Raw genomic sequence first — 70,609 nt, 5'->3', positions numbered from 1 at the left:
GCTCTCTTCAGCGTAGTTACCTAGCAATTTGCACGAGCCTTGGCATTACTGGGTAGTTACTCAAGCCGTGTGAGCTGCTTTGCAGCAGGCACTTCATTTGTCAAATTTAGTTCCTTTTACTGCTCACAAATAGTCCAGACACCAGCTTGCAGTCTTACAAATTTGTCCTCTGTTGGAGAAATCTCAGCCTCGTTCGTTGTTTGTGAAACATTTCCTCTGATCATTGCTGCTGAGTGCCCGCAGTTCCCGGGTCACGGCGGGGCTCAGCCCGTGGGTGACACAGTGCTTTATCCATTCCCAGTGAAGGGAAAGCCACAGCTGATTCCAGTACGAATGCTCTTCTTTAGGACATGGCTTGGAAATGTTTTTTCTGTATTTTATTTTTGCGTTTTTCAGGTTGAAAAGAAATAATGAGCCAACCTCTCTCCCCTCCGGCTCCCCGCTGCGTGTACTCCAGTGCACGCAGAGCATCAATGCTTTAATGAGCCATAAATATTATTTACATTTGGCGTATTATGTCTGAGGTATTTTGTGCTTTTTGCTCATCCAGGCCATTTACAGGCCTCCTGTTTCCTACAGAACCTGAAGAACGGTAACAAATGCTTATTAATCAAACCGATAAGCAATACTGATTGCTCCAAAGCAAAAAAAAAATTAAATATCTCCATCTTCCATTTTCCAGTATCTGCACGTTCCAAAGCAAAATGTGTTCTGCTCGGTCAGAGCCGTCTGCCAGCTTCCTCAGCGTGCACAAAGCCTCGATGCAATTGCCATAGCTGAAGGACATCCCTTTAATCTCGGCGGCTTTGGCGCACTCGGTGATGCTATCAGGTGGACCCGGCGCCATCCAGAGGAAACGTGTTTATAAAACTTTGCTCCCACGGCACAGAAACGTTTGTTATCCCCATCATTTTGCTCTCCGAAGCGTTGCGGAGATGAAATGAGAGTCGTGGTGCTTTCGGAACTCCGGCGCGTGCTGGATGTTTGCTTTAAATAGAATTAACCATGCAAATTGAATCATGTGAGTGTAAATTAGCGCTCATTTCGCTGGTGTTCTTGGTATCGCTTAACCTACCATTTACCCCAAGACATCTGCTAAGTGCCATTCTTTCAAGTACTTAAACAGCACCTATCGCTACCAAAAAAACCCCAGTCCCACGGAACAACAGAGCTGCCGCACAGCCTGTAATTATCATCAGGGACTATTGTGGCTGCAGGAGGCGGCTGCTGCTGGCGCTGCTGGGAAGGGCTGGGGAAGGATCCGGCCCCAAACGCTTTGGGATGCTGTTGGAGGTGCCCTGGGGATGGGGCTGCTGCAGTGCCGGAGCTGAAGTGCAAGCACTGGAAATGCAGCTGCTGGGCTTCCAAGCCCCAGTCTCACTATCCATTATCTCCTGCTGCCATCTCCTCCTCGCCCACGGATAGAGAGGCCTCAGGGCTGTGCCATCCCTTATTGATGGGCTCAGTTAAGGCTCTGTTGTCACAGCTGGGAGGATTCATGTGCTAACCTCCCACAGTGGGCTGGCCTTGTCCTGCACATCCAGCCATGGATCAGAGCAGATGAGGAGGACGGGACAGAGGACGGCTGGGGATGGCATTGGCTTTGGGCATCACTGGGTCCTCGTGCCACCTCCCTGCAGCACTGGGGGTTCATGGCAACTCGAGGGTGTTCACTGTGGCTCATGTGGCCGGGGCTGGGCGCAGCTCCTCAAAGCATCTATGCGAATTTCAGCCCACAATGACACATTGTCTCGTGCGATCCTCTTAGCAGATGGCCCGAAGACAGGCACAAGATCTGAATTAGTCCTGGGTGCCTGCAACATAGCTGGGAGCATATGGTCCTGATGGATTCACATTTTAGCAAAGTGAACTCTTTCAATTGAATAATGGAAAAGGAAGAAGAGAAAAACAGCTCTCAGTGCTCAGATTTCTGAAAAGCTGCAGCAGCCCATCCTCAAACACGAGCTTCCTCCCAGCAACAGATGAGGGTTTGCACACAGGTGAGCAGCTTTCTGCTGGGCCAGCTGCTCATACTGGGGCACGTGGCGGGATGCAGATATGGGAGCAGCAGGGAGGAATGTCCCACTCACAGCAGGTGGTTGCAGTGGCCCTCAGCCCGTGATTACCCCATAGCTGGGCTGTCTTGGAGCTCCTGCCCCAAGGAGGTGAATGCTGCCCTTCGGACGGCGTCGCCACCAGACCCACAGCATGGGGTGACCATGGCTGGAGGTCGGCACGAGCCCCAGGGCTGACATCCAAGCAGCAGCTTCACAGTGGGCTCTGAGCGCTGGCGGTGGTTTCTAATTCCATCTGGCATTTTGTTTTATTGCAAGGCTTCAGGAACTGCTGTGATAGATGGCCGGTTTTCTTCTGTTTGTCACATCTGTGCTGCATGCTATATCAGTTGCTGGTTTCAAACTTCAGGCCATTGATAGGGGCACTATTTTGGAAAATGGGACATCACATGTGGATTTCTTATAGTTCTGTGAATCCACAGAGCACCGGGTTTCTTCCTTTTGTTTCAACCTCAGCGCATTTTTAAGTCAGCTCAGCCACGCTGCTGCGGGTTTCTTTAAAGAACAAATAGGAAGTGGTACATACAGTGAAAATGCTGCTTGATGATGTGAATGTTGAGCGGTGCCCACCGCGATAACCACATCCCCTCTGGCATCAGAAGCATCACGCAGCTCCTGCTGGCAGGTGAGCCGGGGCTTCACGTCCTCTGGCTGGAAGGGATGTTGTTTGAAAGCGAGGCTATTTCTAGTCAGCTCAGAGCCTGGATCCTTACCTGGAGCAATTTCTTCCAGCAATCTAAATCTGTGGACCCTATAAAGTATTTCCCATTTAAGCACGAAGATCTGTTGTGAGCAGCCAATGGCCCAGTCCCACTGCTCTCCCAGCTCTGCCACGTGGATGGACCTTCAGTTTCCCTGACGATTGCATGGCATTCTCTTTCCTGCAGCACTCCAGGGCTGGGCAGTGCCATCCAAGGCCTTATATCCCTGTGCTGGGGGCAACGTTTGTAACCACGGAGAAAAAAGCCAAAGTGCGTTTATAGATACATGTTTTCAGCATGGCAAAAAGACAAAGGAGCCCAGGCCTTTGAGCCATCCCTCTAACTTGTGTGCTCCAGACTCCTATTGCCACTGCAGCCTTTTCCAAGCTAATTAAGCCCTGGGACTGATGGCTGTGCTGAGCTTCTGTGCTCGGAGGCACGGCCACTGCTGGAGGTTCCTGGGTGCTGGTAGCAAAACGCTGCTCTGTGCAGCACTCAGTGGCACCAGCCTCAACCTGGTCCTGGTGGCCCCAAGGTGAGCGCTGCTCCCCCGGAGTTGGGACCCCCATCCTGTGCCCTCCGTGAGCTTGCAGGGGACAGAAACTGTTAAAATAGAAACACGGTTTGGTTCTTGGAGCACACCTGATTGATGAGGCTCTCTGCTGCTTGCAAATCACTCTTTGCTGACATGCAGCAGAGAAAAACAAGAGGAGGGTGCTGGTGGGGCCGTGGCTGTGCCTCTGCATGTGTGGCAGGTGATGCTCTGGCTTCTCATTCCCAGGCAACACCTGGCTGCACTGATGTGAATTATTAATGCCTGGAGCTGAAGGGCATGGAGAGGCAGGCTGTACCTCTTCCTCCATTCTCAGGGAGGTGCAGATGATGGATGTCTGTCTGTTCTCTCAATGTTCATGTTTTCTGCACCTGGGGCAAAGGCAGCCAAGGGCAGCTCAGCCCCAGCCCACACTGCTGCAGGTTTTTGGGGCACAGAAGGGGACGTGAGACCCTCCTGTCCCCCAGACCCAGAGCCATTTAGAGGGATGGCATTGCTACTGGCATCCAAATGCTGCTACACAGTGCCCACGTGCTGCTGGAGGGATGACAAACAGCAACCTTGGTTACTCCGCTGATGTGGGATGGTTGTTCCATGCTGGGCAACACTACCTGGAGCAAACTCTTTCTGAGTTGGACTCAATGGGTCCCTTCCAATTTGGGATATTCTATGTCTCTGTTCTGTTCCTGCAGCCCCAGTGATAGAGCCTGGTTAGCTGCTTTCTGGTGAGCGAGGATTCTTCAGCCTTATTATAATCATGAGATGGAGAAGAAGTGGTTTGGGGGACATCAATAATAGGCATCTTGTAGGCAGCTAAAGATGAATGCAATAAGATCTTCTCAGGTTGTTGAGGACGCCCATTTTGGGGCACCAGCAGACCCCCATCGTCGCCACCTTCCCACACTGCATCCAGGCACGGTTATATTGGTGGATTTCCTGTGCACATGATAAATATACCTCATTCCCTTTTTAACCACCCTGCAGCCAATAAAAGAGAATAAAATGTGAAATGACGAGCAAATTGTATCCCCAAAGAGCGGTAAAGTGCTAAAGTGCTGCTCCTTGCGATAATCAGAAGATATTTTTGTCTTTAAACAAATAACCCTAGTTAACAAAGAAGAATACTCCAATCGTGTGGCTGCGGGAAGAGGGGCACCCATTGCAGGCAGTGGAGTGAATTCCATGCACATCCATTTCCAGGCACTGAGAAAACACCGTGCAGTGCCCATGCTGTCCCCGGGAGACCTCACTGTGCTGCCAGTGGGAATCTGCAGGAGAAGAACCCTCTGGGAAGGACACAGCAAAGCACAAAGACAAAGGTGATTAGGAGCATCCTAGCCTAAATGCTTTCCCCTGATGGAGGTACCCAGAGCACAGCAGTGAGAGCTCGGTCTCCCTGGCAATGGTTGCCATGCAATAACTGCTGTGGTGCTGCCTCTGTTCCAATCATGTTCTCCTCGATCAGGATTTATTCCCTCTGGCATCCTCATGGAGGTTCAGGCTCAGCCCAGTGCCCGCTGCCCGCCCCCAGTCACACAGCCCTGCCCACCACAAGCTGCCCCCATCCCTCACGCAGGAATCTAATTTTCTTGCTTTAAATCCAGATGTTAACCAAAAAAGACCCTTAAGGCAGCAGAAGGTTGAAAAGCAGGGTGAGAAGTAACAGCCACAGGTGAGCCAGCGCTTCATCTTTTAGCATCCAATAAATAATGTAAGTGCAAAATTTACATCGGTTCCTCTTGTGCTGCCACTTCAAGCTTTTTGAATGAACAACGCCTCGAGTGGAATGAGCCCTGAGGCCGCAGAGGTCCAGCCTTTATTGTGCACAAGGAGGGGTCCGAGTTTGTAAACCACTTGACCACGTACTGAAAAGTCAAGTGGATGTACAAAAATTCATGGGAAAATGTGCAGTGTGGGTGCAAAGAGCCTTCAGCACTGGGAGGACAAGGAGTAGCAATGCTGTGCCTGGGGCTGCCACCCAGGCTGGGGATTTGCACTGCATCCATTCAGGTCCTGGAGCAGCAGTGGTGCTTTTGCTGTTGTCTTTTTGCACTCCAGCAGCACTGGGTCCCACTGAAAACAACGTCACATGCAATGCGTTCCTCGCCTCTGTATTTCTTTCTGTAGCCACTTTTCTACATGAACAATACCGCCAAAGTGAACGTCAGTCATCAGACAGACGTAATTGGATTTGGAAAGTGTTATATTGTGAATTAAGTTGACTGATGGGGAAGTGTCAGTTTTATTAACAGTCTTCCTTCAGATGATAATTTTATATCTATAAGGATGAATTACAAAAGAGTACTTGAAGGCATCCGCTCAAAACGATGAAGTCATTTTAATAAAGGCTGACTTTCTCTTTTAAATACTTGTTTTTAAATATTTTATCTCCTTCTCAGGAGCTGTTCCCAATTAGGAGCAGAGCCCAGAGCAGGGAGTGCGGAGCTGTGTGGTGGTGGGAGCTGAGCTGGGCTGGGGGCAGTGGGATCCAATTGGAGCACGTTGTCCTGCAGGGGAAACCAATATTGACATCAACCCAGTGCCAAACTCTGAGTCCAATGAGCACAATCTGTTCAGTTTATACAGCCCGCGTCTAATGACATTGCTAAGGAGCTTTATTCCACTTCTCTTCTTAAGCCCATTCTAATTAAGAGTGTCTTAATAAATATTTGATGTCTGTTTTGGTTGAAATTGAGGTTGGGTGACACGCCTGTTGCAAACAGCTCAGTCAGCAATCTGACCCAGTGGTCACCTCTGACCACTCATTTATCACAGGACAACGTACACTTCATTAGGACTCTATTGATCTGGTAAATACGTGGTGCTGTATTTATCCACTGATGGAAAGAAGTGTTGCATTGCACACCAAGGAGAGTGCCCAGTTTAGAGTAAAACCAAAGCAAGAAAGATGAGCTCATAAGAACTGGACAACCTCTCATATCCCCCTTTTGTATTTGGAGCAGGGGCATTTTGCTAGTGAAAAAATAACGGTTGCAAACCTGGAAATTGGTGAAAAACCTCTTTGATAAAAACCTCTTTGATCAAAACGTTCATGCTTTGCACTGAACTGGATGCAGCTCCCGTTGGCAGCAGGACAGCTGCCGTGCTCTGCTTCCAGGGGCATCCCCGTGCTGCAGATCAGAGCAACGCAGTCTGAGCCGTGTTGGAAACCAGTGCTGCTCTAAAATGGGTCACTGAGAAGCAGTGTGCCTCGAGCACGGCCCTCCCGGCAGCATTTCTTATGGCTGTTTGTTCCCATTCCCATGGGCATCTCTGTGCTGCACCACCCTGCGGGGCTGTGAGCTCACCAGGATGTCCAGGGCACGGTGATGGACTGATGGACTGATGGATGGATAGACTGATGGATGGACTGACTGATGGACTGATGGATGGATGGACAGACTGATGGACTGACTGATGGACTGATGGATGGATGGACGGACTGATGGACTGACTGATGGACTGATGGATGGATGGACTGATGGATGGACGGACTGATGGACTGATGGATGGACTGACTGATGGACTGATGGATGGATGGACTGATGGATGGACGGACTGATGGACTGATGGATGGATGGACTGATGGATGGACGGACTGATGGACTGATGGATGGACTGATGGCCATGGTGATGAAGCAATGGCCATGGTTTCCCAGCCCTGAGCCATCTGCAGGCAGTGCTGTGCTTCACTTATTTTTGTTTTCCCTGGGAGCTGAATGGAACCAGCTCACTGCGGAGTTTGCCAATAACAAGATTAAGAACGTCTGCAGAATGCTTTGGAAGCTTAAGCGCTGTACGGAGGGCTAAGTGCCATTATTAGTGCCCAACTAATGCTATCACTGAGATTAAATAAATGAATGCTATTGCTGAGACCTGTCTTGACCCACCTGCTGGATAGAAAGGAGAGACATCTGAGGACGCTATCAAACGTGCCTACCAATTTTTGCCCTCACAAAAGGAATCCCAGATGTCAAAGCGAAATTAGAATTCAGGATTCCCTTTGGTTACGATCTGAATCTCTGCCTTCTCCTGAAATGGTTTTGTGTGGAAATGGTTTGAAGTAGTTTTTAGTTGCACAGAGAGCATGAGGCAGGATTTGCATGTGAAATGAATCACGCTTGGAATGATTAAAACTCCATAAAGGTTGAATTTAAGACTTTTTTGTTACTTACTATTATAGTTTTCAGTAATTTTCCACCCCCTTGGATGAGCATCATTCAGCTGAACTGGAGAGAAACTTTCTCTGCAATTCATTATTGAGGAATCTGAGGGGAATTCTTCATTTTTAAATGAAAAAGCAAAGCTAAAAATAATTTCTTTTTTAACCAGATAAGTATTTTTGTCGAAGTTGAAATTCTACAAAGCGCTTTCTCTTCTGAATTTGCAGTGGCTGCCATGGTGGGAACAGAGCTGGTGTGGGCAGGGGGTGATGAGTTGTGCTGATCTTTCCCCTTTTGGCACCGGTGGTGGGTAGAACAAAGGGCAGCTCCGTTCGTGTCACCACTGGGGACACTGTGAGGATTAAGCCTCATCCCTTGCACACAGCCATATGACACAGATGCATGCCAGCGTTGGGTCTCAGTGTGTGCACCCACACCAAGATGGGAATCAATCAGCAGTTGGAAAGAAAGAACTCCATCTATGTAGATACGGGGCTGAGATCACATTTGTATGTAAATGTGTCTTTTCTAAGTGCGTGCTGACTTACCAGTTGCTACAGGAGATATTGTGTATTCATAGCAGGAGCGCTTTCAGCAGAACAGGAGTTTTAGAAAGTATTTGGCAGGGTTTTTTTTTTTTTGCTGGAGTTTTACTAACAGATTGAAAATTAAAAACGAATTGAAACAGATCAAATGCAGCTCAGCACGGGCATTATCTTCCAGTGAGTGGCAAGGGAACGGTGCAGTGACAACGTGTGCCTTTTGTAGCCGTGTCACTTTGATGAATTCTTTAGTACCATCAGGCTGCGGAGCGAGGGGATTCTGCTGTGCTGAGTTATCCCCCCAAGTGGGCACCTGTTGTGTAGAATCATAGAATTGCTCAGGCTGGAAAAGACCTTAAAGATCATCAATCCAACCACAACCTGACCATATTGCCCTAACAACCCGGTGCTAAACCATGTCCCTGAGCACCACATCCAAATGGTTTTTGAACACTCTGAGGGATGGCGACTCAACCACCTCCCTGGAGCTGATTCCATGGAAGAGGTGCTCCGAGCCCTGCAGCCCAATGCCCAACGTGGGCTGGGTGCTGGCTGTTTTTTCTGCCTGGGAATGTTCACAGCTTGCATTGGGCTGTGAGTGATTCTGTGTTTGTGGAGAGGCTCCAACTCAACCCGAGGACCTTGGGATAGGCACACATCTAACGTGCCCTGATTCAATGTGGCGACCAGGCAATGCAACACACGTGGTTTTTGTTCTTCCAGTGTGTGCACAGCCATGGAATCACAGAATCATGCAATCACTAAGGTTGGAAAGACCACTAACATCATCTGGTCCAATCATCAAGACATGGCTCTGTGCAAATTCCCCTGCTTTGGTTATGATGCGGTTGGACTTGATGATCCTGAAGGTCTTTTCCAACCTGAGCAATTCTATGATTCTATGATTCAAACACAACTTCTGCAAAAACAGAACTCAGTCCCTTGGAGACTCAGAGAGACAAACTCAGGCAAAGCACAACAGCAGTGACCTGGGCAGAGCTTCAGCTCCCAGTGGGATCCCCCAGCAGCGTGGGACCCCCAGCCCCATCTCACATCCCCAGGGCTCCCAAGCATGTGGGAAACCCAGTCCAAACCATGGCTTCAAGCCACATCTGCCCGCCAACCTCTCCACATCACATCTGCTGCTGGGGATGAGGACCTGAATATTCATCTCCAAAATGTATAATTTATAGTTACAGCAGACAATTCATAATTTAAGTGTTATTGCTCTAAATTAAGTATAGCATTTAAGCTGGCCACGGACCAGAAAATGAAGATCAAGATGCCATTGAGGATGCATCTCCCTCCAGCCAGGGATCGTGGTGCTGAGCAGAGCCCCCCCTGCCCGGTGCCATCCCTGCTCCATGAGAAGCTGTGGGGGGAAGAAGTGGAATGGCAGAAAGGAAAAAGGAAAATTAAACATGAAAATTTAATTAAATCACCCTTTGATCACTCTCTGTGGAATGGACTTAGTTCAGAAGATTATTTGTTGGAGAGCAATAATAGCTTCTAATTAGGATAGGATTCAATGTGGAATGAGTTTTTTATTTTTTTTTTTTTAAAACAACCCTCTTTTCTCCATCACAAATCAACAAGACTCCATGCCCATTACCAGCTAAATATTATTAAAGTTGTATTTTATAGCCTGGTTGCTAGCCATTGTTTATCCACTTGAAATTTCTGGTTTAAAGTTAACACAGAAATACCATCAAAGCAGTCTGGGAGGAGAAGTTTGGGTTTTTGGTTTGTGAAAAGTGGATGTGGGGAGCAGCTCTTTGCTCCTACCAAAAGTGTGAAAGCAAAGTGGAAGGAGTGGAGAGTGTTTTGTCATGAGGTCACTCACCGGGTCATTGTGTAGGATTGCAATGGCTGTGGCAGATACAGAGTGGTGGGCTCTGTCCTTGTCCCCATCCCCACTGCCCAGCCCTGCATCCCCCCATCCAGCACGGGCTGGAGAATTGAGTAGAGCACGAGATCCATGCTGCTGGCTTAAAGGTTGCAGGTCCGGTGAGAGCAGGGACTGGGCAGAGGTGATAATCCCTTTGGCTTTTCCTCACATCCAGTAAATTCCATACAAGTGTCTGTAGCTGCCTTGGCTTTGTGAATGAGGTCCTTAAAGATTTGCATATATCATAATAAATGTGAGTCATAACCAGCCCGCATTTAAAATGCTCACTGAAAAGAAGAACCAAATATCCCCATTAGAGCTTTTATCCCCTGCTATTTCATATCACAATAAAATGTCAAAAGGAAAAGAGAAGCAGATTTCTGATATTATTACTTTGAACTTTTCTTGGCTATACTCTCCTGAAGCGTGACATTTACCGAGGAGAGGGGAAAAAAAGAAGAGGCTGGAATATCTCCTCCATCATCTTTATTTCAGTGCCGGGCGCCGGGCGTTCGGACATCGCCTTCTGCCCGTAAGTGGGATCATCCCTGTGCCATCCCAATGTGTTACATGGAATGGTGCAGCGGTTAGGATATCAGTAATGTAGTAAATGATGTGGTATAGGACAGCACTTAATGTACTGGTGATAACACAATCCTGTGTGTTGCAAAGGGCCACCCAGAGGGGCAGCACCAGGGTTGGTCCCTTGGTTGTGCAGAGCCTCTCTGGGCACTGAGAGAAGTGAAAGAAGTGAAGTCATTAAAAGTTGGCGATGAAAGGAAAAGTGCGAATGGATGCCATAAAAAGAGTTGGAGGAATAAAGTGCTTCGTCCATCAAAAGCTTTTACAAGTCCATTTAAGAAATCCATTTTAACTGCATTTTAATTTCATTTATAGACCTAATGAAGTCAAATAGTGTAATGGATATTCACCAAGGTAGGGCACAACTCTATAGATGGCTTTGATTTCTGAAGAAAACACTCTGCCATGAGTCAACAGTGACCCAATGGGGTGAGAGGGGTGAGTGGGATCTCCCAGTGCTGCCAGAGGATGTTGGGCACAGTACCAGGGACGCTTGTGGTTCCTATGGATTTCTATGACCTGCATGAGCAGCAGAAGGAGAACTGAAAAGCAGGATTTAAAAGTTAAGCCCACGGGCTCAGGACTGAGAAACTTCTCATAGACTTGAAGAGACTCTGGAACAACCCCAAAGACAAAATCCTGAACGCTTCATTGGGATGCATTGGGTTGATCCTGCGGTGCGGAACCGCTCAGAGTTCTCTGCAGAACAATTCTCAGGCTGAGAGCGCATCTCCAATCCTCTCCCTGGGAACTTTCCAAGCCCGCACGGCGCTGCCGGGCTGCACAAATCACCAGAGGTTGTCTCCCTTCCCAGCACGGCGGCTTGTGGATGCAATCAACCAAGGTTTCAATTTCACATCACATTTTCCGTTCCAAACGCGCTCGGTTGTTGGTTAATTTTGCAATTCCAAATGTTCCCCCACTCAGCGTTCAAGCATGAGAGCTATTTTTGTGTTCCCACCCTGGCACCGGCCAAATTGTAGCAAGATTTTCAGAAAGTGAATGCTAAGAGGGCGAGGAGCCGGATGGAGCGAGGCTATTTAATAAATAACTCAGTCTTGCATGGAAAGGAAGAATGGGAATTAGCACACATGGTAATTATCTGGCAGCATTTGCTCTCCGTTCCCCTGACAGGCAGCTCCTTGCTTTCCTCCATGGATGAGCCACTGGACCACGGTGTTGGATCTCGGGTGGGTCGTGCTGTGCTGCCTACTATCAGACCCAAAGAGCTGGGAGGGGAATATGGGGGTTCCCTGCGCCGCTTCCATTCCGTTGTAATGAGATTTCATTTCACTTCTGCCAAACTCCTTGAGCAGCACTCAGCCTTCAGCTGTAAATGGCCGTTGACATGGATTTGTCCCAAATTCCTCTCTCGGAGGCTGCTCAGAGCTCCCTCCACGGGGCCGATGTGCCTTCAGCCCCAGTGCTGGTGCCGGAGTGACTTTGATCTACGTCGGTGAATCCAATTTAGCAGATTCATCTCTTGTGTTTAATTTTCATGTTAACATAACAAGGTTATATCATGGCACAGCAAGGTTCCAGAGGCAGGACGGAGAATTTATAATAGACAGCAACATTAACAACCTCGCACCAGCTATGTGCAAATGGAGGCTCTTGGAGCAATATTTTCCCTCTGAGATCCAGGGAGCTTTCAGTGCAATAAAAAAAAAAAAAAAATCCAGAGCTGCCAGCAGTGAAGAATCTCGTGCAATCAGGATTAAGCTATCGGTAAGGAGCTGGCAGCACGCTGGGCAGACGAGTCGGCTTGGTGCTTTGGAGGAAGATGGGAAGGGAGCACAGGACCCCAGCCACCAGCACGGGGTGGGAGGCTCTGTTGATCCCCTCTCTGCTGAAGGACAAATGCAAATCCAGAACATGGAAACTCATGGTGGCCCTATCCCCATTCCCATGCATTGGGCAGTGTAAGTCCTTATCCAAAGCTCAGACCAAAGGTTGCAGTGCTGCAGGGCTCGGGATGTACACACCGTGTCCCATGGCAAACGCTCAGGAGGGGCAAAGCATCGGTGCTGGAGGAGAGGGGTTGTTATGGTAACAAATGACTTGTGTTCTCCAAAGGATTTTTGTTTAACAGGGAGAAAACGCAGGGAAGAAGAAAAGGATAATATTTCAGAAATAAATTTGACGAGGCATCAGTTGTGCAGCCCCATTCTCCTGGAGAGCAGAACGGCTCAGGAGGGAGGGAGGTGGTGATGGAACCCACAGAGCCATTGACAGCACCGTGGCAAAGCACCTGCCCCATGGGAAGGTCTGGTCAAGGAAAAGCACTGGTTTGATAAGGAGCACAGAAACACGTATTAACAGAAGCACTACGAAAGAATTTATGGATGACTTAAGATGCAGCCCATTCTCCTAGTGAATGCCTCGTCTGTTTAAGAACAGTAATTGCCTATTATCTAGCAGCTTCTGATGGGCTTGGCTCGTGCTGGCGTGAACACACGAAGATGCAGCACATATTTAAGGAGCTAATGCCAATTCAAAGTACCTGCTTGTAATTTTAAATGCAAGAATCCGATAAAATCCAAACGGCAGCTGGGAGGTGAGAAAGCCAAAAGCACACACAAAGTACCTAATCAATAACCAGGTAAGTGCCCCGGAGCAAAGAAGTGGACGCAGCCATTGTTAACTGCTTAAGCTGCAGAAGACAGTTCTGCTTATCTTTAAAGGCAGTGCATTTTTCCTCTCCGTTTCTTTATGCCACTTATTTTGTGCCCCGTAGCAAAAGCAGCTTCATTGATCAAACAGAATTTGCTGAACGGCCAAAGGAACGTGGCAGGAGATGTAAGACTGAGCGAGCAACCCGCTTGTTTATCTTTGCAAACGCCTTTTGAAATGCTCTGATTCGGGTTTTTTTTTTTATTTTATTTTTATTTTTCCCTACACGATTATGGAAACTTTCTGCTCTTTGAAGTGGGTGAATATCACCCCGTCTCTGCTTGGGGGCTCACATGGAGGATGGGACCTGGCCCAGCTCTGCTGCCACCCTTTGGGTGAGGGTGAGCTCTCACTGCCCTCTGCCATTAAACATCGTGTGATGCTGCTCCTGTGCCGCAACGTCCGTCCTGCCGCCCTGCCCAGCATCCCCACTCAGGTTATTGTATCCTGCCTCCCCCAAATCCCCTGCAGTCTCGGTTATTTAGAGCCTCATTTTCCAAGGGCTAAGCACCGGCAATTCCAGCTGACTTCAATTTCCTCATCTGCAAAAAGGGGACACAACGATAGCAACCTCCTTTATCAAACACTTTGAGATCTGCTGATAAGGAGCTGCATCCGAGAGCTCAGCATCAGTAACAATGATACAAAACAACACAAAAGGGCTTTGCAGCACTGGGTGCCATCCCTCTTTGGCTGCTGTGTGATTCCTCCCATCCCAAGGCCCCATACAGGGTCTGGTTTCTCCCCCCCATACATACCAAGAGGAAATACCAGGGAAATCCCAGCAGCCCTCAATTCCTTGGGATCCCCACCTGCCCATGGTGCTGTTCCAGAACCAGTTACTGGCTCTGACTTTAACCCTCCTCACCGCCACATTTGGCAGCCCTGCAGAGCATCCCTCCCACACAGAGACTCTCTCAAAGCGCCCAGCTCATCCCTCACCCTTATTCCAACAAACTCAATAGACTGAGCTCTTTAATTTCCTTTAGAGGAGAGATTTTTCCAGCCCTCAATTCATCCAAGTCTGCCTTTTCTCCATCTCTCCATAAAGAAGAAACCTACTTTTCTTTTTTTATTTTTTTTTTCCTTGAGCATTTGCTCTGTTTCACTTTCCATCAGGTGGGATTTTCTTTTCTCCTTTTTAAAATACCTGTGTTCTCCCGAGGAGATCCGTGAATAAATAGCACTGCCATTAAAGAGCTCTCTCAGATTGTTCTCCCAGATCCAGCAGCTGACGCCCACTCCGTGCTCTCGGTGACCCAGGGGCACGCCTGGCTGCCCTAGCAAAATTTTGGCTCCACATCATTTACCATTTCCTTTCACTAATGAAATCCGTGTCCCCCTGGCCTCCCGGTGAGCCCAGAAGTGACAATGACACGGCAATCGATGGCGATCATCTCCCAACCAGCCTGGCTGATAAACACTCTCCAAAGCCGCTGCGAGCATGTCTGAGCCTCTGCCTCTGCATAAATTGGTTTTGATGTACACAACCAGAGATGCATATATTTTAAATTTATTCCTTCAGTGCACATTGGTTCTGAACCCCTGCTGCTCTCAGAGCGGAGAGCGATGCGGATGCTCTCCTTAACGAACCTTTGGAGAGCTGAGCTCCGCTGGGGCGGAGATGGGAGGGCAGCAGACGGGCATGGGCACAGCATGGTGATGGGTGCAGCGTGGGCAATGCAGGGCATGCATCACAGGACACGCATGGGATGCACCTGGTGCTGCACAGCCCCCCTTGGCAAAGCAGCCACGGGCAAGGCTGGGACGTGCAAGGACTCCCCACACTGCCTCTTGTTGGGGCACCTCCAACAGGAGCCCGTGCAAACCCAGTTACACCCATCAGAAGTCAGCTGGGTCATTACCTCTAGGTCAGATGTTTGCATTCGGTTCTAATGAAAGCATTTAATGAAAAGCCTGCCAAGTGGGAGGAAGCCATGGCTTTCCTGTTACTGGGGCTGCTTCCACACATACCAGGTGGAGAACTGTAGTGAAAAGGCCAAGTCTCAGCTTGCACCAGTGATGGAGCACCTGGTGTGAAGACAGGGCCAGCCCAGGGGAGCTCAGGTGCATGCAATGTACTGAGTGATTGGGCAGGGTGGAGCCAGGATCCACTCCTTCCAGCCATCATTTAAGTGTTGGCAGTGGCAGTGAGGCTGTTTCGATGGAGATTCCTGTGTACCTGAGGACTTCTGAAAGTAAGTAGTTGCTTTCCTCTATTTCTGCGCCTATGGCTGCTGCATTTGATTGAATCCTCACTTACTACAGCCTGGGACCTTGCTACTCTGCTGTTATTGCTGTGCTTTCTATTGCATTACAAGAACCTGTGATCAATTGGCATTGAGGTTGGATTTTGCTGGAGCTGTTGCCTAGTGTGTGAGCTGGGATGGAGGTGGGGAAGGCTGGGAGGATTGCCCTGAAGGTGCTAACTGGGCCCATGCATCACAGTTGGATGGTGATGCCTTTGGCCTCATTTGGCCGAATGTTACAGCTTGGGGTTTTTTGTTTTGTTTATGGAATACACATTTAAAAAAAAAAATGGATACAGAAGAACTAATCACACCTGGTGCTGAGCGTGGCTCTGCTGCAAGTACAGACTGGCTAGTTGGAGAGGAAAGAAATAGAAAGGAAGGGTTTTGTTGTAGTTAAGGGACTACAGCTAAAGCTGAGGTCTGAAGGCTTCAATGGGCTGCAATGGGGCTGGGAGAGGTGTGTGTGAGGAGCAGGACTGGGGGCTTTACTGAGACACAGGGTGACCACATGTCAGGGAGTGCTGGGGCTGGCACACGGCGTCCCTGCTGCCCTCATCACTGCTCAACTCGTGTAAAAGCACAGAGCTTGCACAGGGGGAGCAGCGAGGTCTCCTTTGTTTGCCTGCCTTAATTGAGCTTGCTATGTATAGCTGCTTATTGGAACCAGGTCACACTCAGCTCGGTGTGATTTCTGCAGGGATGCACGCAGCCACGCGCTCCGATCCCCCCGTTAAGCTGTGCTGCACCCAGCTGGGGGGATTGCCTCTCACACCTGAAGTCAGCCTTCAATTTGCGGCTTTGTTTTGTAGAACGTTTCCCTTCTGATCTCCAGAGTGGGCCATTGAGAATGACTGCTGTCCGAATTCTCTGCCTCCCATCACCTCATTGTGTAATTGCCTTCCCAGTGACATTATGGATGGCTGCAGCCATTGGTTCTGTTGGGTCTCTGCATCCTTCAGCTGCCTCTTAACACAATAATTTTCTTTTGCTGGCTATAAATACGTTTGAAATCTCTGACCTCATGCTCCAGTATCATTCTCAAAGGCAGAGCTATTTCTTATTCCATTGCTCTTCAGCTCATTGTGGCCTCGAAGCTTCCTCAGCCCAACAGGTGCAGAGCAGGAGGAATGCAGCAGGCTGGGATCACCCTCTGGCCCAGCCCCCAGTGGCAATTAGGTAGTCAATTAACAAATTATCATGGCCACGGGCAAGCATGCTCCTGGAATCAGGAGTGCTGCATGGGTGCTGCATCTCCTTCTGCAGCAGCTCCTGGTGTGTCTGCAGGTCTGCAGCCCAGACGTGTGTCCTCTGGTTTCAAAATCAGATACGGTGCTCCTCTCATTGACAGCAATTTGCTTGCATAAATAAGACCACAGTCCCTTATGACTTGCTCCTTGTGTTTGCCACTAATCCCAGTCTTTTGCTGAATATCTGTTTCTTAATAATTACATCTGTTTTACACTCGGTTCTTTGGTGTACGATCACTTATTAGCAGACCTATTACTGCTCAGATGTTCTGCTCGCAGTGACCTTGTCCCTAAACCTCTCTGCCTCTCTTCCCTATTAAATCACCACACTGTAACTGCTGGAGTGGAAGGAATTTACTGCTTAAATAATTTATCTAGATTCAGTACAGAAAGTCTTTGAAGGGATTCATCAGCTAATAAAGAAAATTGATTCTGGAAGCCAAAGTCAATATGGGGTTAGAGAAACACCATCACCCTCACGTGGGCTCTCTTCCAGAAGCCTCCGTTCGGGCTGTGATCCTTCCTAAGCACCTCCAGCTCTCCCAAGCCACGCTGGGGCTCCATTCCCCACATCTGATGTGCTCAGCAAGGCTTTGTCCAGCGCTGTGAGGGCAGAGCAGCAGTGAACACAGAGCTGGGAGCAGCCTCTGTCCTCCTGAGTGCATGGCTCTGCTCCAAGGGGATGCTGTCCTCTGTGTGGTCTGAATGTTGATGTTCAGATCTTACATCCATGTAAGCAATGGAACAACCAAGACACAGCTGAAATGTGCTCCAAGAAAAACAAGTAGGAAGTGATGTGTGATGGAGATATGGAGCAAAGTGGCACCTTCTGTGGCAGCCCATAGAAGATAAAATAAATAAATAAAAATGGCCGAAGGAAGAAAGATGGAAGAAAATTTGGCAGCAATATTTGGACATATGGTTAATTTGTGCTTGATGGGTATTTCTCCATATGCTGCACGTACGTGTGTTTGTTTACCCCCTGTACAGATTACATGCCAGCAATAGTCTCAAAACCATCAAAATTACCTTGTAAAAGACCAAGCAGCTTCAGGTACGCCTGGCAGACCCCCAGGTGTGTTCCTCATGAGCTGTCTGGCCAATCCACCTCGATGGCTTTGAGAAACAGCCCAGCACATCTCATGGTGCTCCAAGCAATGCATGATGTGTGCAGGGCAGGCTGGCTGGCTGCAGGGATGCGAGGTCTCTGTGTCCATTCTCTGAGAGCCCCGTGCTGCACGCAGGGAGTGGAGCCTCTTCTCCCTCCTTGTTGCTCTGCTGGAGGTCTATGTAGCCATCAATAATTCAGGTGCCTGCAGCTAGCAGCAGGTTGATGCCCAGCTAATGGGCACTGGGCTCACTGACTGTGTCCCGCTTGCACTTTGCAGCACACGCTCCCACCCAGCAGCACTTTGGCTCGCTACCCTGCAGCTGCAGGCTCAGCTCTGCAGGAACTTCAATGCAAAACAAGGAGGAAGAAGGCTGTGCTCGCTGCAGTCATCAGAACCCAAAAGCATCGTCGTCTCTGCAGGCTTGATTTAAGCTGAAAATCCAGACCTATTTCCTGGGTACAAATCATTCGAGTGAGATGAAACAATCAATGGAAGATATCATCTGTGATTCACCTCCTCAGCCAAAACCATCTCGTTGGTGAGCACAGACTCATTAGAAGTGTGATTAATGGGGTGTGAAGGCTGGAGTCGGGGTAGCCCAGCTACCTGCACGCCCTGCTGTGCTCTGCTTGCAGCAGCAGAGTGGTGTAGCACAGTGCAGTGGTGAGTGCTGCTCCAGCAGGGCCACCGAGGTAAGAAATGACCCAGACCTCTTGGTCTCCTCCTGCGGTGCTGATTCTCAGTCAGTGCTACCATAGGGGTGTTGAGGGAGCAGAGGGGAGGATTTAGGGGCAGGCACCACACTGTGAGCGAATTAATTCTGGAGATGCCACGGAAATGATGGTCTATAGAGTTAATGAGATATTGCTGGAGAAAGGGTAAACAATTAGGGCTATTAACTGCAAAGATAAAATAAGACCTGCTGCCCTCCGAAACGCTGAAACTAATTAAATTGAAAATTACAGCACGAGAGTATGAAAACAAAAGCAAATAAATTCAGAGAGACAATTCAAAGGCTTAATATCACAGCGGTAATAATATTAGCAATGGGAAGCGGGGATGGGGTGGTTAAAGCTCCCATTCCCACATCTCTTCCCTCTGAGCAGAGGCTGTGGGCAGGCAGGAGGGATGCAGCAGAGCAGACCTGGATGCCCTCCTGCCACCAGTGCCACAGAGCTGACATAAAGCAAACTCCTGCCTGTGTGTGTTGGGACTGTGGATGGTTCTCTGAGCCTGGAAAAAGGAAAGAGAGAAATGGTTCCCTGGGGTGGTTAGAGAAGGGCACAGTGAGATGGAGTTTGCCTCGGTCAGAAGGTCCTGAGCGAGTACACTCCCAAAGCAGCTTCGTTGGGATGTAATTTATGGGGCTGTAATAATTCTGTCCTTCTTTATATAATATATACCCACTAGCAAGCTGTTAACACTAAGGAGGAAGATTGGCCACAAGTGTTTTGTGAGGTGATGGGGAGCCGGGCTGCAGCACACAGGGCTCTGCTTGCAGTGACCACAGTGCAAAGGCAGCATGCATGGAAACATCCCTGAGCATGGGAAGGAATGCTGTGCTGCCCTCCTAGCAGGACGTGGGCAGGGGGTGTGATGTGTTTGTTCTGCCTGCAGTGCCTGCCAGCACAGGCCAGGAGAGCCCCTGTAAGAGTCATTAGCACTCCGATAATTGGTTCCAGTTAAAGAGATTAGAGCCAAATTAACTTTGTGGTTTGCCACCCAGAAATAATCCTATTTTAAGTGGACAGATTCTTCTTCAGCATCCAAGGAGACAATGAATGGGCAATGAGCTGCTTGAATGAACCCTCAGCAGCAAACCTTGGTTCTCTCTTTTGGGAACCTCTGGCATGACCAGAACTCATTGGGTTGATGGGGTGGACGGCTGATGGGTTAGCAAATGTCTCATCCGACAGCCCAGCATTAGGGGAATAAATAATAAGGGAATAAACCCAGGCTGAGAACAAGAGGGGGATGCTTCAGGCAGGAATCTGTGCACTGCAGAGGGAAAGGAACCGCACCGAGTGTGAGCCTTGCTGCTCCCACAGCCCTCTTTTGGGTTTGTTTTCCACTTCTGGTACAGTTATTTTTCCTGCTACACTGCAAGTGCTGCTTTCAGATACATGTGGCTTCCCTAGAAATAAATGCTGCTTCCCTTTCCAGGTTTGAGAGACTTATTGTTGGATTTGAATACTGCTTTCCAGGAGTGGGAATAAAGCTGAGCAAAATGCAGCTAATACCCCAGCAGCAAAGCAAGAGATGAGACATTCAGGAAGGCAGAAATGTGCCAATTTGGGTCAGGTGCTGAAGCTCAGCATCTCCAGGACCTGCAGTGTTATGTGATGCTACGCTTTGGGTAGTGACAGCCCCAGTGCTGCCCTGCTATGGGCTGGGGAACCCGGGCACTGCTCTCAAGGGCTCTGGTGCCCTTGCACGCAAGGATTTTTGTGATCTGTTGATGGAGAACAAAGTCTCTTTTTATAGTCATTTCATTATGATGCTTAATTCCTTCTGCAGAAGCAATTACATTCTATGGGCGGAAAGCAATATTGGAGACTTATGATTGTTATTGCCATCCCACCCGGTGCCCGCATGCTCACGGTGCCATAGGAATGACAATCAGGGCTGGCAGTGCTGTGCAGGGGCAAACAGGGGGCTTAGTGCTCACAGATAACCCCGTCCATCTGCCCAGCCTTTACGTTGGAGCAGCATGGCACACCTGGTGGCTTTGCTGGGGCTGCTCAGACATTGGGTGACCCGTGGGAGTGGGAAGCAAGCAGCCACGGATCCTCTCTGGTCATTCATTGCTTCACTGGAATTAATTAGGCGCCTTGCTGCCATCAAATGTGGGTTTGTTGTGGAGAGTCATCTGCCAAATGATGTCTTCTCCATTGGGCACCATTTCCCTTTGGGTATATTCCTCCCAGTTTGCAAAGGATGGAGATGCTGGGGCTGCTGTGACATCCCAGCACAGTGGGCAGGCTGCAAGGCTGATGCATCAGAGCAGCTCGTTAGTGTAATGATATTAGTGAAGCTCAATGCCAGTAGGGGCACAGATGTGGACCTCTGCGAAGGCACCGTGTGATCGATGCTGCCCATCAGGAGGGAGCTGGGCTGGGATGTGGGCAGAGCTGTGCTTGCCATCCTTTAATGGATATAAATGGTTACCTTTAGTACTGTAAAAGCTGAATAGATACAAATATCACCAATACCATAAGGGTGCACAGGGCCTCATTATCCTTGGGTAATCGAGGTTATGCGGAGCTGCTCTCCTTTATCTGTCACTGTCTCTCTTGGCAATGTGATGAAGCAGAAAAACCTCAAGGATGAACCACCCAGGAGGAGGACTGGGGTTTAAAATTGCACTGGGGGAAGGGTAGGGGGGTCCAATGCTGGAGAACCCCACACTGCACTGCCCATCCCTGGGTGAGAGCTACCCAGCAGCACACCTTCTGGGTTCCACACCGACACGCAAGGCAACGTTTGCCAACAGCGCGTATGCAGGCATTCAAGCTTTGGAATTTGCTTTCTGTAAGTGTCCTTACTAATGAAACCGAGGCTGTAAAATATTCCTGGAAAGTGCTTACAACGGCTTTCAGATACGTGGAATGATGTTTTTATGTTATCTCAGATTTGCTTTCCACTCCTGAGGCCTGCAGCTCCTCCTCTCTCCCCCCACGCTCGCCGTGTAGGAGCTGGCCTTGTAGCAGCACAGAGCAGTGTTGCCCTATGTGTAATTGCACACCCGTGCAGCCACAGATGTTCTGACAAAAGTCCCTTAAAACTCCACCTCTTCTCGTTAAATGGCAAACAAAGAGAGCTGTTTCAAACGGTTCTCCTCCTCCTGTCTCCTGAAGAAGCAACCCGCGTGGCCTCAGGGCTCTGTGCATCCCAGGCTGAGGTTGCTGCCCCAACCGTTGCTTTGGGTTTGTTGCAATCTTCATCAGGAGCCGCTTATGGGGAGAAGCCTGAGGAATCAAGGCAAGCTGAGCTCCTTGGCTCACTATTTCAATTTCACTGTAGGCAGCAATACTGTCAGTGTGATGAAAACGACCTCAAATTGCCATTGTTGGGTTATTTAATCTGGCTAGGTTCCTTTCAGCTCTCACTTGCTGCAAAAGAAGACAAATAGTCTCCCGTGTGCTCCAGGACCTTTACACACACAGGACAGCAGTGATTTTGTGTGTCTGGAGCAGCGATGCTGCTGGGCTGACAGTGCCAGGACAGCTCTGGGCTGGGGGCTTTGTGCTGGAGCTGCATTTCCCCATTCTCTGAGGAGCTCTGAGAGAGGAAAGCAATATTGCAAGTTGAATGCGTCAGCATCTGCTTCAGCTATTCTCCTCGCTGAGCATGTGTTTCCCCTTGTGGCAAACGGGGTGGTTCAGCACGGCAGGGCTGTGCTAATGGTGGGCCAGGCTGCAGGCGAAGCCATGCAACCCCCAGTCCTGATTTCATTCACAGCTTCCCAAGAACAGCTCCTGAAAGGAAAACTGGGCAGGGAAAAGTAGTTAATTCCCCGTGGCACATTTGAACATTATTTTTATTGCCATTCATCCTTTCCGTGCACTTTGCCCTCTTCTGATTTATTCCTGCTCGAGGTGGAGTGATGTCACTCTTTTGCAGCTCCTGCTTCCCAAGAGGGATGGTTCATTCTCAGTGTGTGTGGCTGTGTTCTGGAGGTGTCCCCATAGGAAAATCAGGGGTGGCAGCAGCCTGGGGATGCTTCCTGCCCAGCACTGGTCTCACAATCCAGCTTGGATGTGATGGAGTGCAGTGGGGGGGGTATGAAATGCATTGGGGTGGGATGGGGTATAATGCAATGCCATGGGAAGAAGATGGGGTGTGATGCAAGGCAATGCTATAGGGAGGGATGGGGTGTGATGCAATGCCATGGGAAGAAGATGGGGTGTGATGCAAGGCAATGCTATAGGGAGGGATGGGGTGTGATGCAATGCAGTGGGGTGCAGTGGGGTGCATGCAGTGCTTGTACAGCTGTGTAGTACAGAGCAGCCTAAGCCTGAAATGTACTGGAAATAATTCTTCCACCAAGTGCATTCAGATCTGTTTGTTTGTCTTTAAATTAACATTGGGTATGAAATAATTCACTGAACTACAAAGGGATCCCTTGACTTGACAAGACTCACGGGCAGGATTTCTTCCACTTGCAGTTATCACAGAAAGAAAACATTTCAACATCTTGTCTGCTCAGTGCAAGAAAAATAGTTTTGTACTGTGTGCCTGGGAAACACGGAGCTTATCAAAAAAAATCAGGTGTCAGAGGAACGAGATGGCAGAGGAGAAGATGGGGCTGTGTCTCTTCATGTGCTGCTGCAGGGAGAGGATGAGTCCTGGCATGTAGGATGTAGGGATGCTGGGGCAGCCTTGGCTTGCCACCCCTCTGCCCTGTGGCTCTGATGGTGCTCTGGCCTTCCATCATGCATGCATGCAGGGATGATGGGGAATGATTAGGAAGAAAGCATGGGTGGGTAAGCCAGGCCATCAAAGAAGACATAAAGCCTCAAGTAATAATTAGAGATGGGGAGTGGAGATGTGACCTTGCAAAGCATTAGGGAAGAGAACTTCTAATTAGGAGGCAAAAGGGTCAGCCATTGTTTAACCTGCTCTAAAAGTCATTAAATCAGTCCTGATGACTTCACTGCCAAGAAGATTTGGAAGAAGAGCTGATGAACTGGAGCAAAATTGACCCAGCAAGATGGGCTGCAGGTGGGGCAGTGCTTCCCATGGGCCCCACAGGGAGGAGGGGAAGGGATGGCTCCTTGGAACTGACCCCAGAGAACGACCCAGGCAGTGCACACAGAGCCTGAGAGCCCTATAACTCCTCTCCTAATGGCTGTGGGACAGGCTATTACACAGTAAATATTTCCAGGTGAATGGGGCTGGAAAGAGACATTTAAGGCAGGGAAGAGATGGTGAGGTTTTGCTTCTGGGAAAACCAGACAGAAAGATGGATGTCAAGGAAAGTTTCCAGGAGAACATTAGGCTACAAGTCATAAATTTCCAAACTATTCTACTGCATAAATCCCTTTAATTTTTGGTGCCTTGGGACCCAACACAAAACAAACCTCAAAGAATTAAATAAGTCAGGGGAGCTAAATATTTCTCTCAGATTTTGCAGCCACCGCTGCTCGCCTCCCAGCTGCACAGAAGTCTTTAAGGAGCATCCCAGAAATGCAGCTTCAGAGGGGCCTTGGGTGGAGACGGGGATTTTGGAGACTTGTGGGCATGGATGCAAAGGTGAGGGATTGGAAGGCGTAGAGCTTAGAAAGGATTTTATTTCTGAGCTGTTTTGCAAACTTCTGTTTAAATCTTCAGGCTCTTTTGGAGTCAGCAAGGTTACCCAACGATGAGGTTCCCTCCTCCCATTAGCTCTCTTCCACCCACTTAATGAAAACAAATGCCAACAGGGATAAGGGCCAGCGTTCTTGTTTGCAGGTCCCTGGAATGGGTTCACTTTAGGCTCTTTTTTTTATTTATGTTATTTTAACAAATGAACCAAATTATACCCTGGCTGCTCCCAGATATCTCATTCCCAAAACGTAATGGAGCTGTTCCTGTGCTCTGCTCATTAATCCTATTAGTGCCACATTTTGTGCCTGGCGGTGGACACGTGAAATTTACTTTAACAGGGCACAGAACAAGAGGTCTTTGGGGGCTGTTTCCTGCAGTAGGAAGGTGTGAGGCTGCAGGGCTGATGTCCTTTTACCTCTGGCTCTGAATGAGACCTCTGGGTCTGTGGGAAGGGGGACAGCATGGATGGGCACAGGGCTGGGAAGGCAGAAGCTGGGCACTTCACTTCTGCGGGGTCCTGCTGATGGAGGGCTGTGATGGGGAAAGGGCTCGTCCCCTTTTATGGGGTTTATCCCAGCTTTGTAATCAACTCTGGCTGGTGAAATGCAATCTCCTTTTAAAAGCAGAGAGTTAAACCTTCCCAGATGGTTTATGACAGAACCGCAGCAGAAAGCAAGCAGGGAGCAGTCAGACAGCAGGAGGGGATATCTGTGCAATAAGCCAGCCTTAAGACCGTGTAGGCAAGCAAATAAGAGCTGATGAGAATCAGTTTGTTTGCAGCAGGACCTCAGCTGCAGCAGCTCATATTTCCAGCAGCATCAAACTTCATTCTCTCTATCAGATCCCCAAATTTTCAGACCCCATCAGTGTTTGGGTACCCAGGCAGCTGAAGGGCATTGCTCTGCAGCCCAGGTGTGCTGTCTGCATGGGAAACAAAGCCGGGTGCAGCAGAAAGGGGTACTTAGCACTTGGGTTGGGGCAGAGGCCGAGCGTTTAAGCGTTTATCCCAAAGCTGCTACGTTTGGAGTTATTCTGAGTGTTTAGAAATGTTTTTCATACAGTTCAGAGCAGGGAAAGGGCAATGACGTATTAGAAGATGAGGATGAGTTGAAGATGATGTTTGTTCTGCTGGTTTCAAGGACCAGGTGCTGCCCACACTCTCGTCATCCCAACGCACGCAGGTACAGAATGGGCACAGAGGGATGGAGAGGAGGGCCATGGGTTGTCAGGGCCCACCTCCACGATGCCCTACAGCTGCTGGCACTTACCCTTGAGCTCTTGTTTTGCCTTTGTTCTCTGAAGCAGGACACCTGCTTTTTGCACAAACAAAGCCATAAATTGTGGTGCAAGCAGGTTTCAAGGGAAAGAAAAAGTGGAGCTATGATGACAGCGACAGGGAGTTCTGCAAGGAGGTGAATTACTTGAAATATGGCTGAAAACTTCCACATCATAAATACAGTTCTGATCACAGCTAATAAATCATGGTAATTATTCTATAAATAAGGGAAAGGATTGCTGTATGGTACCTGACTTTCTTCTCCAGGCCTCTGGAGCAAATCTGTTAGCATCTTAAAATAAACTATTTGCTCCAGATAGTTTGTTTGTACTCTCCAGGCTGAATTTGTCTCCTCATCCATTTTTCATCACTTTTGGTTTGGTCTTTGTGAATCTTTCTGTGCCTTTTTCCCTGTCTGACTCTGACAAAGAGAGATTGGTGGGGAGTGTATTTAACAAAAGACAACGTAGGAAATCCTCTCCTCTTCCTCTCCTCCTCTCCCACTTCTTCTGCCTTAGGGGTAGCAATGCACACGCAGGGAGGGCAAAATGCAAAGTGCGGTTTTGTTTACATCGTGGCAGCTGCAGGGAATTTCACCTCACTGCTGGTTAAGAGGAGACTCAGCCGGACAGCCCAGCCTTTCCCTCGACACGTAAATTACAGATTTCACGACCACTTTGCTTCAATATCTTCCCCCCATCGAGCCGTTTCTGCTGGGAGAAGTCTCATGTGACAAACACCTGTAGTGCTGCTGCCAGGTAATGAGCAGCTCCCGAAGCTCAGGTTAAACATGCAGAAAAAGAAGACGTGGAGCAGCGTGCAGGAGGAGGAAGATTTCCATCCCGATGTGCTGAATCCATTACAGCTGAGACCCGCACGGAGAGCAGCGGGGGAGCACGGATTCCTCAGGTGCCAAATGCTATTTGCTTCATTTCTGTATCCTTCAGTGGGAAAACGATCAATCAGCTCCACTTATATTTAAAGTGGCACTGGCAGGGCAGGCTGTACTGACACACAGCTCCTGCAGCCGTCCTGCTTGCGGGGAAGGAGCCGCAGTGTCTGAGAGTTCAGTTCCAGGGTGGGAACCCTTCCCTTGTGGATACAGTATACACACCCCGGAATAACACTTGACCCGTTGAACTGGAGTGTATCAGCCCTGAGCAGGTGAGAACAGAGGTGACAGTGATGTGTCACCAGCGGGTGCTGGCCCTGCCCTCCAGGAAGGGAGCTGTGCATGCAGCATCCCTGTGCTGTGCTGGGGAGACCTCTGCTTCACGGCTTTTCCACAGGGCTATAAACTTGCAACACACCATTTTTTCCCCTTTTTATAGATCAGCATTACTAATTTATTGGAAGTTTACTATTTGGAAATGCTCTCGTATAAATTAATGGGAAGGTAATATTCAACTTGTTCCCTGGGGGAGGAGAAAGCCAAACAAAAAGCATTCTGTGAGCTCAAGGAAAGGCAGGGAGCTCAATCATCCTGCAGCCTTACAGGGTCAGGGCTGGGCACCGTGGGATCCCTCGTGCCCTGGGCACACAGGTCACCAGCATTGCCCTGACTCCTGGCAGTGGCTTTGCTTTCCTGATGTTAAATCTTTGGACAGAAGCAGGGCTGAGAAACCTGCAATCTGCCTGTATACTTCCTGTAGTGCTTTTCAGGCTTGCAGACATCTCAAAGCACTTCACCAAGCTTTGAATACTAACCAGAAGGAGAAGCATCCTACCCAAGCAGTTTCGGTCACTGTTGCAAACCAGCAGCATCCCACCAGCCATGGCGTGCACTGCAAACATTGGTATCAAGCAGCATAATGGATCTGCTCAATTCTTTGCACATTGCAGACAGATCTGCATGGAGAAGAGGGGCTGAGGAGCTGTGATGTGCACGTGAAGGAGGAGTGGTGGTCAGAGGGCATCATTAGGGGCTGCCTGTTTGTTGCAGGGTGGGCTCTGGGCCCGGGAAATGGGGCTGGAGGTGTCCTTTGGTGTCACCCATGGGTGGCAGTGGGAGCTGGGAGTGATGGAGCTGCATGAATTCACTCCCACCTTCTGCCATTTGATACAACCATTGCCATTTATGAGGAAAGCTTATTGAGTTAAATCACTTATCCTGCAGTAATACAAAAATACTGCGGCTCAGGAATGCTGACATGCATGAGAGTCGGCCTCACTTTTCTTCCTGAGCAGACGAGGAGCAGGAATGATTATTTTGTATCACTTTACAGAAGAGACCGTTGGGTAATATACCTGCTGTGCATTGATAAATAGCTCCAGAGGATAATAGGGGCCCTAAGCATGGAGCAGCAAAGAAAAAAGAGGCTTTCCAGCGTGTGAACACAAATGGTTTAAATGCGAACTAAATTGCCCTGATCATTTCTCAGATTTGCAAAATTAAACCGTGCCCAACTGTCAGCATCATTGAGATTTATGAGCCAAACAGAGCCAAAGCAAGAGGAATCCATAGCAGCCTTGCAAAGGGCTGAGGAAGCACACATGATTTGTGAATCTGATGCAGTTCTATGATGCTGTGCACCAACTCACCCCGCTGCCTCCCAGGCCCATCAGAGCATCCCCAGGTGAAGCTCACACTGCCACGAGAGCTGTTCAAGCTGTGCTACCTGCCGGGTGCTTTCTTTCCAGAGTGCTGTTCCCTGTTAACACAAGAATCAAAGTGCGATCACACGAGGAGGAAGCAATTGCATTATAGCCCTCTCTTCTTTGCAATCCCTAAGTAACACTTACGCTTTTTTCCATATGAAAGGGAAATGGGTAACAACAACCCAGACAATTTTCCCTCCTTGGCAGCTGCAGCCAGCAGTGCCCTGCCCTCCCAGCACAGGGAATTAACCCATCTCCTTGGGAAGGTCCCCTGCTGATGGGACCCTTGGGGTGCCTGCACCCATTAAGGTTCATATGGGGTGGGTGCAGCCCGGGCGCTGCTTGGGGGAGCCCAAGAAGTGTGGATACGAGGCGAGGAACCCCTCTTTTCTCCCAGAACTGGGGCTGGTTGAGCACCTCTGAGCAGCACAGGGTGCTGTGGGTGCTTGCAGCTTGGCACCAGCCTGCGGGAACTCTGTGCTCTTGGTGGAATGAAGAAGAACAAGTCAGGCAAATGAACACGCTAATGACTTCCTTCCCTCCTACTTTAATTGGGGCTAATTCACGCTTCCTGCTCCTCAGTGGGCTGCTCCCTCATGCAGCAGCTCTGCAGCTCCATCCCTCACTGCTCGGCAACCCCGGTGACAAGCTGGGCAAAGGGGCCAACGTTGGCATCCATCTGCTGCTGAGAACGGTGTGCTCGCTGTGCTGAGACAGCCCACCAAGGTTTGCTGATGTATATCTTCACGTTTATAAACACTAAGGGTGCTCACAGCCAGATCAATGCAGGTTTTTCCCTCCTCCCCCCTTTTTTTTTTCCAAGCCTGGCCCTGAGCTCGCTGCTCACATCCCCATCCCTGGAGGCATTCAAGGAAAAGGCGGGCGTAGCTCTCAGGGACTCAGTGGGCACTGCTGGTGCTGAGCAGATGGGCGACATCAGAGGTCTTATCCAGCCTCAGTGGTTCTATGCCTCTGCACGTGTTCCTAGCCCAGCCTGGGTCCATAACCTTGCAATTGCTGCTCCGTGCGCCTGGCACAGCTGGGGAAATATTTTAAGTGGGGATAAGTTAAGAGGATTTGCTTCAAATACAAGATAGCTCTCATTAATGTTTGCTCGTTTGGGTTTGTTTAAGCCTTAGTTGATTGTCTTCTACTTAACTGCATGCCAGTATCTCTCAGGCTCCTGAGAGACTGAAAATTGCCCCTTCTTCCCTACCTCTCTATTAGGACCTTTCATGTCAGTTGGCCAGGTTTAATGGATGATAAAGTCGCTGGGCTTGCAGCAGCACTGAGCTTTTCTTTTCAACTCAGCACACACAGCCCGCAGAAGGACTGTGCCCAGGCGAACGCTGTGCTTTGATACTGTTTTTGCTAAAGCAGTGGTAATTTGCAGTGATGAAGTTCATCGTGGGTAAAGCTCTGGGTTTGCACAGGTATCCCTGCGTCTCGTGGCTTCCTGCCTCAGCCTGCAGAGATGCTGAGCCCCAGCTTGGAACTTGCCATAGGGGTGGGGGGGGGGATCCAGCAGCTCCAGGGTTTACACGGAGAAAAACAATGGAACAAAGCTGTCTGTTATTTAGGACACTCTCATAGATCGAATGCCTGCACTCGTCGGGGAGACAACCCTCCTCCCTCCCCCTATTGGCAGCTGCAGCCCATCCACAGGGAGCACTGCAACAAGCAGGGACTTGTTGGGTGTCACAGGGACAACGCTGACCTTCACTCTGCATTGCTTGCTTAAAGGAACTTACTTGTGTTCCCAGACCCTGCTTATGTGGAAGCAGGAAGATGCAGAGGCTCAGGCAGGCTGTGGAGTGACGTTCATTTCTGCTTAACCTTGCTCTTGGTGTGACTGCTTTGCACACAATGAGTTGTGGCTGCTTAATGCCTTTTCCTTGCTGGCACCACGCACTGAGGAGCACGGAAGGTTTGCTACTGCAAGAGAACTGACTGAGCAATCAGTGGTGTTTCTAGCTGTAACCAAGGGTAGCATTGAACAATCCATCACCAAATTCGTGTATAAAGGCTTCTTTAATTATATTATCCAAATAAGCTTATCTTTTCCCTCCTCCCCCCCCAAAAAAAACGACGCCATTCATTCTTTGATAAATGAGCTATAGGAATAACACAGCTTCTCACTGCCAGCACCCTTGGAAACAGAGAAAACACACCGGGCTTTAATGAAACACCTCTTAAGATACCCAAAGCCTTTCCCAACACATTCGCTTGTTCTCTGCGCGTTCCGTAGTCGCTCAATGAGCACAGAGAAAAAGCAAAACGCCCGAGCTTGCGGCTGGAGGAGATGCGGGGGCACAGGACGGAGGCACAGCGACAAGAGCAGAAACTTTGGGGCCGCGCTGCGCCTGCTCGTACCGCCGGCGGGGGGAGCAGCTGCGGCCCCGGGAGCCGGGAGGGATGGGATGGGGTGGGGTGGGATGGGATGGGATGCGCCGGAGCCTCGGCTCCCCCTGCAGCTGTCGGTGCTCCACCGCTCGGCTTAGCGCCGCGTCCCTTCCCTCCGCTCGTTGGGAAACCGCATCCCGGCGGCGGCAGCTCCTGCGGGGACGGCGCGGCGGTGGCACGCGGCGCCGGGCGGAGCGGATGCGCGCAACGCGGACGCGGACAGCGCTCCGGGAGCGGCGGGCGATGGGTGTGTAACGGCTCGCCGAGGACGGAACGTTCGGCGTTCTCCATGCGCAGGCAAGGGACGCTCGGCGGCCGAGCTCCGCGTCCCGGGAAGGGCGGGAGGCGGCCGGGACGAGCTCCGCGCCGGCGGCCCCGAGCGCCCGCGCCGGCAGAGCGGCGGCTCCGGCTCCGCGCCCCGCTCCGCCCCCGCCTCCTCCCCGCGCAACTTCCCAAAGCCGCGGCCCCCCGCCCCGCGGGTGCGCGCACACGCGCGGGCGCGCCGAGCCGAACCCGACCGCGCCGCACCGCGCCCGCAGGGGCCCCGCGCCACCCCGCCGCCCATGGGGCGCGCGACCTCCGCGGGCGCGCAGCTGCCCCGCCGCCGCTGAGGGCACCGAGCGCCGGCTGCGCGGGCGCGGGGCGGCCCCCGGGCATGCCCGCACCGCTGGGCGCCGCCTGCCCCGCCGCTGAGCGCCGCCGCGGGCGCGGGGCGGCGCGCACGGATGGAGAGCTGAGGCGGTGAGCCCCGCCGGGACGGGCCGGGCCGGCACCGGGAGACGTGACCATGTGGATACAACGGCTCCCGGGAAGCAGGTAGGGCAGGGCGGTGCGCGCCGCTCCGCGGAACCGGCGGCGGTGGGGCTCCGGACTTCCATCGCGAACTTGTTCGGGCGGGGAGCGGCGGCGGGCGTGAATCGATCGCGCCCGGAGACTCGGAGGGAAGCGCTCGGGGAGCCGCCGTTCGCCTCCCTTCCCGGCTCCTCCGTCGCCCCGCTGAATGAGATGGATCGTCTGCTTTTCTTTGCCTGTTGGCTGTTATCTGGCCGCTCCCGGACGGGCTGCCCCACCGCCCGGCTCTGCTCCCGGGGAAGCGAGGGGCCGGGGCACCCCGGGCGTGTACGGCGCCCGCGGACGGACGGATGTGTTTTGTAGATTAATCGAGAATTGCAAAGCGGAGGAGACGGAGGCAAAGTGTTATGTAACGCATTTTCATTACCGCCGCGAAGTCATCTGAGCCGAAATCTTGTTATTTTCGTGGCATTGTGTTTGGAGAGCGCTATTTACCCAGCCCCTGCCCTCTCCTTGCATGTCTGTCCTTAAAGCTGCAGGAATACCGATTTTTGTTTATTTTGACCGTGTTTCGGTAGAATACATTTAAAGCAGCAGTGTGTGAAGCACGTAAGGGTAAGGAAAGGGACGCTGCTGTGCGATGTGCGCAGCTTTCTGTTCCCCCCAACCCAATTTTGTATTTCAGAAGTCCCATTCGGAACAATCGAGCGTTGGCGTGGGGCGCGGGTCAGGCAGCACTGCCTCCACGGAGCTCCCGGTGTGTGCAGCTCTCAGCAGCACTGTGCTGTGCTCCCCGGGCATGCAGAGCATCCCCCTGCCCCACACAAGGCTATGGGGGTTCCCTGGGGAGCGGGTCTGCGTGGCTGTGGGATGGGCACACGGATGGATGGGTGGGTGAGTGGATGGATGGATGGATGGATGGATGGATGGATGGATGGATGGATGGAGCAGCCCTGCGCAGCACCTCGAGGGCCACTCACCCTCCTGCTGCTCCCGGGGGTCCCTCAGAGCTGGAGCTCAGCAGGGTGCCCTGCTCGCTGTGGGATGGGTGATGCCAAGGGTGTTTCTGCACAGCCCTTTGGAGTCGCTGGAGGCTTTGGCACTGGGCTCGAGCTTTGGATTTAAAGCCCTGAGAGGTGAAACTTGAGCTCAGATTTTCTTTCTGTGCTGAAGAATCGGGAGAGGCCATTGGGTTCTGATGTACATCTGTGTTTACCGTCGGTTGTGTTCTGGCTTTTATCTGCTACACGCAGTGCTGTCCTGGGCACCCACAGCCGTGGGCACAGCGGCCCCAACCCCATCCCCATGGCTGTGCCCCCGCCGTGGGCTCAGGCTGTGGGTGGGGATGCGCTGCATGGGGAAGGATGGGGAGTCTGCAGCTCTACTATGACCTTAGGAACTGCTCCTGGGCGAAGCACCTGAGATGCTTTTCAGGGTGCCTCCCAGTTTGGATTTCTTTTGTGGAAGACGAATAGAGCGGTGGAATCGGAGGGCTGTTTCCAGGGCTGGAGCCGGCAGAAGACTATAATCTTAGAAATAGAGGACGCCCTCTGCTTTTTTATTTTTTGAGGAGTTTAGCCTTGGAAATGGGAGCCTGCCGGCTGCTTCTCTGCTCCAATTGCCTGGTGAATTGCTTTGCTGCGTGCCCTGGATCCTCGCTGCCAGCCTGTCCTCCGCACCACCCCGTCAGCCTGCAGTCCCTCCGTGTTTTATTTTTAATAAGAGATAACTTTCCTGCTAACCTTGCCTGCTGCTCCCGCTTCTCTCTAACTCTAATTGCTTCTGGCTTTATTTCTGACATTTCCCATGCCGTTTCCCCTCATTTTCTCAAAGACAACCAGAAAAATAGCTTCGAGAGGAGCAGCAGACCTTACCAGAGCCTGCTTCGCCCTGTGCTGGATGGCACCGGGAGATGCTGCTGTGTGTGCTGCTCCTTTTATACCGGATTCCTTCTGCCCCAGGGCAGTGGCAGCTCGGTGACCTTGCAGACGAGCCGTGCTCTCTTAAGCTGAGCAAAGCAGGACCTTCAGACCCCCGTGCTGAAAATGCTTCTTTCCTTGCTTTCACCTCCGGGAACTTTGTACAGAGCTGCGAGCAGGCTGGGTTCACAGCCTTACGGCTGAGCTCTGGGTCTGCTCTGCCCACGGGTGGGGGTGGCTGAGGGCCGTCTGCTGGCCCTGGAGCACACCCAGCAGCTGTGTGTGCATTGGGCTGTGTCAGTGCATGCGTGTGGTGGGTGACGGCTGTGTGCCTGCTGACTCTCCTCCCATAGCTACAACTCTCCTATTTTAAATGATATGCCACGGTTTTTACAGCGTTCCGCTCCCGAGTGATTTGCAGCACGAGCAAAAAATATCGTTGGCCGTTTCTTCCTGATTGTATAAAGCAACTCATTAAAAGCACACATCCCTCTATGTTTGCGCTGAGGGAACTTTATGGGCCCGATCGTTCCTGCCAAAGCAAACATTTCCCGTGAATTCCACTCATCAGGATCACGCTGTCAGATGTAGATGCAGCCGCACGTCAAAGATGCAAGCCTCGCAGTCTGGGAAGTAATGAGAGCAGCGAGCAGTGGGAGTTAATGGCCTCCACCGAGGAGCCCTTACTCATCCCGCAGCCACGCAGGGCTGAGCTGGCTGCTCCCGGGCGCATTGATTGCCACGGAAATTCAGCTGGTGCCACCGGCACTTCGCAGCCGCGGTGATGCTGGGATGAACTGCGCCGCTACGCAGCGCTCCGCACCTCGGGGCAGTGGCTGCGCCGACACTCAGCAGCCTCTTCCCTGGAGCGTGGGTAACTGTGACAGCACTGCCCGGCACGTGGGGGCGCGAATGGGGCTGAACAGTGGCTCATCCCAAGCCGGGCTCCGTGGGGCTGCGGCAGAGCAGGTTGTGGGGGGGAGCAGGTCGTGTCCGTGTGCCCCCAGCAGCTCCACGAAGGCAGCGCCTGCGTCACCGCCGGTTGTGCCTCCGTTGTCATGCGGGTCCATGGGATGTGTGAAGCTGCTGCCCATCTGCTCGAGGCGTTCGGATGCTGCAGCCTGGGCTTGCTTTATGTAACAGTCATCTGCCAAAAATAAGGAATTGCTAAATTTTCTTCGGTGCGTAGAGTGTGGACTGAAAGTAGAGCGAGGTGCAGGGCGGCTCTCCGGGCGGCCCCATAGCCTGGTTCTTACCTGTCCTCATCCGAAAGGGCTCCCAGCACTGCTTCTCTGTATTTATAGCTCTGTGTGTGTATACAGGTTGACAGGAAGCAGGGAGAGCTGCTACACAACAACTCTATAGGGTGTGAATAATCTATGACTCCAGACACGTCTGAGGTTCATTATGAAAATATATGCATGCTTAAGCCTTTAAAGATAGCTAATAGGGAGAGGACTGTGAGGAGGGATTAAGGCGTCGGGATGCTGAGCTGGTGGAGCGGGAGCTGGGGCTGCACCTTGGGGCCGTGTCCATCGCTCTCATTAAGTGCTGGTGATGAGGGATTGGGCTGTAGTGATTCAGGCCCAGTGTGGTTTGGGTTTGGGACCAGCAGCTCTTCCATTGGGAGCTCCTTGCAGCCAAGTGTGTTGGGAGGAGGGGGCAGGCGGCAGCCTTGTCAGTGCTTTCCCATCCTCCTTCCAAATAGCGGCTGTTCCTTTCTTCAGGATGAGCCATTCATCATCGGGATGATTTTTTTCTCTTGAATAACACCCAAATCCAGACCTGAACTGCCTCTTTAAAAATGGAATTAAGGCTGATGTGAATATTTCCTCTGGCTCTTCTTACCGGGACCTGCACCTCCAGACTTTGATAGCTTACATAATTTCCTGTGATGGAGATGTACTTCATCTAATTTCACTTTGAAATACATTGATTAAATCAGAACTGCTGGGAGATTTAAGCTGAGCCTCTGTGGCCTGAACTTAACTGTGGGAGGTTTACTTACCTTTATCCTTCAACATTAATTTGGTTTTGCGAGGATTCTTCATGAAATGAGGTTCTGTCTGGCATGGAACTGCTGCTGCTCTCTGGTTTTATCAATTCCTCTCTCCGGCCTTAGCAACCCACAGTGAAGCCTTCCTGTAGCACAGAAGTGTGGGGTTGGGTGCTGTGGTGCTCCAGCCATGGGGCCACGCTGCCTTGTGCTTTCCCTGCCCCAATCCAGGATATGGGGCTGGAGCTCCCCCCAGCTCTCTCCTATCTTTGCTTTCCAAGCTTCAGCCCCAGGACGTGACCCCAAGCACAGGAGGATGCGGCGCTTCCTCGAGTGATTCAGCCTTTCTGGTACCAGGCAGTGGCAATAAAAGAGGGAGACATCAGGCTTGGCTGAAGATGGATGCGCAGTTGCATGGAAATCAGCACCTCCAGGCACTGCCTGCCCAGGAGCACGGCCCTGCGCTCCGCTGGCTGCGGGGGAGAGAAAGTGCACGGACTTCAGCTGGGAGAAACATGAAAACGGAGCTCATTGCTCACGGAAGGCTTCGTTCTCAGCTCTGATGCGGGGAGAGGCAGAGCCCATGCTGTGAATTTGCTGCTGGCCCGGGTCGGGATGAGGCGAGCAGCACTGAGCTCGGTGAAGCTTTCCTGCTGCTGAGCGGATGGGAGCGTTGCAAATCCCGCAGCGCTCCGGGTTCATTTCTCAACATAAAGACTGAGTAAAAGCTGCCTCGAGAATAACATGTAGTCTGAGAGTGGGAACATGTTTCTTTCAAGAGAAACACAAGCGTGGACCTTGGAGACGGAGCAACCAGCGCTTGTCAGTGCTCACATGCCCTAGTATGGGAGAAGCCAGGGGACCACAGTGCGCGCGGCCCAGAGCACTGAGAGCAGCCACGCTCCTTGCAGTGCTTTGCAGAGCATTGGTGCTGTCTCTCACCATCATTCTGGCTCTACATCCGTCCTGCAGCACCCTGGGACGCTCAGGAGAATATCTCCTTGATAAACGCTCCAGCGGTGCTTTACGGCTCTATAAATAGGGAATGGGAATCGCGTAATGGTGGCATCCTGGTTGTACATAAAGCCATTGTGGCTCCGTGTGGGAGAGCTGATGGATTGCTGCTCACAAGACAACACTTACGGCTCTCGAGAGCTAACAGTGCTAATTTATGTTGTCAGCGGAACGCGCGGCGCCGGGATGGCAGAAGGGGCCGTGGGGATCCCCAGGGTTTGTCAGCGCCTTGGGTCGTCCCCGCATCGCTGCCTCCAGGGACGTGGCCCTCTAATTGCCACCGTCCGTACGTGACCTCAGCTGTGCTCCTGCGCTGCGATAGCATCTCCCTGCCTCGTCTGCGGGACTTAAGTAATGAAGCGGTAGTTAATTGACATGGATTAGGACATCCACTTAAGTACCCAATGAGACGTCAGTGATTGATGCCGGGCAGCTCGTGGCTGCGTTCCCACCCCCACCTCGGACATCACCGGGCTCTGCTTTTTTCCTGCAGAAGCCCAAAGCTTTGGGAGCAGCTCTGTGTGCCCCGAGCTCCAGCTGAGCCTGGAGTGGCTTTGCATTAAATAAAAGAAGCGCTGCAATCTCAGATGTTGGCATGCATCATCTTCCAAAGAGCTCCTGAGAAGAATAAACTCGTTTTCTACAAGTAGTTGCCTTTCATAGGTTTTCTTATTAAGTTTTCCTTGAGAAGATTGAACATATTATTCATCATTTTGTTTCTTGGTTTTCTAAGAGCCTCTCTACTCTTTTTGCATCCTCTCAAGTGAAATATTCAGAATTTCCTCTGCCAAAGTGGCACATTCTCTGGCAAAATGAACGTTGCTCATTGTGATGGATGAGGACGGAGCCATTTGTTCTGGGAGCTGTGCACGGGATGTGCTGTGCAGGATGGGATCCCTGCAGGAAGGGATGCAATCCCAGCCCCCTCCCTTCCACCCTCCATGTGCACACCATTGGCACACGGATGCAGTGCTGGCACCCAGCTCAGGCTGCTGCACTGCACGCTTCTAATTAATCCTTTCTGTCTTCAGGTGTGAGTAACTTTTGGCTGAGGTTGCTCTTTCTGAGCGTTGATGCTGAGGGATGAGAGTTTCATCTTCTTTTCTTTTTTAATGAAGTGTTTCCCCTGGAGTTCCTCTCCTGCTCGCTGTGAACAGCAGTGAAGGAGGAATTATGGGGTGACTTGGGGTGGGCACGGTCGGGGCCGGCCCGCGGGCAACGTGGAAAGCAGAGAAGTTGCAGGAGACAGAATATATTGCAGAGCTTTACCCAAGGGATGAGCAAAGTCTTTCTGTCACCGCCGATCTGCCAGGCTGGGACCTCCATCTCCTCTGAAGATAACGCTCTGGAAAGTTTAATCTCTCTTGCAAAAATGAGATGCGAGGCGCGGTGCTCTCTGACTCACTGGCAATTATCCCCCAGAGCCGTGAGCCCAGCAGCCACAGCGGGCACTGCTGGGTGACTCAGCTCCGATGGGGCAGTGCTGCCAGCTGTGCTGCCCGCTGAGCTGCTCCTCTCCTGGGAAAAGAAACGGTTCGGCGCTAAAAGGGGATTTAAACCTCTGTACGAAAGGATCAAGAGTCTTTGCCCTGGATTTCGTTCTTGCTTTCTATTTCTATTCCTTTGCTTTCTATTTTGGTTTTTGCTTTTTTCTTCAGCTTTCCGGTCTGTTCCCTATTTCCCGTTAAGCACATCCAGCCCCAAGCTTCCCCAGCAGCTGATGGCCCCAGTGCTCAGACCTGGCCAGGATGTGCTCCCAGCACATGCCAGGATCCTTTTGCTTTTGCTTCCTCACAGCTCTCAGATTGACATTTCATACCTTCAAAGCGCGCTTGGCTTCTTCTATTTTTTACTGTATTTCTTGCTCCTTGAAAGCTATCTGTCTGTTTCCTTTGAGTAGCTTGATTTCTCTCATCTTCTCCATTTCTGTAGCAGTTATTGGGTCTTTTGAAATCCTTTACCCTCTCCCTTTATTCGTTTCCCTGTACAACTGCTGAGGTTCCATGACAGACGGAGCATCCATGTGTTCGTGGAGCTGCCTGGGACTTCCCATGAGGAGAGCCAGGGCTGGATCTCAGTTACAGCAGTGTGAATTGATAGAACCAAGAGGGAACGGCTTTAAATTGCTCCAGGAAAGGGTCAGGTTGGATTTTAGGAAACATTTCTTCTCCAAAAGAGCAGTAATGCATTGGCACGGGCTGCCCAGGGGAGCGGTGGGGTCACCATCCATGGAGGTGTTCAAGAACTGTGGAGGTGTGGCATTGAGGCACATGATGGGTGGGCATGGTTAGGATGGATTGATGGTTGGATTTGACGGCCTTAGAGGTCTTTTCCAACCTAATGATCCTGTGATCCTATGAACAGAGATAACACCATCCATTTATTGGGCACAGTGCTGGTGATGCTGCCCAGCTCAGCTGCGTTTCCCAACATGAGGTTGTTCAGCCTGGCTGTAGGATGGGGATGAAGGAAGTGGCACTTGAGAGGATTCAAGGCTCATTTTCCTTCCCAGGACACCAGAGCTCCTCGGGGGATCGTCATTACGAACCACATTAGGAGATGCTCTTGACTCAGGTTTGTCACAGTGATAGCATCCTCTGTTTTGGGGGATATCTCAGCAGGCAGTGCTGTGAACTCCGATGCGCCGTTCCCATGCAGTCGTATTGTGTTACAGCAGTATAATGAACCCATTTTAATTATTTTGTTTTAAAACTCGTTAAGCCGCTACTTAATGCACACTGAGCCGACTTATCTTATTTTTTTAGATCAAAGTGTTTCCCGTGTACGCTGTAATGATGCGCCTGAGCACATTAATTCAGAAAACAAGATAAGCGCTCCGTTTCTTTGTGGGGAAGCCATGGGTTCTGGCAGTCCTGAGCTGGGCTCGTGCAGCCCATGGGCATTGTAAGGGCTGCTTTGGCATCAGAATGTCAGAAGTGGTAATAGCTCATACCGTGATTTTGTGGAAGGCTCTTCAGGGTCTGGGGAGGGTCTGCGCCTTCCTGGGAGTGGGTTTTGGGGGAGAAAAGCCTGCTTTGTTCATGGATGGATTCCACAGGGGATATGTGGGAAAAGGGAGAAAATTCCCAAGCAAAGCAGGGATACGACTTCGTTCTTCATTTGTGACTGCGGGGAAATGCACAGTCCTCTGTCAGCCTGTGCTAGGAACAAAGGGGGTCACGGTGTGGGGGCCCTGGGGAGCTGCCCTCTGTTAGAGCTGGGGTCTGGTCTGGTGGGACAGGGCCTGCAGCTGAACTCCACTGTCCTTATTTATGCTTCCCTGCATCAGGGATAAGCTCTGAGCTTATGAGTTTACTGCCCCGTGCAATCCCTTCCTTTCAGCAGCCCCATTCTGTAAATGCACTTTTGGAAGGGAGGGTGCCCAGCTCTCAGGGCAGTGGCAGAAAGGGCGGCTCGGTGGATTCTTATCTCCATTCTTCATGCAGACTGGAGCTTGAGATCGTGACTTTTCTGGAAGATTTTTTGGAAATGGTGCTGGGAGAAGCTTCCCAGTCGGTTGCATCTGAATTGCAGCTCTTGCTGCTGCCCGATCCTCAGCGCTGCTGCAAAATCCCGGGGGGAAGAGGGAGATAAATGGGAGACAGGTGCAGGTTCGAGCCTGAAAGCCAGCTCTCACAGCCACCCTTTGTGCAGGCGGGACAGACGGCGAGTGTTGCTGCGGGCAGCGCGATGAAATGCCCTTCTGTCGGCTAAATGCGCGCTGTGTTCGGCCGCTGCCTGCTCAGTGCTGCTGGCACAGCCTGGGCGCCGCGGCTGCCAGGTCAGCCCTGGGTGTGTGTGTGTGCACCTCGGGTGGGCTGAGCGCCACTGGGACCCTTTCCCTGTGCTGGATTTGCTGGTGCTGAGCTGAAGCATCTTTAGGGCGGCTCGGGCTCTTCCCAGGGCAGCCACCCCACGCACGGGTGCCGTGTGAGCTCTGGCTGGGTGCTTTGTGGAGCAGCAGCAGGTGGATAACCGAGCTCAGGTTTTACGCAGCAATCTGCTGAAGACGTTTCCCTGCCTGAAGGCACGCGCTGCCTTCCTGGGCTTCTCCTCCGCCCGCCCCCGGTGCTTTTCAAATCCTATCTGAAATAATCCCACGCGAGCGGGTAAAACAGCCCATAACAGATGCTGTGTCCTTGTCAGAGCAAGTCAGGCTGTGCCGGAGATCTGTGGTGCTGCTTGTTATCTGTGTGTGCCGTGCAGGGTGCTCCCAGCACGGGGATACCAGGCACCCTGCATCCCATCAGCATCCATTAGAATGCACACAGGGATGCTGGGCACCCACATCCCACCAGCATCCACCACAGTGTGCGTGGGGATGGTGAGCAGAATGCGTCCCATTGGCATCCATTGGAATGTTTGAAAACGGGCTGAGATTGAAACCCAGGCTGAGTTTGGCTCTGCTTTGGCACAGACCAAGTGTGTGGCTGCTGTGGCACAGATCTGCTCGTGCCTTTGCAGCATGCATCGCTTATGCCCGTTCAGACTGTTTGTGGGGTTTTTGCTCTTGCTTGTGTGGCTCTGCAAGACCACGCTGCTCCTTGCAGGGTGTTGGCATGGTCTTGCATTGGGACAGTGTGCATTTGGGTGCAGGCAGCACCTCGGGCTCAGGCTCGACCTTTCCATGTGCTGGAAGGACAGGACCCAAACGTGCGAACAGACGGGGCTGCAGCACTGCTGAGCCAGATCTGCTCCCTGACAGCCTTGGCAGGGGCTGCGCTACAGGATCAGCATATTGGAGATACCGCTGGGTATTAATTATGCCTTCCCCACTCGCCGCTATTCAAATGTTAAAATTATTTATTTGCAGCTGGGTGAGCTGAAGACAGTCATAGGAGTGCTGTGGATGGGAGCAGCTCTGCTGCTGCCTGGCACTGCGGGAGCACATTGGGTGCCAGGGCAGCATTAATCCCCTGGGCTGGTCCTGGACAAGCAGGGTTATCTGCTGGTCCCCAGCTTGGCAATGGGCTTTGGGCTGCTTCACCCTGTGCTTCATTTTCTGTTGTCATAAATCCTCTCCCTTCGACCACACGAAGTGTTGTCAGTTTAATTACTTGCAGAGAGGGGGGGGGGGAGCAAAGGAACTCAGGAACTGTTTAAATACCACTTTTATTAGTAGGTAATCCTGAAGCTCAGGTCTGTAACAGGGAGAGGTGGTGATGCGGTGCATTTAATTTACCTGGGTGCTGCTGTGCCGGCTGCCGCACCTGAATATCCGGCCCTGGCATTCCAGACCTTGGCAGCTGATTTCTCACATTGATGATCACCTTGCAGGAACTCATGCTCTGGGCAGAGCTGCTGGAGTTGGGTGCACTGTGATGTCCTAAGGAGCCATGCAGTGCCCCAGCACAGTGCTGGGATGCTGCTCCACGCGGCCCCCCAGATCCCATGCGTCATCCATCCCTATTATCCACACATGGGAATTTGCTGCTCTCCTCCTCCCAGCCCATCCGAGGGGCGTTTGGCCCCAGAATGCCATGGCGATGCTTTATTTCCATGGCAATGGCTTTGTTGCTTTGCAGCGAAGGACGGTCGCTGCGCTGCAGGGGTGGTGCAGAAACACGGGGCTGGAAGGAGGCAGCTGTGGCCAAGGTCCTGCTGCTTTCCCCTTGCTCCAGCGTGAAAGTCAGCCCTGAGGTGCAGCAGCGTTTCTCCTTGCAAACCCAGGGAGTTCTGTCAGTGATGATCTGAGCTCCGGTGTAGGACACAGAGCCCGCAGGCAGCGATGCTCCTCCCGCACCAGTGCTGGTGGTTCCCATCACACCGACATGAAGATGCTGTGCCCAGCCTGGGAGCAGCCAGCATCACCCATCTCAGCCCTCCCATTCCTGCTGGGAATGGTTCTGTCTCTGTTCCGCCCGCTGTTTGGAGATGTAAAGTGCTCCGTTTGTAAATCATCCAAACAAGGACATAACCTTGATTCCCTGTGCAATACCAATACATTACCTAACATGAGGCATGAAATGGAAGAATGGTTCCATTTGTATAATCCTGCATTAAAAATCAGCCTATTCTGCATTTACTGCCTCCTGTGAAGTGTCTCCACAGTCATGGGAGAAAGGGGCTGGTTTTGGAGAGCAGACATCACCGTGTGAAAGGATGCGAATCAGCACCTCTGCTGCTCTGCCCTTTAGAGTCACACTCGAGTGCGTCTTTTGAGGCTTCCCTGAAATGGGTTATTTGCCAATGGCTTGCAAGCTGCTGACAATTTGTATTTTGCAATTTGTCAAAGCCTCTCCATGGCCCTGATCCTAGTTAATTGCTTTGACAGATGACCAAATTCAGGGATTTCCAGCACGCGGTGCTGAGCCTGGTGATACAGCTGTTGGATTAAACCATGTCCCATGGCACCACGCAACCCCGTGGGATGTGGGACCACTGCAGAGGGGTTTGTCCCTGCACTGCTGTGCCCTTCCTGCAGGATCCGTGAATGTCATTGGCACCTGGAGAGGAGGGGCAGGAGCAAACTTTGCCTTGAGGCAGTGGGAGATGCTTTCCCTTCCTGGCATGGCTTGGACCTGGGTTTGCCACACTATTTCACATGGTAATGAAGGAGATGTGAGAACAGAGGTGGTAATGGCAGAGCAGAGAGAGTCTTAGGAGAGAGGTTCTTCCGTGCTTGGAGATTGCCAGTTTACAAAGTGCTTCTCTTAATGCTCTTGGGCTCCTGGCAGTAGATGAGGCTCCATCCATGGACAGGGAACCAGCGTGGCCTCGGTGTTCCCAGGGGGAGAGATGGGCAGAGCTCTGTGGGAGTGACACCTCTGCTGTGGGCATGACAGCATCACTGGGGTGATGTCACTCAGATGCAAAGCATGGAGAGATCAGGCCTGTGCAGCTCCTCAAGTTAATCTGCGTCTGAAGTGCCAGCCTCCCTGCTCTTCAAAGCAGAGAGCTGCATCGGAGAGGATTTGGAAAAGGATTTTCACACGGGGAGGACACGTCACACAAAGCAGCGGGTCTGGCAGAAATGCTCTCAGTGCCTTCAGCTCAGCTATCTCCATCACCCTGCAAACAGAGATCGCCTCTGCTCAGCAGAGTGGTTGGAGCTGAAAGACAGAAAATCCCCACGACTGAGGCTGTGCTGCAGCAGGTGCTCCATTGGATGCCCTGGGAGGCTGGAGGACGCCTGGAGCACCGTGCTCATGGCCAGGGCTGTGCTGTGGTGTTGGCGTGGGCTGCCAAGAGCTCAGCTTAAAATGCAAAACGTGCCGGCTTCTCCCCCTCGCTCTGCTGTGCCTCCGACCGAGGGATTTAATCTCAGTGGCGGAAATTTATGGCTGATGTCTGAGTTGGCCCTTTCCAAAAGAGCGGGGGGAAAGGGAGGGAAAACAAATGACTAAATATTTACGTGTTTTTATTTCTGCCAGGAAATTAAACCCTGGCTCATGGTCCCTTTTAACTTGCTCTGTCTCCACGCTGCTGGAGCAAGGTGGGGGCTGCTGCTGGGGCCCCACCCCCGTGGTGCCTGTGCATGCAATCACTGTAATTACCTGGGCAGTTGCATTGAAATCAGCCAGCAACTCTTGTACCTGTCAGTGGGGATGTCTAAATATTTGTAGGAGTTTCTCTCGCTGGATGAAAATAAGGCCTTCTAACAGCCATTAACCCACAGGAGGAGTTGGTTGTACGTGGCAGGAAGGTTCCTGGGCAAGGAGGGCAATAAAGGGTTTCCATCACTTCAAATCTTCCTGCTGCTCTGCTCTTTTCCTGACTGAATTTCCAAGTTTTGTTGGGCTTCCCTCACCCCACAAGAAAGAGCCTTAATTCCCCATGCTTTCCCCTCCATCCTTTGCAATGGGAAAAATAGTTGGGGGTGGGCAGGGGCTTGTGGATAACCAGAATCCCAATTTTGCCCTGTGGGTCCCTGTGCAGCTGCAGCTGTGGGTGCACTGAGCACTGACTGCTGTGGCACTGAGGGCACTGCTGTTCCTTGGCCTCTGCTTCCTGCCTGGCAGTGCAGCTCAAGTGGTTGGAGGAGGATTTTGTGCCATTTGATGCATCAGCAAAGATCGTTCATCCTCTGAGTCGCGCCGGCAGCCCGCAGAGCAGCGACTTGCAACTCCTGGGGTGAGCAGGGATGTGCAGCCAGCTGTGAGAGGGGCACAGGGGCACAGAGCATCCTGAATTTCAGCATGCCCACGGCACGGGGCTTTCATGGAGTAGCTTGTGTTGGAGCAGTGCTGCTATGGATCTCTGGGGCGGACGTGGCCCTGCTGCCCGGGCTGCCCCGTGTTTTGTCACCTCTGGCACCTGCAGGACGTGGGTTTAGAGCTTGGGGCGGCGAGCCGCAGTCCCCCCTCCTGCTATGGGGTCAGGGAAAGGGGCTGCTCCCAACAGGGCCCCGGGACCCCCGCAGCCTCCAGCACTGCCGCATCCCCAGCGCCGCTCTGCGCGCATCGCCTGCGTTGCCTTGGCGACGGCAACTCCCACACGCTGCTATTTATTCTGAAGGACACTTTCTCTTCTGTTGTTGCAAAGCCCTCCAAAGATCGCATGGCGTGGCACACCAAATCCCAGAGAGGTAACCGTGCTCTCAGCTCCCGCCCAGCGGCCACCTCCTGGGGCCGTGCCAGCCCATGGGGTGCCCAGGAGGATGCTCGGGGGGTGACAGCACCTCGGTGGCATTGCTCAAAGCCAGACTGAGCCCTGGGCAGCGAGGGTGGGAGGAAGAATATCCCTGTATGTGCTTGGGTATGGCGTTTCTGCTGTGACCCACGCGATGCCCGGGGTTGCACGCTGTGTCTGCTCCCAGCTGCAGGGCAGCACTGAAATGATGCTTGGGTTGGAGCCGAGCCCTGTGAGCTGCCCGGCGTTGCGATGTGCTGAGGCTCTGCCACTGCTGCTGCGACTTGGGAATGTCGTCAGCAAGCAGGAGAAAATGGGAAGAGGGGAGAAATCTGCTTTTCTCCATGAGCCGCCAACCCCGAGTACTGGGGAGCGATATTTTGCCTTTGAGAAGCTCAAAGACAACAGCAGGGCCGTAGCGACAGCTGAGTTTGGGCTGGTCGCGTTTTCCTTCTCCTCCTTTGGCAGTTATTAATAAAAGTGCCTCATTTGCACTGCTTCCTTCCTCGTGGAGGAGCGGGCAGGCAGCGAGGCGTGCTGCTGTGTGTGTGCATGGCCCAGTGCCCCTTCCTCACAAGGAGAAATTTCAGCTCAGACTGAGTTAGGCAGAGGCTAAAATGGAGCGTGACGCCCGCTGGAGTGACAGCGTGGCCATGAGTATTGCTAAGGTGAAGCTGTTCTGAACGCTCTCTGGGTACCCGGACGCCTGACTTCTCACTTCTCTGAGCTGCTGATGTGCAGCACATGGGGATGATCTCTGCTCCAAAATCTGGTTGCTTTCACATTGTGGGTCAGTGTGCAGCTCAGCTCCCAGCACCTCGCACTGTGCAGCTGGCACGGGAGGGCAGATACCTCTGGTTCTCTTTCCAAACCTGTGGCACCCATACCTGGGGACAAGGTGCCACCAATACAGAGGGCGCAGGAGGGGCCTTCGGTGCTGCGCTCTGAGAAATGCACCAACGATGGATTTGTTACTGTGTTGTATTTTTATTTTTATTTTTTCACATCTTGAAATTCTTCCTCCCCCAGCCTGAACTATTTTGGTTTATGTCGTCTGTTTCTGGCTCTTCCCTTTCTCCTTCTGCACTCTTTCCGTGCATCGCCTTTCTCCTCCCCAAAATAAATGCTGTTATGCTTTGGAAAAAAAAAAAAAAATAGCCAATTAGGGAGGGAGAAAAAAAAAAAGATGCTTTGAACAGAAAAAGACTGCGCCTCAGAGTATCCAGGTCATCTCCATTGGCTTCATTTGCTCACGCACGGAGGGAGTATACAAATTCTTCTGTCAACCAGATGCACATTTTGTGGTGCTACCAATGGCTTTACGGGGTGCAGCGCTGCGGAGGATTAGTCTATTTAGGCATATAAAGCTCTCATTAACTCCTGCTGAGTTCGACAAAAGTCTTTCTTGTGTAAAAGCTGAGTAAAATGAAGTAAAGATTTTCGGGCCTTGGCCTAATGATTTTTTTTTTCTTTCTGGAAAAAAAAAATAAAAAAAAAAGCAGGAGAAAAAAACCAACCCTGCGTACTTCAGGTGTTTTCTTACAGTGAAACACTGCGCTTCACATGAGCTGACATCATAGGGGGAGACATGAGTTAGAGCAGAGCTTTACAAGGCAAGATGCAACCGGAGAAGAAAGAGAGATTTGACATGAAATAACGGTGGCACTTTACATCAAAGCAAAATTTGAAATAATTAACCTGCCGACAGTTCAGCGTGGTTTCCATTTGATCTGCAGCGAGGGCGCAGCTGAACGGCTGCTCATCATTCCCTGCCGTGCTCAGGGCTTTGCTCCTCGCACACAGCCAGCACACGTTGGGGCTCAGTGCTGCAGCCAGCACTGCTGCGTGCCCAGCCTGCGCCCGGCGAGAGCGAGAGCTGCTTTTGAGTCACGGCGACCTGATTAATGAGAAGTGGGTTACACATGCTGAAGCGAGCGTCCGTGTGCTCCCATGTGCTAACTCATTGAGCGCCTGGTGCAGCTCCCTGCTGGCACCGCTGTACCCCGAGCCCTGAAATGAGGGAGGGCTGCACCCCCTGGGTCGGCTCTCCCGGCTGCTCCTGATGGAGATGGAGGGATGGAAGGATGCCCGTAGATGCTCTTCTCGCACGCAGCCTTGGCTTTGATGTCGCTTCGGTGTCTGTGCCGTCGCCGCGTGGGCAGCAGGAAGGGGAGCAGGTGGTCAGAGCGTCCTGCGATGCCATTTGGGGTGGCAGGGAGGTGGCAGCGTCCCATCCCAGTGCTGGGAGGGTTGGGAGTGTCACCGGGTCAGACGTAGCTGGGCTGATGCGTGTTGCTCCGCAGCTTGTGGAAGGGGTTGGTCGTGCTGCCCACGCTCTCCTGCTTTCTAACGTGCTCTGTGTCTGCCCGCAGGTCAGGTTGCCCGCTAGGAAGCCATGCTTGGATGTTGATAGCCATGTTCCACCTCGCCATGGACCTTGCCAGCTGCGAGCCCGCCGGGACGCGTCTCTCTCCGCGGTCGGCACAGCGGCACAGACTGCCCCGTGGTGTGCCGTGGAGTACAGGGGGCAGCGAGGAGCCCCGCCGCCCCAGCCCCCCCTGGCCCTGTGCCCCCCGTGCCCGCCGCCCACCCCCCGTCCCCCTGCCCCGCGCCCGGCGACAGCTGCGAGGCCGTGGCTTTGCTCCACGTGATGGGCGGCCCACGGCTCTGCCCGAGGTCATCGTCTGGGGCCCCACGGGTGAGGAGGACTCCCTGGAGAGCAGCACGCTGCCCAGCATCTTCACCACCGCCGCCACCACCACCGTCACCACCACCACTGCCGCCACCACCGCCGCCACCACCGTTGCCACCGTGCCAACCCCCAGCAGCCCAGCTCCCACGCCCGGCATCGAGGAGCCCCGTGGCCGTCCCAGCACCTCTGAGCCAGCTGCCGGCCACAGCAGCGGTGGAAAGGACGCGCGTCCACCCCGTGGCCTGGGGGACACAGCAGGTACCAACCAGGCACCGAGCGCCGCGCTCACCCACCTGCAGGATGGAACACGGGGTCCTGTGCCGCGGTTCTGGGGATGCTCAAGTTGGGTCTGGTGGTTGGGGTGGTTTGTCCATTGGTTGGAGCAGGTGGTCCATCAGTTGGAGTGATTTGTCCATTGGTTGGGGTCGTTTATCTTCCAGTTGGTGCTGTTTGGCAGTTAGAGTGGTTTGTTCATCAGCTGGGGTGTTTTGTCCGTCCGTTGGGATGGTTTGTCCATTGGTTGGAGTGGTTGGTCCATCAGTTGGATTGACTTGTCCATCAGTTGTGGTGCTTTATCCATTGGTTGGAGTGGTTTGTCTTGCTGTTGTGGTGGTTGGGGTGTTTTTTTTCCTGCTTCTGTGTGTATGCCAGGGCCTCTGGGCACATCACCACACAGATGCTCTGCTCAGCTCTGGCTCCATCCTGAAAGGGCCCAGGGTGGTGGTAATGATGCCAGGGGTTGATGTGGTGCTGAAGAGCACAGCTGAGTGCAGCCCGTGGTGGAGGCTCAGCGGGGTGGGTGGCAAATCAGCATCCAGAGGATGCTGTCACCGGGTGCTGTGGCATGGGCTCCCACTGCCCAGCTCTGAGATGAGGGCGTGATTTCAAATGAGTGCTTGGGAAAAAAATGGAAGCTCTGAATCATCACTTTCATCTGAGACATTTTCTAGCAGCTTGCTGTATTCTTCCTATTACCAGTATACATCCACAAACCATCTTCCGTAATCAAATTTAGTGCAGCGCTCAGTTACTGTAATACTTTCCACCGGCACTATTTGCTGCATGGACATGGATGAGAAAGCAGGTTCCCATTTATTTCAAATTATATTTGTTATTACCAATATTAAACTGTGGGATACTGTTCTACAGTTTACAGAACATATTCATTGTGCATTGACTGCTTTTAGCCCACAGTGATTTTCTAGTCAAAATGAAAAGGAATTTTACGATCTAATCTTAATCCCAATGAACTTATCTAGCAAGGAGTGACACTGAGGTTGGTTTTTCCCAAACTTAAATAAATTGTTTATAGCGGTGAAAAGCTCCCAACCTACACAACCTCAGAAAAAACACATTAGAATCAGCTGGCTTAATTAGCGTTGGTCACAATTCCTGAGTTTTTGGAGGTTTTGGTGGAGGCTTTGGGAACGGGGTGTGACGTGTTTCGTCCCCTGTCAGATGTGCTGCTTTGTGGACATCGCTGTGCTGGCGCTGGGATGCTGAGGAGCACAGCAGCCCCCAGCCCTGGCCCTGGGGAGGGAGGGAGCTCCTCTAGGATCAGAGCTTTCAGTAATGATCTCCTTTCTGCCGAGTGGTGGATACTAAAGGCTAAAGGGCTTTGTCCGTTGGTTGGAGTGGGTGCTAAAGGCTAAAGGCTGCCTTGATCTCAGCCTATCCACCCTAGATTGAAAAGTGCCTGAGCTCCACGTTTGCTTTTGCTGCCATCATCCATGTCGAGCAGCCAGGATACCTCCAGCCCACGTTGCTATCAGCTTACACTGCCCAGCCCGCTGTGGGATGATGGATCCCACTGCTGCCTGCTTCCCCTTGGGCAGGGAATGGCAGGAGGGAGCTGCGGGGCATCGGGAGTATTGGGGTCACCTTCAACCCCACATCAAGCGACCAGCTGTGCCTTGACGCCCATTTCTCCTTCCACTGCTCAGTTACATAAGCAGCAGCGGCTGGAAGTGTTTGTTCTCTGCCTGGGAAAACATATGGTTACAAATGAGAATTAGGTAACTTGTTTGTGCTCCCGCTTTGCCTCGGCCAGCATCACAGATAGGCCAACATCACAGGAGCTCCCTGTGCGGATGGGCGATGTTGGAGTGGCCCCAAGGAGGGGACATGAGCACCCATCCCGTGGCTGTGGTGGCACTGTGGGTGTCATCCCTTTGGCTCCCGGTGCAGCCAACGTTGCAGCGGTTGGTTGGAGAAGCAGTGAACGCAGTCTCACTCAGGTCTTCCTCCTCTCACCCCATTCCTGCTTGGTGAAGGGGAAAAAAGGAGACAGGAGCCATTTATCTGTGACTCACCGACAGAAAAACAAGGCTAAAAATTCCCGTGGAACAGCAAATATCCTGCTTAGGAGGAGAAAGACAGACAAGTGATTGCTTCTAGCATCCAAAAGAAAAGAGCAAAATGGGGCGTGCGGCTCTGCTGGTGGTGGGTGTTGGCGTGCAAGGGTTTCTGTTTTGTTTTTCTGCAGCAAGTAAACTGACAATCAGGTGTGTTTATCCCGGTGCCACCTATGTCTGCTCAGCGCCTGGCAAGAGTGCTGATGGCAGTCAGATGGGGCCTCAATATGTTCACCCAGGCGTAGTTTATGCTTATGCTTTTCAAAAATGTGCTTCCTTTTTTCGGGGGCTGTCATATCCATTTTACGACGGAGCATGTAAGGAGAGAAATAATTAAAATTCCGGAGTGCTGGAGAGGTAAAGGTTGTAGGGCCGCTGTGCTCCCGGCACGGCTCAGCCAAAGGGGTGAATCAGGGACTGCTGAAATCTGGGCACTGAAACTCTCCTGTCTGTATGATTAGAAAAAAAAAGCCATCTTTAATTAAACCTTTAAGTGCTTTATAAGGCAGAAGACTTTATGTGCCGTCTGCTGCTCCTAATGGTTATTTGATGGCCGGTATGCAATGGATTTGGCATCATGTGCCGCGAGCAGCGTGCTCAGAACAGGGCTTGTGGGCAGTGCTGGGGACCCCAGTGTGGCTGCATCCATGGGGCTGTGGGTGCTGCCCTGTGCTGTGCTGCTGCCCAGAGGTGGTGTGGGCAAAACCTGCCCTGCTGGGGGTGAAGCAGGAGGGATGGGAGAGGGGCTGCTGGATGCGCCGAGATAGCATCTGCTAAAGGCTTCAAAGGAATTAATTAAAGATAAAATGTCTTTAAAACCCTGGGCAGCTGGAATGGAGCTGCTGCTTTGATGCGCTGTGCAGGGTGGGAGCTCGGCCCTTCGGGGCAGCTATGGAGGGGCTGAGTGCCCACCCATGGGTCACAGTGTGGTGGTCCCTGCTGTGCTGCTGGCCATGCTGCTGCCCAGGGAGGTGATGCAGGGTGCTGAGCTTTGCTCTGCTGCAGTGCATGATGCTCAGGGCTGGCACAGATGGGCGCTCCTCTTCTCCCATCCCGCCTCAGCCGCAGGTGGGAAGCCCATCGATCCTGTGGGATTATTGAGCTTTCAATTCAAATCTCTCCTCAAAACCTAAAATAGTTTTCTGCCAAGCTGGAAGCGAGGCCGCATTTCATCTTAATTTGTCAGACAGCCCTCTCTGCACGACAGGAGGAGGACTTGTTGGGCTCTCAGTAGGGCTGGGCAGTGCCATGGACAGAGCAGCAAGGTCCATCTCATCCTGTCATTGCTGGGGAAGCATGGCATGTGTGTCCCAGCTGACAGCACACCTAGCCTCCCACACATGGCCAGCATGGGGTCTGCGTTCCCTTTTGTCACAGGGGAGGTGCAAGGGCTGCTGCTGTCCTGGGAGGTTCCCAAAGGAGGCTGCATGGCTTCCCTTAAGGATAGAGGAGCTGAGAGGAGGAGGAGGATGCCTCCCGAAGCAAGAAGTGAGCGTGGTGGAGCTGAGCTCTCTCTGCCTGTTGTTTTCCCCAGGATCAGCAGATGCTGTGCGCACGCCCGCCCTCGCCCACGTGTGTCTAAATGAGCCAGGAACTCTCCTCTTCTGCTCTCAGGAATATTTATTGCTTGGTGCTATTTGCTGTAACACCTGAGCAGATAAGTCCTGGCGTCTTTAGCGTAAGCCTCCAGGATCTTCTTTCTTGGCAAGGAGATTTCCGAGCAGCAGCAGCAGTGGGATATTCTTCCCCTTTCAACAGCCCAACCCCAAATACCAGGCGGCTTCTAGGAACCTTGGCTTTTTGTTGCTGAAGAGCCGCGTTCTAACTTCAGATTATTGGTGCTCCCCAGGCGGGGTTTCAGAGCTGATCTCAGGGATTTCACAGCACAGTGTCACACAGGGGCCGTGGATGGAGCACTGCACTCCCCTGGGCAGTGGGGATCCCCAGAGCCCCCACCCCATGTATGGACAAAACAGAGAGGCTCTGCTGTAGTACGGGTGTTAGCAGGGCAGACCCAGGGACATTTCCCAGTGCATCGGGTCAACCCTTGCGTTTCTTGTAGATTAGTTTTCATAAAAGCCATTCAGCAGCACTGTGGTTAGCATTAGGACAAAATCCTGCTGATCCCCCCTGGGAAGAGGCCGTTTGTAACAGTGATTGCTGCAGAACGCCCATGCTGTGCTCCCCATTGAATGTTTCTGTCCAGCAGCAGGTTTATGGGCTGCATGAGGCTTCCAGCATCAGATCCCTCCTGCCTTGGCACGGGCTCCAGCTTGCAGCTGAGTTTTGCCCGCTGGGGCTCAGGCAGGGAACCATCCCAATGCCATTGATGGCTTCTGAGCAGTGAGCACTCCTTTGCTCCTGCAGGTGTTGAAGGCAGCAGGCTCAAGGCTGCAAAACACAGCGTGAGCACTGCCTGATGTGAGCTGAATGCCAGGCAGTGCTGTGCTGGGCTGGTGACACTGGCTTCTGGCTCCTGCACGGGCTCGGATGCTTTCATGGTAGCTGTGGAAATGACCTAGAGGTTATTTTGGCTGGGGAATAATTCCCACAGGCACCAACTCCATCTGTGTTTTCATCTTTTCCCTCTGTAAGCTCTTCACCTCTTGAGCCCATGCCTTTCATTGCTGGCAGTGTGCTGGGGATGTGCCCTGCTGCCCAGAAGCGACGCTCTTATCGATAAGCAAGAGGCTGCAGGGCCAACCATGCATGTCTAATTGCAATCAAGCATTCCTCCCAGCTCACCCCACACCTCCACAGCCCTCAGGACCCAATGACCCCACCGTGCCACACAGCCTGCCCCCATCCAAGCACTCAAGCAGGAATCACCCATGAAGAAGAGCCAGGTGGTTCTTTTTTCCCATAGGCAACCACCTGCAGGAAGGTGCTGGGGTGCTGAATTGCAGCCCTCCTGGCTGGGACGTTGCAGGTAATCGGAGCAGATGTTGTTTTTCTGCCTCGAACGGTAACTCAAGATTGTACTCTGCAAAACAAAATGAAGCTGTTTCTTCTTCTTTTTTAATTTCATGCAGCTTAGAGGCCCTGATGAGGGTCTTCAAAGAGCTGAGGCTCGTGGCTGTTTTTATTGGGAAAATGAAAAATATGGTCTCCCTAACCAGTGCTGTTGAAAGAAAGGCCTTGGGGGATAGAGGTTCTCTTTGTTTTTAATTAAGAGCTTATATCTCCTGCTTGCTGCCATTGCGCACTTCTGCGGGAGCGAGACACGAGTCTCGAATGGATTTTCTCATGGAATTAATTCTGTCGATGCAGAGCTGTCCAGGAGCTGTTTCAAAAGGTGGACAGAAAGGCCAAAATTCGGTGCTTTCATCTTGGTGGCAAATAGATGGTATTTAACATACAAAATAAAAGCCTTAGCATTTGCTTGCTTTGAGAAGATTGGATTTTTTCCTCTCTCGGCTGGGGGAATTTGGAATCACGTTTTACGGTCGGATGCAGCTCTCCTGCCTGAACAGACAAGTCCATCCTTGCTGCCCGCGTGGGTGCTAATGATGGGTGTCCATAAGCTGGTGGGCCCCGTTCTGCCTAACAAGGAACGGTAAGATTTCTGTACAGCCCAGAGCAGTCCAGGCGCAGACGCTGACCGATGCCCATGGGGTGGCTGTGAGCTGCAGCTATAGGACCGCGCTGGGATATGGCAGTGCCAACCCGTGCTGCACAATGAGCAGTCTCAGGTGGGAGAGGTGCTCAGCAGGATGGAAAAACCCAGCAATATTTCAGCATTTCCAAGGGTTCAAAGAGTGCCTTTGAAGAGCTTTCCCTCCTGGCATGCGACACATTAAATTCTGCTGCACTAGCAGAAGCGCGGGGGTTTGGACACACTTTCAATTCCATTAAATACTTCTCCTGTAATTACCCTCGAGTTAAATGGTCACTGCGTCAAATTTACTAGTAAAAGCCTTGTAACAGTGGAGTGCTTGCAGTCCCCTTGCCGGGAGGAGGTAGCAGCACTGTGTGCAGCTGCAGCTGCCCGCTCACCGCGCGCTCGCCGGGTTCGTCCTGTGATCAGTGCGCAATGAAGCGACCACCTGCATCTGTAAGAGTGGGGGCAGCCTCTGCCCTGCCGAGTCAGGGGACTTTGGGGCTGACCTGGCTGCACAGTGAGCACCTCCAGGATTACTTGAGACACAGGAATAGCAAACATGAAAGAAGTGAGCAAGGGCCTGGCTGCCTGCTTGGAACCATGGAATCGCTAAGGTTGGAGAAGACTTCTGAGATCATCAGCAATCAGCCCTTCTGCATAATGCTCACTCATAGAGTCACAGAATCGTTAAGGTTGGAGATGACTTCTGAGATCATCAACCATCGACCCACCCCCACCGTGCTCACTCACTGCTACGATCATAGCATCATTAAGGTTGGAGAAGACCTCTAGGATCCTCAAGTCCAACCGTCACCCCGTGACCACCATGCCCACCAAAAACTGTTGCTCACACTGGCTGGAGGAGGAGCGTGCGTTCCCTCGGCACCTCTCACAGCCAGCAGCATGCTGGTAATTTCTCTGTATGAGCTATTGATCGTATCCTCCAGGTCCCTTTCCTCCAGACAGATTGGTTTCCTATGGCTGTATTTAAAGTACCACTCTGCTCCTGGTGGCCCTTCCCTCTGTCATCTCGCTGCTCTCCCCCAGGTGTCCTTTGTGGGATGTCCCCGTGTCCCATCGTGCCCCATCCATTAACACCTCATCTTGCAGATTGGATATTCTTCATTGATTTTGCTTCGTGCCTTTCTGTGTATTTCTTTGAAGGCTGGGAGGAAAGGCATTTATATGTTTACAAAGTAAGAACAAAGACAAATTACTCCTTATTCTGGCAGGTATTGCTGTAGGGCTTCCCAAGAAGCCACAGCAGCCACCTGTCAGCCCCATTCCCATCCCCAGCACTATTTTTGGGGAAAATGCTCCCCATCCCCTTGAAATCTTCCTAGAGCTCAGTGCAGAAGTCATGTGCAACACAAAGGAACTATGCTAGTGCATATGGCAACTGATGTATGTGCCACAGTCTACAATTATCCAGCTCTTCTTGAAGTCCGTGTGTCCTGCTTGGAAGAGCTGCCATCCTTCCCCAGCTCTGTTCTGCTGTGCTTGGGGTGCTGCAAGCACGAGCTCTAATCACAGCATTGGGCTCTCCCTCATCCCCCGGCTCCCACCATCACCGAGGTCTGCGTTCCAAAGCTGCTCCTGTTTTCAAAGGCATCGGGCACTGGGTTGCATGGACTTTATTTTTAGAGCTTTTCCTTTTATCTTTCCCGGCGGTGTCCCACTGGGAGCTGCTCCAAGAGCACTGCGAGCACTGTGGCTGTGCTGGGCTGTGCTCTTGCTGCTCCTGACCCCAGCACAGTGTGAGGTGGCACCGTGTGAGGATGGCACAGTGCACGATGTGGGGCTGCTCCTGCACCCTGGGAACCCCTTGGCTGCGCGTTGGGCTCCGGTGGCCGTTTCCGCGCCCCTCGCTTTGCTTTGGCAGCTGCCGTTGCCAAGTGCTCTCCAGAGGAACCTTGTCACAGTTTGTTTGAGCCAATTGAAGTGTAATTGGGAGTAAATGAAGGAAATGGGTCATTTGTGAAATAGGTGCTTGAGTCAAGGGAGGAAAATAACCCTGACTCATCCCTCCGGATCCGTCCCCACTGGATGTGGTGAACGGCCTCCCCTGGGGGAGCGCGGTGCGGTGAGTGGCACTGGGACATGGGGTGGGTACAAGGGATGTGTTTGTGCCCCTTCCACGTGCTGCTTCCCCCCGTGTTTGGTGAGCAGCTGCTGGGGTGGATCAGCAGTGCATCCTGCTCCGTGCTCAGGCTCTTCTGCGCCCCCCCACATCGCGTCTTCTGGCAAAGCACAGTAAGCAGTGCAAGTGCATCTCCATCCAAAAGCACCCTGCCTTCAGTTTTTATTGTTTTGCACTTACTTTTGCTGTTCTTTATACCAGCATCTCTCAGCTCGTGGCTGAAACCCTCACATCTGTTGTTTCTCTCCTTATGCAAGACGGAGGCACCGAGGAGAGCTGAGCCCCAAGAGGTGCAAAAGGCCACCCCAGGCCATGCACCCCTTGGCTGGCAATCTGCTCCGTACCAGCGCCCCATTCAGGTGCAAGGGCAGTGTTGTCCATCACTGTGCATTGGGTTGCACGCTGGAAACAGGACTGGCTTGGGTCCGTGGGTCCTGCAGCACTGGCAGTGCAGTGAGGGCAGTAAGAGCGAGTGAGTGGTGGCTCTCCAGCAGTGATAACAGGCATGATGCTGGCTGTGCCCCTGCGGATGGATGTGGCTCTTTCTCACTCCTCCTTGGGTCGGCAGCACTCCTGCTTTTGGGCAATCAGCATCTCTTCAGCAGCGTGTGGGCTGGGCGGGCTCTGAGCATTTGTGTGCCTTAGGGAGGTGGCTCTGCCCCAGGAGTGGGGCTGGATCTGACCAGCTTCTGCATGGACGGGCTTTGTCAGCAGTGGGGATGTGTGCAAGGATCCTAAACCCCTGTGTGAGACTGAGCAGGAAGAAAACCAACCTCCGGAGAGCCAAAGCTTCCATCTCCCATGCTTTGAGAAGTCAGCAGAGCAGCACACAGCCGTGCGTGCAGCTGCTGGCTGGGGTTGCGGCGCTGCTCTGGCTCTGAAGCACCGCAGCACCAGCTGTGCCTGCGTGCAGCTGCCTGGGACCCCTCCTGTGTGGGCAGCAGCAGTTCCCTCACCACACACATTCACACCAACCAGCAGCACTGTGCGTGTATCACATAGATACCCAGAGCTGCTTGTTTTCCCGTCACGCTGGCACTTATTTATTTATTAAAAGCATCACCCATCAGGAGCGTGCAACATCTGTTTGTGAGAAATAGCACATCCTTGGGCCACAGCCAGGAAAATCATTTCATTACAAGATTGCAACTGTAAAGCGGCGCAGAACCACAAACATACTGTACATCGAGATGCTTTTGTTTCCAAACTGCTCATTAGGAATGATACACGAGCCAAAATTATACCCTGTGTAAGGTGAATTAGGAGAAAATGAGCCCAACCGACCTTCTTAAGTGAGCAGCAGTTAGTACTGTAATTATTATCTCTGGTTAATCCCGCACCCACTGCAAGGCTGTGCTCAAGTTTCCTGTTCCATCCCAGAGGGTATGCATCTTCACATTGCTTCCGTTCTTCGTGCCTAATTCAGGCTGACAAGGAACATACTCGAGAGGGGAGGAAACAAGAGGCCCAGCTTAAAGATTGTTTTATGTAATGCAGGAGAGAGAACTGTGCTGCTGCTGCTGCCTGGGGCTGCTCCCAGCCCTGTGCTGTGGGAGAAGGGCAGAGGGATGCGATGTGCTGTCCTGGGGGAATGCCTTGGGGGTGTTCATGTACCAAGAACTCTTCCTTTTCCCTTTTCCTTTTTCCCTTTTTTTCCCCTTTCCACTTTCCCATTCCCTTTCCCTTTTCCTTCCCTCTACCCTCTTCCCTCTTTCCTTTCCTTTCCCCTTCCATTCCCTTCCATCCCTTTCCCCTTTCCCTTTCCCTTGTCTTGCTTTTTTCCCTTCCCTTTCCTATCTCTGCAGGTGCTGTGCTGTTCCCCTGGTTTCCTATCTCTGTTCTGATTCCTTCTCTTCCAGGTCTGGCAGTCCATCAGATCATCACTATTACCGTGTCCCTCATCATGGTCATAGCTGCTCTGATAACAACTCTTGTCTTAAAAAACTGGTAAGAGGCCTCACGGTGGGGCTGGGCTGGGACAGGCTTCCCATGGAGAGGGATTTCACACCAAAACTGCAGCAAGCGTTGGCTGGCTCAGTTTGGTGCGGGGATGCTTGAACATCATTGCTGGGTGAGCGGCCTTTGCAAGACCCTGCAGTGACGTCATCCAGTGATGTCATCCAGTGACGTCATCCAGTGATGTCATCCAGTGACGTCATCCAGTGATGTCATCCAGTGATGTCATCCAGTGACGTCATCCAGTGACGTCATCCAGTGACGTCATCCAACGACGTCATCCAGTGATGTCATCCAGTGATGTCATCCAGCAAGGTGCCTGCATTCTGTGGCCCTGCAGGTTGCACTGCTGCTCTCCCACCTTCCCATGGCTCCAGGGCTGGAGCCTCTTCTGAGCCTCTCGGATGCCACCAGTTCTAAGTGTGCCCCATCACCTGGAGCGCTCCTGTGCTCCTCGAGCTTCATTTGCTCCCATTTATTCCCTTAACACAGGCTGTGCGCCTGGTAAAATAGGTTAGCTTCTTGCTTCAGGCACTCGTGACTTTACCTATTTTCCCAGAGAAACTGCCCTACTTTGAGGTCAGCGGTGCCAGCTGCCGCGATGCCGCTGTGCTCCGGGACTCAGAGGTCCCCAGCAGCAAAGCAGCACCGTGGTGGCATTGCTGAGCTCCCAACGTGTCCCAGAGCTGTGCTGCTGCGTGCAGCTCGGGCTTCCCCACGCAGGAGGCAGAGACACAGCCCTACAGTTACTTCGCTGGTGCCTCCCAGATAGAAAGGTTTCAAATAAATAAATAAGAAAGAGCACTGGACTGGGAACTGGTCTATCCAAAGTGCCAGAATTACGATGTGATATCAAATGATGCATATAATTAATGGCTGATAATGCAGTGTCGTCCCCCCCCGTGCTCCTCTCCCCACTCAGCTGTGCACAAAGCGGGGCTGCGCGGCGCAACGGCCACCAACGTAAAATCACACAGCAGGAGGAGAGCTGCCAGAACCTGACCGACTTCACCCCCGCCCGCGTGCCCAGCAGCCTGGACATCTTCACAGCCTACAACGAAACGCTGCAGTGCTCCCATGAGTGTGTCAGGACGCCGGTGCCAGTGTACACGGAGGAGGCATTGCACTCGCCTGGAGATTACAAAGCAACCTTCAATGGAAACAGGTGGGGTGATGCAAAGCCGTGTTCCCACGCGCCCTGCTCCCGCTGTCTCCATCCCGTTCCTGGTTTGCAGTAAGGCATGGCTGTGCCACACCGTGCCCTTGCAGCATCAGTGTCCCTTCCCTTGAGCAGCTCTTGAGCATCGTGGATGGGTTTGGCACTGCATTTCTCAGTTCCCTGCCTCCACCCCCAGCCAGGAAATGTTTCTCAGATCCATCTTCCAGAATTTCTGCTGTCTCCTAAGTGCCATCTAAAGAGCTGCTCGCTTCTGAATGGGCGATGTGATTAATGAAGGAGCAGGCTGCAAGAAGCAAATGAGCCATTTGTCTGGCACGAAATAAGGATACGTTAATGAGGGGCATAATGGGAGCTGACAGAGCCGTGTGAGCCCATCTCCAGGTGCCCCCCACCCGCACAGGGAGGTGTGCAGGAGGACGGGGTGACCCCACGACATTTGCCCATTTGCATTTTTTGGTGCTTCCTCCCATCTTGGAAAGCATAGAATTGGGATTTTCAAACCATTTCGTTGTTTGTGTGTCAGCGTGGCCATGAACCCCATGGGCTGATATGGGGTGGGCAAGTGCTGCTCCCCTGCCTCATCCACGTGCTGGCACCTCGCTGCTCTCAGCCTTGAGGCGATGCTTTCTGGGCAGCCCCACACAGGCAGTGCACAGCCCCACGTCCCACACGTAGCACTGGTTCTGCTGGGAGGGGACGCTGGGGATGTCCCCATAGGGTCGCTATGGGTTGGCTGAGTGTCCCCATGCCAACCCCCCAGCCATGCTTCTTTCCCTGCTTCGCACCACCCCGGTTTCGCAGGCCAATGAGCGCAATGAAAGCATTGCTGTAGAGGTTTTGCTCTCTGATGAAGCTGATGTGCACAGCACCTCCACAGCTCGCTCGTGTTGCACACCAGCACATGCAAGCCCATTTTTCTGCTCGCTGCAGACCCTCTTCTTCTGATCGGCATCTTATTCCTGTGGCCTTTGTGTCTGAGAAATGGTTTGAAATCTCCTGCTGACTGGCCGAAGCCTGTTTTACTTCCTGGGCAGGGCAGACGCCGTCTGGCTGTTTCCTGGTAGGTACGGCTGCCCACATCCCAGCACGGTGGGGTCTCGGTGGGAGGTGGCTGTGTGCTGGGGCTGGGGTGGGCTCCATTGGCTTTCCGTTCTGCCACTGCATTGTTTGGGGATTGTTTTGAATTTTTGTTAGCCAGCTTGGGTTGCTTTCACCTACTTGTTCCCACGAAGGTGGCAAGAAAGCAATTAGGCTTCACTGTGTGCTGCATCACAGCAGGGCGGCCGCGCCGGCTCCAGCCCCACGCTCAGGTACATTAACCCGTCGGTCCCAAGCCCCTGCTGCAATGAATCATACATTCAGTGTAAATGAAACTTCCAGCCTCCCCTGGCTGCAGCTTGCTCGGAACAGCCCGTTAAACATCACTCGGCAACTGAACACAGCAATATAATGAGATTAGAATGGAAAGGAATAAAAAGTTAATGGTCCCAGGCAGTGCGTGGCTGGGGCAGGGCGCAGGGCTGAGCCCAGCCTTCTTGGAGGGCACTGCACCAACAGAGCCTGGGAAAGGGGCTCCAGAGAGCCTTGAGCACTTAGCGTCCAAGTCAGTTTCTTATACAGTGAGCATCTTGAGCTCCTGAGAGAGGGGAACCTTCTGGGGTGAAGCCAGAGGGCTCTTAGTCCCCATCTGTTAATGTTCTCTCGTTGTTTCTCCAGTTCAGCTGTTGTGGCCACAGAGGCAAAGTGTGAAGGTGCCTAGCCACAAGGACTTGTGTTGGTGAGCAGGGATCAGCACAGAGCAGGTCCGAGAGAGGTTCTGCATTTCAGTGCACATCAGAAAGCCAGCAGCCGTGGCATGCTGTACCCTTTGCTTTGTAGGCTGTGACAGCTGACCCTTGGCTCAAAATGATTTTAGAAAAAGCAAAACAGAAATCAGCCCAGTCCTACTGCACAGCTCTGGTGCCTGGAGGAGAGTGCAGGAAACCTGTGCAATTCCCACTGCTGCTCCTCAGCGTCCTGTGCAGTTCTGTGCCAAAGGCTGCGTCCCTGCTCATTTCAATGGATTTCTTTAAATAGTCCAAAGCTGCTCCATTACGCTTTATTAAATCCTTGAAATTCTCATTGACCTGTTTTCCTGGAATCCATAAAATTCATATCAATGCGCTCCGGAAAAATCTATCCAAATTTTACCCGAAGCGTTAGCCCTGTGATAGCATTTCAATTATTTATAAAGTTCTGTTTGGTTTCATTAACATTACCTAAATGAGATTGCTCCAAAACAAGTCTCCTGCCCACACACGTGCCTGCGCCGGGGCAGCTCTGTATGCAGGTGTTTGCCTTTGGGCTGCCCCTCTGTGTTTGCTGTCTGGTCGCTGGGTTTTAGCCCCAGCAGCAGTGGAAGGATGCTCTGGTGCTTGTGGATTAGCTGCAGCTCTCCCTTCCAGCCCATTTCTTGCAGTGTGTGCGAGGGATGGGCCTGAAGAAGCCCATGAGCAGAGCACTGTGCAGTGCACAGGGATTGGAAACTGCACCATCCTTGGCACTGGGAGCACCTTCCCTTGGAAAGGCTCAGAGTACTTTGCAAGTATTAATTGATGGCACTTCACAGCTCTTAGCTCTCTAATAAGCAAATTAGTGCTACCAAATGTGTACATTCAGAGACATGATGTGACCAGGGACAAGGATGGTGGGAGTGGAGAGGGGACGGGAAAACTTTGTATAGATGAACACTGTGAGGTTGGGCATGAGATGTGTGGGGACTGTTCAGGTTGTGCTCAGTGTACGAGAGCTGAGCATCGCTGCTGTGTTGGCATCTCAGTCACTGATGGGTGAGCTGGGCCACTTGAGTGAAAGGGACAGCACAGTGTAGGTGTAGGGTTGGCATGGTGTGGGTGTAGGGTTGGCATGGTGTGGGTGTAGGGTTGGCATGGTGTAGGTGTAGGGTTGGCATGGTGTGGGTGTAGGGTTGGCATGGTGAGGGTGTAGGGTTGGCATGGTGTAGGTGTAGGGTTGGCACGGTGTGGCTGTAGGGTTGGCGCAGTGTGGGTGTAGGGTTGGCATGGTGTGAGTGTAGGGTTGGCATGGTGTGAGTGTAGGGTTGGCATGGTGTGAGTGTAGGGTTGGCATGGTGTGGGTGTAGGGTTGGCATGGTGTAGGTGTAGGGTTGGCATGGTGAGGGTGTAGGGTTGGCATGGTGTAGGTGTAGGGTTGGCATGGTGTAGGTGTAGGGTTGGCATTGTGTGGGTGTAGGGTTGGCATGGTGTAGGTGTAGGGTTGGCATTGTGTGGGTGTAGGGTTGGCATGGTGTAGGTGTAGGGTTGGCATGGTGAGGGTGTAGGGTTGGCATGGTGTAGGTGTAGGGTTGGCATGGTGTGGGTGTAGGGTTGGCATGGTGTGAGTGTAGGGTTGGCATGGTGTGGGTGTAGGGTTGGCATGGTGTAGGTGTAGGGTTGGCACGGTGTAAGGGCAGTATGGCACAGCTGGCTCTGGTTGCTGCAGGCAGTGCTGAGTTTTTGTAAGACAAACTGGTGGAACTCATCTGCTTACATGGCAAGCAGATGCTGAAGTTATTTCCTTAGGTCAGGTTCATCCTCTGCCAACATGAGCTGTTCCGTGTGACACCGGAGCGGTCCCCGCTCAGCGCTGGCCCTCTGAAGAGCAGAGAGCTGTGCCTATGGAGAACAGCTGCTGGAGTTTTCCAGCAGATTTCATCTGCCTGCTGCCAAACCCCTCCGGAGCGCTCGCTTGTAGATGAATGTCACACCTCTGCAACAGGCAGCACGTCAGCTATTTCTGCACTTCAGTAGCCGGGATCCGTTCTCGCAGGCCGGCACAGCTGCAGCAGCGATGTGGCCCGGGGCTGTTTTCTGTGCACAGTGAAGTGGTCAATTACAGCATTGGCACCGGGAGCTGAGTGAGGAGTCCTAGGGGTGCATCTGCAGAACCGCAGCCAGCAGGGCTGCTTTGTTGGGCTTCACACCGGCCCCTGGGCTTCTGAAATCAAGTTTGGTCTTTTGCATTATTCTTGTCCTTAATCCCACTCTCTGTGACTGAAAAAACGCGTGGAATGAGATTATACAAAAATCTGTAAGGTTGATCAAGCACTGACCTACTTTGCACAAAGAGGCGGTTTGGAATACAATACAAATCGTACATCCTGCGAGTGGTGTCCATCCAGAGCTGTGTGCACCTCCAGCATCGGCGCTGGAGAAGTGGACATTTGAGAGTCTGAAATCTCCTCGGCGTGACAGCGTTGATCCGACCCCAGCTTTTTTCACAAGGCAGCCCAAATTGCTGGAATTGTATGGTAATGCTGTGCTTTGTGCACTGCCATGTCCTCGTTCTGCCTGACAACAGCGAATGGTTTGTATTAACATTAACAGATAATGAGTCATCGTAAAGATCGGGGCTTGTCTTCTGAGGAATAACAAGCATTCCCAGCACAGCCCCAGAACAAAAGCTTAAGGACTCGCTAGAATCTGCCCAGCTAATTAGTTGGAACGGCAGCATCCTTATTGGAGATGGTGTGTGCTAGGCATCGTGCTTAAAAGTGATGTTGCATTGCAGAGTGCTGATCACCAGCTAGCCAGAGGTCACAGTGCGTAGGACAGCACTTCTGCAGGCACGGGGCTGTATGTGGGGCTGCCCCACGTGCAGCAGTCACCAGGCATGCTGGGCTGCAGTGCAGCATGTATCAACGTCCATAAAACCCCGTATGCATAAAGTGGCCACAGCGCTGATGGGGACTAATTGCCTTCTGAAGGTTTAAAGATCACGTAGGGAGCAATCTGTCAGAGGATGGCAAATAAATAGCTTGAGAAGAACTTCAATAGGATCTCTGTTTTTGATGCTTAACCAATTCTCTATTGATTTCTTTAGGGCATTTAACTTTAGAAAATCTTGTTAGTACTCATCATCGCCTTCTCATCTGCCAGAGCACTCGATGCTCTTATCCTAAGTATGAAAAGCTCCAGAATGATCAGAAATAAATTACACTTAGGAAAGCAGGTCGAGAAGTGCGCAGTAAGGCACACCTAAGCTTTTTACTCACTCCAGCTCTTCACCCAAAGCATCTGATGCACCAACACGGGTGGGATGCAGCATCCCAATGTTGCACGTGGCAGGAGTGGGGCTGGGGGCTGGGTTGGACCGGGCAGGGCTGGGACCTGTCCCTGCATGGGGCTTCTGTGGTCAGCAGGGTGGGCACTGCAGGGCAGTGGGTCTGATCCTTACCACGGGTGGTGGGCGACAGCAAATGTGACTGCAGCTTGAGGGAACTGATGCACGTCTGGATGCGTTTCCCTGTTGTGAACTTAATGTTTCGTTTTCTTTTCGTTTTCCGCAGGATTCCATTGGTGAACCTGTAAAAAAAAAAAATTAAAAATAATGGGTTACCTGTACCTACCATTTCTGTTTACCAGTAGGAGACTCAAAGAGCAGCGTTCTATGGGCCAAATATATTTTTATAAAAATGAACACGCCTGTAGGTAACTGCGTTTTTCCAAGAGTGCGTTTTTTGTTTTTTTTGGAGAAGAGAAAAGCGTGTGAGCAAAGAATCCCACGAAGGAAGAGGAAACCGAGAAGAGCTGGAAGGAGCAGGACTGAGCAGCTGGAACTTGGGATACGGACTACGATTCTGAACCTGTGCCAATAATACCATTATGTGCCATGTACTGATGCAAAAGACTTCGTGAGAAGCAGGAGCTAAGTCAGTAACACGCAGAAATGCTACCGAGGACAGGGGAGGGGCGTCTCTTCCGATGGGGTCATTGATTCCGGTCCACATACATACATACATATGATATATATATACAGAGGAAATATATACACACACAAAACACTTTTTTTGTACTGTAGCAATTTTTGAAGATCTTAAATACTCATTTTTAAAGAAAACGTCACGGGCTAAAAGTCTGATTTCTTTAACATGCATAATATGACCTAGTTAAAGCGATGTTTTCTACTTGGGCAGCTTGCCTTTCCAACCTAGATGTGTATATATAGATAGACATATACATATATATATGTGTGTGTGTATGTATAAGCATATATATGTATGTATACATATATAGATAGTTTTATTTTCATTCTGGAGATGCGTTTCCAGCGGTGGGTGCCTGCCGGGGCCGCGCTGGCAGTGGGTGCTCACGCCGTGCAGCCCCGATGCGATGGGCTTGGAGAGCTTTGAAAGCGGGTCTGGAGCAAGAGCAGAATGGAAAAGGGGTTTTCCAGCTGTTTGCAGCCTGAGCATCGCGGGGATGGCACCCGCAGGGGACAAAGTCAGGGTCCAGAGGGGTCTGCTGGCGTCCCATCATGAGATGCTTCCCGCTGTGCTGCTTCAGAACGCGAAGGGCAGCGGGGTTCAGACCAAAGTCCTCCGGTTCTTTTTGTAACCCACCCTTCCGAGTGTATGAAAGGTTTTTTAGAGTTATCCAGATACACATTCTGATCATCTGCTCAATCCTCAGCTCCATTTCTTTATTCTCTGTGTGTCGTTCCAAGAAAAGGCAACTCGGCCCTTCTGGCGCTGCGCATCATCGTGCATGCAGCCGCTTCGTTCCATAGCATTCTCTGTCCTTTTCTGATGGGGTTTTGTATCCTGGAACATTTTCCCCCACCTTATGGAAGCTGCCCCAAGTAGAAGTCTTCCGTGCCAGAGGTGGATGTGAACTGAACATCCCAGGGGCACCGGCAGCGTTCCCTGTGGCTGTGGGGCAGCTGAACAACCTGCGGAGCTGGACGCAGGGTTATGTTGGGTCTGGAGGGTTTTGTTCCATGGCAGAGCTGGTTCCTTTTGCAGCAAGGTCCCTGCAGGGCTCCCTGCCCCAGGCCTTTGCGTGTTGCTGATGTGAGCGGTGCAGCCCGTGCCAGTGATCCTCGCTATCGCATCGCTTCAGTTTTCCTTCTGTGTCTCACTTCTGTGGCACCGATCCACTCCAGCTCTGCCATCGTGTTGTGCTTTACCCATCGATCTTTCTATTTATTTGTATCTACTGGCTGCACCAAGTCCTTCCCGTGGGTATTCAGTGTAATTTTGATAGCAGTTTGACATCATGAGATATATCTGAGTCCCTCGTTCCTGGCACCGGGAGCATCGTGGTGAGCTCCTTCCCTTAGGGAGCCACTGCCTGGAGCTCGGTCCGGTGGAGCCACGGGGAAGGGGATGTGTCTGCATGTCTGTATGTCGGGGAGCAAAGTCAGACAGCTCCAACCCCAGGCAGGGCTCCATTGCCACGAGCTTCCCCCACTCTGCAGAAGGACGTGGCCCAGCCACCACGAGGCTGCTCAGCGCTGAGCCAGGAGACAAACGTAGATGCACAATCTTCCCTTATTTATAAGGACCAACAGCACTTGCACTTTATCAGAGAAATCCTCACATCCCTATGCATGCCAAGCACACCAAGAAAAGGAACAACTGCCAGAAGGAAGGAAGGGAAGGGAGGGAGGAGCAGAGCTGTGAATGTTGTGGTTTACCAGGCAGGACTCAGCATCCTGGTGCAGTTTTGTAGTAAATAGAAATGAAACCACGTTTCTTTCATTCCTTGCTATTGATGAGAACCAAAAAAAAAACCCAAAAAACCATGACATGAAAACCTGGAGCTGTATGTTCCCAGAGAGGTGGTGGTGGAGTCTCCATCCCTGGAGATGCTCAAGAAAAACAGAGATGTGGTACTTGGGGACATGGCTTAGTGGATGTGGTATAGGTGGGTTGGGGTTGGACTTGAGGATCTTAGAGATGTGTTCCAACCTGAATGATTCTTTGATTGTATGATTCCTTGTTAGTGGAGTAGACCTGTTGGGGAGACTTATTGCATGGGGGAAGAGCAAGGAGTGCAGTGTTTGCAGGCGCCTCCTGATGAGCTGTGCCAAGCCGTGGCCGCCCCATCCCACTGCTGCCTGCTGCAGCAACAGATGACTGCTCTGCATGGATGCCTTCAGCCCTTTGCAGACAGCAGCTCTGCCTGAGCTGGTGGTCATTGCTCCAAGTTCCACTGATGTGAGCCAGCCCAAAAGTCATTGATAATAACGGGGAGGCTCTGCAGATGCTGCTGCTGCCGCCGGGTGCTCAGATGTGCTGGAACTGCTTGCCCAAGCAGCGGGGCTGGCTGCTTTGCAAGGACATGTGCACATTTGGAGAATTAGGCCTTGAGAAAGGATTTTTCTTTTGTCATTCAGCAGCTGAGCCTGCTTTCCAGCCAAACAGCAGCGCACAGGCAGTGGGAAGCACTGCGCCTTTCCATGGAGTGCTGTGCTGTCGGGTCGTGCTCGGTGCAAGTGAGCTGGCAGCTCGGAGGAAGAGTTGGGATGTTTGCTCTGCCATAAGCTTCCAGCCAACTTCTTTTCATTTCATTTTATGGGTTTCTTATTCCTTTAGTGGTTCTCAAGAAATATAACCCAGCTGCCAGATCCCCAGATGCGTAGCGGTGCGTTTGTGTTTCACTGTGGCTCTGTCCCGTTGCAGGGAAAGGGAACGAGCCCCTTCCCCATGCCCCCATGGGGGCTGGGGGGCCAGGTACCCATGTGGCTGCCCATATCTCAACACCCAATTGTTTACCTTCATTCTGTCTTCCCAGCGAGAGAAATGGGCATCCCACTGCGGGTTTCATGGGAGCACCGCTGGGAAGGAGCGCTCCCACAGCATCCTTGTGACTCAAATTCATTTCCAGTGTAGGTAGGAATGTGGAGTAGTGACAGCGAAGCGGGCGTAGCGATGACAGGAGCGCTGCAGAGATGGATTTCAGGTTACCTCTTCTCCATTGGCAGCTTGTTACAAAGGAAAGGTAATTCAGCTAAAATGGTAGTTAAATAGTAGATATTCTACACATATTATATATTTTGTAAAAAAAATAAAATAGAATAAAAATATATATATAATAACTCAGCCCACCCATTCCAGGATGACTGCGGTTGGAATTTTTCATTCAACCAGCTATAAAATCTGTACGTGAGTTTTTCAAAACCAGCAAGAAATCCCTTCTCCATCTCAGACATCTGTGGGTCCGCTTCGGTCTGCAGGTCTCACCCAACGCTTCTCACACATTTTTAAGAATTATTCTCAGCATTTGTAGGGTACATTTTTAAACAGCGTCGTGAGTGGAGATATTTACTTTGAGAAAAAGTATACGTTGCACAAAAATGTACACTAAGGGCACAGATTTCTGACCCAGATTCTTCTATTTTAGGTTCCGAGGGGTTTATTTTTTTTGTTTGATAGGACATGTACAGCGAAGTTTACAGTTTATTTTTATTTTGCCAAAAAAACATTTTCTAACATGAGACAGCTTTTACTTTGTAACCGGTTTTACATCACTGAATACTTCTTTCTTTTTTTTTTTTTTTCCTGGGAAAATTCTGTAACGTGAGGCATCGATGCGCGGCGGTGCATCCATGGGGACACGGCCTGGGGCACAGCCCAGCTCTGCTTGTGTGTACAGAGGCTGCGGCTGATGGACGGACAGATGGACAGACAGGCAGACAGACAGATGGACCGGCGGACAAACAGGGAGACAAACAGACAGATAGGCGGACGGACAGGCCGATGGATAGGCGGACAGACAGACCGATGGACAGGCAGACGGATGGACAAATAGGCAAACTGACAGGCAGACAGCCGGACAGGCAGACGGACGGACAGACGTGGACTGGCAGACAAACAGATGGACAGATAGGCAGACAGATGGGTGGACAGATGGACAGGGAGACAGGCAGACAGATGGACCAGCGGATGGACAGACAGGTGAACAGACAGGCAGACAAACAGATGGACAGATAGGTGGACAGACAGATGGACAGGAAGACAGACGGATGTACTGTTGGACAGACAGGCGGATGGACAGGCTGACAGACGGACAGGCAGACGGACAGCTGGGCATGGCAGCCCCGTGGCTCTGGGCAGCCCTGGCATTCCGTGTGCCCGGGGCTGGGCTGCCCTCCGCCGGCTGTGGTTCCACACAGGTGAATATTTTATTCCGGAGTGGTTTTTTTTTTTTAATTTGTCTCTGTACTTGGAAGCTGTGTATTTGGAAGCACTGTAAATGCGACCCTCTACCGATTTCCCTGTGTATATTTAGTACTCTGATGTTGCTATTAAAACTGATATGAGAACCGCGCGCCGGCTCGTGACTCGCTTCCTCTGTGCTCCCATCTGGGGTTACAGGGCAGGAGGCACCCGGAGCATCCCCAGCTCACCGTGCCAGCCTGAGACCCCGCAGCAGAGGCAGAACCCCATGGGATCATTGGGTTTCGTGGGACACGTGGGCTGTCTCACCCCAGCGTGGGGATGGCACGACTGGGATCCTCCAGCACCGTCTGACCTGGAAAGGTGAAGAACCTTCTTTCAGTGCAGCTTTGAAGCAGAGATGGCTGCTGGCTTCATCTCCTGGTGGTGGTGAACCCTTCCTGCAGCAGTGATGTGCTCATCCCCAGCCCAGCCAAGCCCTGCTCCAACGCTGTCTTGTGTGGGAAAATATATGGGAAAAGAGGGAGGGACAAAATGAGATGCTTTTCTTTTTAGGGTCAAATTGCCATCTTAAATCACCGTGACAGTGCGTACAAGCCGACGGAATGCGAATGGCCCCGGTGCTGCATAGATCAGTGGGGAACTCCGTTGGTTTCCAAACACACGTGGGATTTCAGGGCATGAAATAGAGCACTGGGATCTCATTCCTTTCCCTGCTATTCATCACAGTTGGAAAAGTACTCACCGGCCCCAACTGCCGCTGCGGGAACAAAGGAGAAATACTGTGCTGAGCCGTGCAGCCCGGAGCTGGGGCCAAGGAGCAGCACACGCAGGTCTCCCACGGCTGCAGGCAGCGATGCCATGCGGGAGTGCTGCTCTGGGGCTTCGTGCACTGGATTGCTGCCCACGAGGAGCAGCGAGCAGAGCTGAGTCAGCCGGCAGCAGGGTGAGACTGCAGAACGGGACGGGAAACAACACACAAGCAGGCTGATGCCGCAGCGCACAGCTCTGTTAAAAAGCAGGACTAAGCGTTATCCAAGTTTAATTATTGTAATTATACCGGGGCGAAGTAATTACTGGGGATATTTTAAGCATCAATCAACATGCTATTTTGAAGAACGGATCCCTGATTTATCCAGGGCTAGGTGGTAAGCAGCAGCTCACAACAATGCTCCTCCAGAAAGAGGAACCGACCAAGCAACTTTGTCGGGATCTGGGTGCAGATCAATTCAATTGTTTTTGGGTTTTTTTTTTGGTGAAGGAGCAAAAGGACCCCCACCCATGGGGACCCAGTGGTGCCCCGATGGAGCCAGGCTGCAGGCTGCAGGCTGCAAGCAGAACGTTGGCATGGCAGTAGCAGTGTCCCCGCTGCGGGCTCTGAGGTTGGCAGGGGTTGGGGGATTGAGGCTGGGTCTGGGTGACTGTGGTTCCTGTGGCTCCCTGGCTGGATGTAACACACTGTCTGCATCATTTTCCTGATGGATCATTCTTAAATCACCCAGGACAGGCTTCAGGGCCCAGCACTGAAGCGATAGAAGGCACTTCAGTTCAATAAATGATGGAAATGTGCTATGCTGAATGCTATTCCTTATTAAAAGCTTAGGTGTGTCACACGAGCTGACTGCTCTCCCAGCCAAGAACTGCACGTTTCACACTGCTTTGAGGTGCTCTGAGGTCCCCATGGGCTCAGGGCACTGCAGCATCCTGAGGGTGGGTGGCTCTGAGCAGCCCCTGCTCCTGCACCGTGCCCTGGAGCTGCAGCTGTGGCATTCAGAAACACCCAGGTACACCCAATAAATAACGAGTGTGGAGAGATTGGTTTATTACTGCAAGGCAATTTGTGGTAATAAGAGGTTTGGAGCAGCAAAGCCTCTCAGCGGAGAGCTGAATTATGGCAGAAGGGCATTGGGAAGGAAGAGCTTGGAGCTGCGCTGTGCAGGAGGACACGGAATGTGCTGGCAGCAGTGGGTCCAGGATGGGGAGGCCAGGAGGGCTCCCTCCAAAAACCCCATTGCTCCCCATGGGCGGACATGGAGAGGCTCTTTGCTGAGGGGCTGAGAAA

General features: G+C 51.9%; 1 protein-coding gene across 1 annotated transcript; it reads left to right on the top strand.

Moving 5' to 3' along the window:
* The first annotated feature begins 30,394 nt into the window (after positions 1-30,394).
* AJAP1 (adherens junctions associated protein 1) lies at positions 30,395-68,697 on the top strand. The gene is made up of 6 exons (XM_085242396.1): positions 30,395-31,190; positions 47,039-47,616; positions 57,313-57,400; positions 58,332-58,574; positions 59,520-59,649; positions 63,934-68,697. Exons 1-5 carry the CDS (start codon positions 31,162-31,164, stop codon positions 59,590-59,592), a joined length of 1,011 nt encoding a protein of 336 aa, XP_085098522.1. The 5' UTR covers positions 30,395-31,161; the 3' UTR covers positions 59,593-59,649; positions 63,934-68,697.
* Positions 68,698-70,609: the final 1,912 nt, after the last annotated feature.

Source organism: Meleagris gallopavo, chromosome 23, assembly GCF_905368555.1.
Source record: "Meleagris gallopavo chromosome 23, MGAL_WU_HG_1.1, whole genome shotgun sequence".
In the NCBI taxonomy this organism is placed as follows: Eukaryota; Metazoa; Chordata; class Aves; order Galliformes; family Phasianidae; genus Meleagris; species Meleagris gallopavo.
This window is presented reverse-complemented; position numbering and strand designations above follow the sequence as displayed.

Excerpts from the sequence above, each read along its gene's own strand:
- AJAP1 (XM_085242396.1), top strand. The coding sequence starts at position 31,162 with ATGTGGATACAACGGCTCCCGGGAAGCAG. Across the intron at positions 57,401-58,331 it reads ACTCTTGTCTTAAAAAACTG|CTGTGCACAAAGCGGGGCTG; the intron begins GTAAGAGGCCTC and ends CTCCCCACTCAG. Across the intron at positions 58,575-59,519 it reads GCAACCTTCAATGGAAACAG|ACCCTCTTCTTCTGATCGGC; the intron begins GTGGGGTGATGC and ends TGCTCGCTGCAG.